The sequence below is a fragment of the Macaca fascicularis genome, chromosome 8, assembly GCF_037993035.2.
Source record: "Macaca fascicularis isolate 582-1 chromosome 8, T2T-MFA8v1.1".
Taxonomy (NCBI): Eukaryota; Metazoa; Chordata; class Mammalia; order Primates; family Cercopithecidae; genus Macaca; species Macaca fascicularis.
Genome location: NC_088382.1, coordinates 15,153,141 through 15,206,472, shown reverse-complemented (window position 1 = coordinate 15,206,472; position 53,332 = coordinate 15,153,141). Strand labels below are relative to the sequence as shown.

At 49.7% G+C, this 53,332-nt stretch overlaps 1 protein-coding gene, 1 long non-coding RNA gene and 1 pseudogene across 3 annotated transcripts; 1 reads left to right on the top strand and 2 right to left on the bottom strand.

Moving 5' to 3' along the window:
• Window positions 1-14,641: 14,641 nt before the first annotated feature.
• On the bottom strand, window positions 14,642-18,899 carry LOC135964501 (uncharacterized; annotated as a pseudogene).
• A 7,406-nt stretch (window positions 18,900-26,305) lies between these two features.
• LOC135964657 (presequence protease, mitochondrial-like) lies at window positions 26,306-28,129 on the top strand. The gene is made up of 2 exons (XM_065518865.2): window positions 26,306-26,408; window positions 27,105-28,129. The coding sequence occupies exons 1-2, from the start codon at window positions 26,329-26,331 to the stop codon at window positions 27,322-27,324; spliced, it is 300 nt and encodes a 99-aa protein (XP_065374937.1). The 5' UTR covers window positions 26,306-26,328; the 3' UTR covers window positions 27,325-28,129.
• Window positions 26,421-42,039, bottom strand: LOC135964658 (uncharacterized). Of its 2 annotated transcripts, XR_010577178.1 has the most exons (4): window positions 41,916-42,039; window positions 29,152-29,339; window positions 28,290-28,483; window positions 26,421-27,327 (listed from the first exon to the last, which is right to left on the bottom strand). It is a non-coding gene; the product is annotated as an uncharacterized lncRNA (long non-coding RNA). The 2 variants fall into 2 exon arrangements; XR_012416906.1 differs by lacking the exon at window positions 26,421-27,327 and having other exon boundaries at window positions 28,261-28,483.
• Window positions 42,040-53,332: the final 11,293 nt, after the last annotated feature.

The window sequence follows — 53,332 nt, the reverse complement described above, 5'->3', positions numbered from 1 at the left end:
GTCAAGTAGGTTGTGTTCCTGCCTGGAGTCTCCCAATTCATAGAGGCCACAATGCAGCTTGGCTCACAGCCCCACACCCCTCCGACCGCTGCCCCAGCCTCAGCCCTGCACCCCTCTGGCCCCTGCCCCACCCTTGGACCCATGCCCCTCCGGCCCCTGCATCATCCCCCCACCCCCGCCGCCCTCAGCCCCACAGCCCTCTGGCCTCTATCTCCTTCTCAGGTCTCCTCCTCTGGGGCAGACCCTCATACTCCCTCTCAACCAGGCACATGTGAGGACACTGGACCCCACCTGGACAACCCAGGGTCCTCCCCCATCTCACTGTCCGTTACAGTCACATCTGCAAAGCCTCTTTTGCCATGTAAACTTCATTATACTAACATAATCATTTAACAAGTCCATTCTAATGATGTGAAAATTGGCATTGTTTTCCTAATGAACAGATCAGTCCCCCATGTAACCTATAAATATTTCACTATTAAATATACAATACTGTAGGAGACAAAGATGAGGAAGACGGTTCCTCCCTGAAAGACGACTGGACCCTAGATGGAGGGATGAACATTCTGAACAGAATCAACATAACTCAACATTTGAGTCAGAGAGGCCAAGCAATAAGACTTTCAAAAAGCAACCAGAAAGTATGTACCAGTGCCTGTAGTTCACAGTTGAGCCTGGTGTCATGAGCACGAGCGTGTGGACATGCACACCAGGCCCAAGTTTAAGATCAAATATAAGGAGCTTTCCAACTATAGTATTTAACTAGCTCTTTCTACAAAAATAGCCTCTTGATTACAGTTTTTATCCAAAAAGTTCTTTGTAATTAAAGAAATTAATTTTCCCCTAAAAGACATTTCTCTATCTATTGCCCCATATAAATGAAATGGGTATACTAAAGAAAGAAGACAAATGTTTGACTTAGCGGGTTTGCCTATGACTTGGATAAGCATGATTTTCTTCTGACCAAGCAGGGAGCAGCTGGACCAGACTGCAGGGAAGGAAAAACAAATTTCCACTCTGACCTCAGTTGGGCACCAGAGTCTTCCCTGTCAGAATGTGGGTGTGGTGCTTCCCACACACCAGCCTCTGACAAAACTCAGCCCAAGGGTGTGGGAAAAGGCCATCTACTCCTGAAAAAGCTATAAAGTGCAGACCCATCAAAAGCTTCAGAAGACTGTAAAGCGCCAAGGAGACCAATGCACCCTTGGAGTTTACAGCAAATGGTCAGCATCACAGGTGCCTGAGGTCCAGGGTCAGCTCCCAGCTGCCGCGACGACGTAAGCGCAGCCCTGGCTTCTCCTCTGACGCAGAGAGCTGGTCACTCTGCCGGCAGCACTCAGAGATCAGAACATTCTAGATGAAATCAACGTGTTCCTTTTAAAATGGGGAACTGGGAAGCACAACTGAAGCTCTACGACTATCTCAACTGCTGGGCTTCGGGGTAGCATTAGGAAATCATGAGAATCCAAATCTCAGTTTCATACAGATTCACTGCAGGTTCCAGAATTTCCTGAAACGTTATTCAGATTTACTCAGGATTTCCTTGCCAAAGCTAATAAAGTCTACATTCCTATGGAAAAGCCACCATAAGCACCACCACAAATAAGATCAACTGGGGCCCGCCCTTCGCACCAAACATATAAACTGTTACTCACACAAGACTGTGCTGGAGGGAGCTCTCAGCTGAAGCCGAATCCGTGAGATTTCATTATCCCCATTTTGGATCGAGTGTGAAGACTGTCAGCAAACCAGGGCCCCAGTGTGAAGCAGAGAACAGATCCTCTGACGCCTGCCTGAACATTTCATTCCCACCTCTGTCTTGGATATTGAGCACCCTCAGAGCTACTGAGTCACCCACATTTGCAGATCATTTATCCTGCTACCAGGATAACATAATTATGCGATAAAAATGCCTTCTCAGGGCTTTGTCATACTCAATAAGGAAGCTCAGAAGGCTAGGTAAGCCCAAGAAAGGGGGAAGCAGCCTCCAGACAGACAAAAACCAAGGAAAACCATGCAGAGACTCTCTCCAGAGAGCAGAAACAGAGCCCGCTGTAGCCTTTCAGGCCCTGCTGCCCGCAGCCCTGCATTAGGTGGCACCATTTCCACAGATGCATCCTGCTGGGCCCATTTGAAAGGTCCCGCTTGTGAGACATTCACCCCCCGCCCCACTTCCAGCTCCTGCAAGACCCGCTGCAGCCCCATCCACCCCGGGGGCCGACTGTGCAAGTCTTCCTGGGAGATCCCTCAGAGCCTGCAAAGCGACTGAGACTAGGAAGCACCAAGTATCCAGAAACGCACAAACCCGTTCTCGTGCTGCTTCCTGGGTTTCAAGTTGTCTTCAGAACGAGTCCTGCATAAACCCCAGGCTGGGGAACCAGCCACGGCCCAGCAGCACCCAGTTCATGCGCTCCACACACCCCACAGGGGACCACGGAGGCCCCAGCAAGCTCTGTCCGCGGGGCAACACTCCAACCATAGCCACAGTTCAGGATTGGCCACTCGCCCCGCTGCCGTAATTACCTGCTGTGATCTGAATTCTCATTGGTTGGGAAGGGGATCTCACTGCTCAAGCACTCCCTGCTGCCTCCTTGCAAACAAAAAAATATCCAAAACCCCTCTTAAAGAACGTTTACTATAACCTCAAAACAAGACCCATCCTGAGACCAGGGAAGATATACACGCATTTCTGACATCTGGAGGGCGTCAGTGACCGACACCACGGCTTCCGTGTGGTGTGTGAAGCGGGAGGCCTGTCACGGTGACTCAGGCTGGGGTCTGAATAGGAGTCTTCCAAGCAACTAGGCAACCAGGACGCACACCCCAAAACCCACGTCCCTGCACTCATGTACCTGCCACAAATGCTGCGTGGCCATCGACACCAGTTGTGAACCAAGACCGATCTGTGTCCTGTGGCCCTCACAACGTCCCTACATGCCTGGGCCCAGCACAGGCCTGCACGGCACCCTGCTCGCCTCCAGTGGGGCTCTCTCCTGCCAAGGGGGATGGCCCTGAAGTCCGTTGAGATTTCCAAAGCTCTACAAAGTCATCCTTCCTCCTGCTTGTTCAGAAGGCCTAAAGCCTTGAAGACACCAGTGAGAATTGAGCTAGCCTCAAGGCAGCTCAAACACCTAAACACAGGAACGCTGGACCTCTCTGCCCTCGAGAGCAGCTGATAACCCACTGGGCTGAGCAGAAGGCACAGACGTCACATCCAGATGCCAGTAGCGCTCACGTTTGCATTCCAGGAGCCACCATGTGAGTCCCTCCAAGGCTTCCAAGTCCCACTTGATTGTTTTCATCGTATCTCTGTAACATCAGAGACTTTATACCTAATGGTATCTATGAGATCGTCTCTACTTTTATGAGCACACATGCTCCCTGACTTACCATGGGATGAAACTGTTCCAATAAACCCAACGTAAGCTGAAAATATCCTAAATAGAAAGTGCATTTGACATAATAGTTTCAACTTACAACGGGTTGATCCACAGGCAGCCCATCTCGGGCCAAATAATGCACTGAGTGTGACTAGTTCACACCATCACAAGGTTGAAAAAAAATCACAAATGTAACCATTGTGAGCCAGGGACCTCCTGTATTGTGGCTCCCGTCTTCAAAGACAACAGAAACCTCTTCTTAGACAAGAATCAATTTATAATCCTCAGAATGTTAAACTAAAATTAGTTTAACAATCTACAGGTTCAAACAAAGCCAAAGTAGGCCCACAAGGCCATTTGTGCCATTCGCTAACACACATGACTCTGTAATAACCCTCACCACAGTCCCTCAGAGTGGATCCCAGAGGCGGCTGAGGCTTGTGGCTACGGACACTAATGACACCAAAATCAGAGTACGCAGGTGCAGTCAAATCATATGACTTCCGCACTAGAATATGCACAAATGTTCATCAGCAAATCTGATCTTTGCTTTACCTCCCTCCCATGACCTAAAAAGGAGTCCACCACACACTCCCCACTTCAAAAACATAATTCATACTTGCATTCAATTCTGGGCATTCGGAATAGACCTAATGGGGAATTAAACCTCTCCTCCAACCCATTACTTAGTCTTCTTAGAGGATGAAGGATTTTGCATAACACAAGGCAGCATATAAAAGATCTTGTATAGAAACATACTTTCAAGTGGTCCTCATTATAGTAATTCAACTAATACACAAAGGACCCAACACACAGCACAATGTCTATTAGAAGAATGACTAATTTGTTCCCCTAAAAATCCTAACATCTACACAGAGAAAATACCCTATACACATTTTATTATTCTTTACCACTATAGTCATACAAAGGAGTATCACAAAAGCAAAAGAACACATTTGGTTTGATTCGCAGTTCTAAATTTAATATAAAATTGCTAAAATCACCAAGAAAAACATGACTATGAAATATTTAACGATCTTCACCTAAATTCAAGTCACCATTCAACCACCAATACCTCTGCTCTCCTTACAGGAACTTTTCAAAAGTAAATCCTGGAATTAACAGGACAAGTTTTTCTGTGATAGAAATTAGGAAGAAACTGGTTGAAGGCGGTTCCTTGGCTGTCAAACTTTTTCTCAATAGTATTTTGTATAATAAAAGCATCAAACAGATCTTTACATTAACTTACAATCTATCAAGCAATACTGGAGCAAGCTTTAAATATTAGCCACATTCTGTCAGGGCTGACTGACATTAAATCAGCATCAGTCTCATGTCTTGCAGCATCCACAGCTCGTCTTCTCAAAACCACTTAAGATTTCATAATTAACTCAATGAAATAATGTAAGTCACCTCCTTGATCTTTGACATGAAGGGACAATTTTCCCCCAAAATAGTACCTTTCCTTGACATGATTTAATCTGTGGTTAGAGTATTTAACAGGATTTCTTTCCTTCTTAGAAAATAAAATATACACCTTTCCAATAGGAAAAACACTAACTGATAATGCTATAGCTTAACCAGGTCAAAAGTGTTTTTAAGTTAAAAAAAGAACCTAACTACATCTTTGGACCTTATGTGAGGTGGTGTCCAGGGTCACTGGGACCCCTGCTTGGTCAGTGCAGCGGGCTACCAAAGACAGAAACCCAAGCGTTCAAAGCCCCTTCCCAACGGTTCATCCTAGTGGAAGCCATGGACACAAAGGAATGCGGCATTCCACGGAGGGCTTTGGGGATAGGCTGCTTGAGAACATGAAAGTGGCTCACGTCCCCGAATATGAAGCCAGTGACTGCTCCCAGCTTCAATGCAGGACCATCCACAGCAGCCAAGGTCCAGAATCACCTGAGTGCCCATCAACAGGGGATGAAGGGAATGTGGCCCGAACATACACAGGAACAATACTCCACCACACAGCGGAGAGTCCTGTCATCCGCGACAGCATGGATGGAGCTGGAGGACATTACATTAAGCGAACGAACCAAGCAAAGAAACGGCGCATGTTCTCACTCATAAGCAGGAGCTGAGAGCAGATCTCATGGAGGCCAAGAGTGGGTGGTCAACAGGGCCCAGCAGAGCCCACTCATAAGCAGGATGGGCAGAGGCTGGTAACAAGCACAAACACACAGCCTAATGGGAGCACAAGACCTACTATTGACAAATCAACAGGGGCATGGCAGTGGGTCATCTACTGTGTATTATCAAAACAGCTAGGAGAGAATAATTTCAACATTACCAGCACAAGGAAAAGAAAATATTTCAAGTGAAAGACATCCCAAGTACCCAGATTTGATCAACATAGGGATGAATCAAGATATCACATGCACTCTGAAAATATGTACATATATTATGTATCAACAAAAACAAAAACCAGTGACAGAACCATTTGCGAAGCACGTGCAGGAGAAGAATGGGAAGCCTGACGTGGTGTGGCTGTGTGTCCCCACCCAAATCTCATGCTGAACTGTAACCGTGTTGGAGGTGGGCCCTGGTGGGAGGTGATTGACTTACGGGGGTGGTTTCCAATGGTTTATCACAATCCCTCAAGTGTTGTCCTCATGATAGTTCTCCCGAGATCTGGTTGTTTGGAGGTGCATGGCACCTTCCCCTTCACTCTCTCTCCCCTTCCAGCCATGTGAAGGCATGCCTGCCTCCCCTTCACCTTGCACCATGATTGTAAGTGTCCCCAGATGTAGAAGCCTATACAGCCCACAGAACTGTATGCCGATTAAACCTTTTTTCCTTATTACCCAGCCTCAGGTAGTTCTTTATAGCAGTGGAAGAACAGTACAGTCCTCAGGACCAGCAAAGTTTTCCTTCTACCAAGCGGCCAACAAGGGTCCCACACCCTAGCTGATTTTCCGAAGCCTTTGCCAGAATGCTGAGGCTGTTTTGGAGATATTAACTTTCCCCATCTCTGGCAAACCAGATGGGGCATCCTATTTGCCTCTTACCGCCTTTCTCAGAGAAACCCCACCTCTGAAACAGCCTCCGCCAGGGGCCTCCTTCAGCAGCAGCAAAGCTGAGTATTCCTTGCACTTCCCTTCTTCTGAACAAGTAAACATCTTAAGCTTGTTTTTCCATCTTCCCAGCTCATTGAAAAAAATATCTTATGCTTTCTATTTTCCTCACACACACACATAGAAGAGAAGTGCCGTGAGAGCAGGGGCTCTTGTTTTCCCGGATCTGAACCTGGCCCTCAAACACTAGTCGAATTCATACTAACACGATATCCAGAGGCAGAAATGCAAATATCCCCACCACTTCAAATACCCCTAAGGATCTAACAGGCCCAGTGGCCCATGTAACTATGGTTTGTGCTGGGCCATTCAACTGGTGTCCAAATCCCTGTCCAAGCGAGCTCTTTAATTTTGAGACTTTTCAGACAGCTTTTTTGTTGTTCTGTTTTTATTAAAGGGATCTATTACAATTACAATCAAGAATATCCCAGGCCGAGTGTGGTGGCTCATGCCTGTAATCCCAGCACATTGGGAGGTCAAAGTGAGACAATCACCTGAGGTCAGGATTTCAAGACCAGCCTGGTCAACATGTTGAAACCCTGTCTCTACTAATACAAAAATGAACAAGCCATGGTGGCAGGCACTTATAATCCCAGCTACTCAGGAGGTTGAGGCAGGAGAATGGCGTGAACCATGAGGTGAGGCTGCAGTGAGCCAAGATCGTGCCACTGCATTCCAGCCTGGGCAGACAGCAAGACTGTCTCAAAAAAAAAAATAAATAAAAGTAAACCAATACACCCACTTAGTTCTTCACCAATGTCAGATACATCGTTAAAAGAAAAATATGAAAGCATGTTTTTAAATTTCAGTGTTCAATTTAACCATATCTTTTAAGAAGATATGAAGATAGAAGTTCCCCAAGATTCGGGGGAGAAAAAAGCAGTTAAGAAAATTTTAAAACCTCTGGAGAAAAACGAGTGTGGGGTAAGACCTCGAGGCAAAACTTTTTCTTTGCACTTCGATTTCAAAAGAACAGAGATGCCCAAAATATGAACTCTCCCATCTGCATTTTATATTCCTCTATGTCCTTTGAAAGGCTGGAGATGGGATCCCAGGTTCCAAAGTGCCTGGCCATGGCTCACATCAGGTGGCATCTTTCACAGCCTTTTACTCCCCTGACTGTGCCTAGAGAGCTCTGTGGCCCAATTTACAGAAAAAGGTCCAAATTTACACATGTTCATCACTTTGAGCAAAGTCTCAAGAAATGAGACAAATATTGACACTCCACAGAAGCAAGTATTCTCTTCCGAAAAGTCAAGTGTCAGGTTCCCATGAGCCAGGCAGTTTGGTTACAGAAAGTCCTGACTGACTTGCTGGTTTAGTGTTAAATGCATTTACAATGTTAAGTGATCCGGCCCCCCTCCCAGTGGGTGTGCGCGTTGAGCTGGCTGCAGTAGTGATGCTCACTGACCACGTTCTTTCCTTTGGTTTTGCTTCAAGCAGCGCACCCCACATCCAAGAAGAGACCATAGGATGGCATCGAGGTCTTAGGACAGTTCTAAGGAGAGCTGCAGGCCAACTGCCTTGTCTGCAAATAGTCTCTCATTTCAGAGGAAATCACTGAACAGAGTTCATAACACGTGAATTTTAAAAATTCATATTTCTAATTTCATACCATTAGAACTTTTGAAGAACAAATGTACACCTGGCTCCAAGTCAATGAGAGGACACTCGGACAGTCCCTCACAGGTCCTCGGCCTCCACCTCCCACCTAGAAAATGTCAGCTCAAGCCGATCACAGCACAGTGCGATTTTCTGTAAATAATGTGCACGCCTGCATCTGAGCTGAGATGTGAATGTGTGGAATGTGCTTGCCAGGCCCAGGAGGAACTGCAGCAGCTGTGGGGACACAAGCCGCTAAGGAATCTGATTTGGAAGGAAATCAAGGCAACTAAAACCAGTTCCACGGTTTTTTCTTGGCAAGGCTTGACCAGGCAAACTGTTGTCACTGTTGCTAATTCATGGTAAGTGGGATGGGGACTTAACAGTAAGTGATTAGAGCAATTACTGAATTTGTTGCTCAATTACAATGGCAGAGATTCCTGAGAATGGAAGAACTGTTGCCCAGGAATAGAATTCAACAGGTCCTCCCCACGCCCCAGGAAACATGGCATTTCCTCGCACCTCCGCTTTGGTCCCCTGGCCACCACCCTCCTGATCTCGGCCATCTGATGGCATCACTCCCCACAGCTGGAAACACCTGACCTCTTGTCACCTTCCCGTCTACCCTGCCTTCCTCCAGCCCAGCAGAGTCAGGGATGCCCACATACAGGACCAGGAAACCAGGGTTATCCTAAACCAGTGCCTGCATTCAAAGTACTCCACAGCAGGACAATCACCAATTTCCAATAATCCCAGAGCCTTCCACCTCAAAACGGGAGCACATTTAGATTCAAGCTGACAACACTGCATTCTCTTTGCCATGTACACATGGAGGCATGTCAGGTTCCACCTAAAGCTATCATCAGGCTCCACGCTGGCCAGGAGCCCAAGCCTAGTCACTCTGCATGATCTCAATTCACCACCCACAGAGAAGCCTGCAGTTTTCTTCTGGTGCACGGTGTGGATGGTGGATGCATTTCCCCTGAAGACTTGGATACGGGACCCTGGCCAAGGAGGCCAGTCAGCAAGGCCTGGACATGCCCCTCTGCTGTCTACACACAGTACCCAAGTCTAGCAGTGCTGACTCTGTGGTGGGATCCATCTGGGCCTGCAGAGGACCCGGGGCACAGGAACCGTGCAGCCTGGCTGCAGCCAGAGGCCTAAGGGATCCCCACGAGGCTCTCCAGCCAAGGTGCCCTCACCACAGGCAGAACCATGCAAGAGAACTGCCTGCTGAACTGGAAACATCCCAATCTGCTCAGTCAACACTGAAAGACAACAGCCACCTACAGCTGCTGAGCCCCAAAACGTGGCCACTGGGCCTGAAGGGCTGAATCTGGAATTTAATCTGTGAAGTTCTTTTCAAATGTGTTTAGCTATATAATCAAATCTTTATTCTAATTAAATTTAAAGGAGCCTCTGGCTATGGGCTCCCTTGTTGGGCATCACAGCTCCAGGGAGTAAGAATGGGAAGGAGAGGCCCAGAGCCTCTCCACATTCTCCACGCTAATTCAACACGTCATCATAAGGAAAGGCACTCCAGCAGGAGAGGTGTGCATGGGAAGAACTGGGTTGGCCCCGACACAAGCATGACCCCCATGGCATCACAACTGCCTCAGCCAACAGGCAAAAGACATTGATGCCCACCTCGACAGGCCACCAGATGTGATGACGCACCCCAAGCCCTAGTCCCACAGCAGCCAGAGACCACCCGCTGCTCATCCCAGGTAAAACAGGCAGAGCTGCCCGAGCCCTCAAAAAGAGGAAGAATTAAGGCAATTCCCGTGATTCCCACGACATACATGACACTCCTCACAGACAGACTTCACTGTGAATGTACAGAGGACGGTGCAGTTACTAGGTGGGCTGCTTCTTCCATGGATCGGGGAAGAAACCAGATGTTTCCTTGTAGGAGAATCATTTGTACCATGATTAGACAAGACAGCAGGTGGCTGATGTTATCAAATCACCAAGCACCGCACGGCTGCTTCTCCAAGGAGGACCTGGAAACTTGCAGCCACCCATATAGAGGCCGCAGTGTTTACAATGGAGACATGGGTGACTGAGGTCTGGCTTCCTCAGGGAAGCTAAATTTGAACTTTCACCACTGAGGAATTGGTCATTTACAGTCACTCACCCTCAATGCAGAAGAGGGCTCAAGACACTGCACCAGACTTCAACACTCAGGGTTAGCGTCAGGGTTAAATTCACAAGTTTTATAAAATGTATTTACTTGGGATGCCAGAAGAGATGTAGCTTCACAAACACCACCCCCCTCCCCCATAAGGGTTTGCTTAGCCCTTTCACTAGTGGATCTCACCAACGGATGACACATCCACACCTCGTCCATGGCAGCACAGAAAACCACTTGGAAGATGGCCACTCCCACCAAGCTTCCTGGCTTTGGTGCTTAAAATCTGCATCTCATACGTGAGATTACACTCCTCTGAACATCAGACATTGCGACTGTCATTTCATCCAAAAAGGCTTTAGGAAATGACACGTGGCCCAGACGCCAGAGGATGCCGGCTGTCTTACTCTAGCCTAATTCCTTCGTGCCTGTATGGAGGCTTCACAGATACAGCCCGGTCACATTAATGACCGTATGAGAAGCTCAGGGCATAGACGAACTCAGTGCTGAAGTTTTCCACGTTTATCACTCTTTTGTTTTATCGAGAAGACAGCTGAGAAAAGCTGGGGCAGGTCATCTCCTCGAGTGTAATGACTCCAACCACTTCTCTTCACCCCAGGTCACCCCTGTCACATGCTTTTGAGAAACCAAAGCAATTCTGTTCTCTTCACTCTGGGTTCCAAGTACCAAATTCCTCCGTTTTATCAATTAGATTATCAAGCAGCCATTTGTAATCTGGAATGCAATCTGATACAAAATTGAAAGTTAATATAGGTTGCTGTAATAGTTCCTATTTACGTTATACACAAGGCATGAATGAAAACTAATCTGTTCATAGGACCAGTTTTGTAAACAATCCAATTATTCAAGCAATGCTTGTCTTCAGTCAGATGCAAATTTGCTCATAAAAGATTTTCCAGTAGGAATTTTTAAATCCATGGTCTGTATTTCCTGAGCCTGTCTCTGCACCTCCCTGAGTGCACAGCAGGACTTCCCAGGGCATCCCATCAGCAGGCCCACTGAACAGAGTAAGCCCGCAGCCCCCAGCCCAGGAATCAAGTCCGAGCCCCAGCAGCCGTTCGTCCAGCCGGGGCTTCCTCACCCAGCACAGCACCCAGAGGTCTTCCAGGTTTAATGCCACGTGTGTGGAAAGTAGAGTGCTGGAAGGAGCACAGTGGACATTCCACAAATGCAAATTCCCTCCTGGAACAGCCCAGCAACCCTCTGTACCTTCCTCAAAGTACCCACACCAGGCAGGCGTAGAGAGTCTAATGGGGTGCCTAGGAATCAGCATTTAACATGATTCTGATGAATACAAAAGTTAGAGAGGTCGGTCAGCGAGAGGCTGCCGTGGCCTCCACACATCTGCAGGCTCTGAAGAGACACAGATTCAGGTAACAGGCCAGACAGGACAAGGATGGGGAGGTGGAGGGCAAATTCCATGGACCACCAACCACCCCACCATCCCCACTGAGACTCTGTGATTTAAGGAGAGACAAAGCCAGGGAGAAAAGATGCCCGCACCACGCGAGGGACTGAGATTTCACCTGAAGTGCGCAGCATGTGTCTGAGGGCCAAGGTTGGGCAAGCCGAGAGCACAGAACGGGGTTCACAGGCCCAGAGGTGGCCCCCAGACCCCGCGCAGATCTCCCAAACACTGCCTGTGTCTCCTGCCTGGTTTATTTCCTGCCCCTCTTCTACTGTGTTGGTTTCTCAGCTGCCCCTGAAACGCACGACCTCTGCCCCCCCCACCACACCCCCCTCTCTACAAGTTTGGTGGACTGAAAACAGCAGGGGTGGGTTAAGAGCTGGGCTCTGGGGCCAACGTCCTGCCTGAGACATTAGTTCCACCCCACCCAGCTGTGATGTGAGCCCCTGAGAGTTCTCAAATGTGAGATGGGAAGGTAACTGAATCCACGTCCCAGAGCGGCTGTGGAGACTGAGATCACATGCGGCCACACCTCGGCATCCAGCACACGTGGGACCCCAGCTGTGTTGCCCCTGATGGGAATCCCTCTATGCCCCCTCTGCCACCAGAGCGAACTCCCAGCAGTAGCTGTGGAGGGTACGTCCTCTATTCCCACTCCACTCACCTCCCATCGCTCCACTCAGTGACCTGCCACGCAGCGGCCACCAGCAAATCTGGCCCCATTGGATAACCGGCCACCACCCCTCCCCCACACTTTGGGGCGTCTTCCACTTGCGGTTGCGAAGGGGGCCCAGAAACCGCCCTCAAGGGCGCTCACCTGTTCCTTATTGCACGTAATTACCTGCCACGCAGGACCACCAGCAAACCCGGCTCCACCATCCAGGCTCTGGTGGATAACCGAACCCCACCCCATCCCCCACCTTGGGGCGTCTACCACTTGCGGTTGCGAAGGGCGCTCGCCTGTTCCTTATTGCACGTAATGACCTGCCACGCAGGACCCCAGCAAACCTGGCTCCACCATCCAGGTTCTGGTGGGTAACTGCCCCCCCTCCCCCGCTTCTTCCTGGGGTGTCTGGGAGGCTCAGAAACTGCCCTCCAAGGGCACTCATCTGTTCCTTATTGCACTAATACCTCGTTTACAGAAATCCACTTTGACTTCCAGCACTGCAGGTGTGACAATTTAGGAATCCTGCTTGCTTGCAAGCTCCAAGAACTTGAGGTCACGTCCACCACACCAGCATCCCAGAGACCCAGCACTGTCCCATTCTGTGTTTAAAATTCCAAAATACGCTTTCAAAATGCTATTGGCATTTGGTTTGTGCATAAAATGCTAAAAACCTTCAAGTGAAACAAGTATCTTCAATAGTTTGATTCAATCCTAACATGTGAGTTACACATCTGCCAAGTTGTAAAACCTCATGCATTTATAACACTTTATGTATGGTCAAATAGTTCATTAATGTAAATTACAAGAATCTCTAAGAAACAGGTTTTTTTCTGGCATTAGATGACCAAAGGAAAACTGGGTTCTGGCTGGCTTGCGGGCCTGTAGAGGCAGCCATATCTGCTGACACAACCAAGCTCCTTCCCACTGACGTGGCCTCATCCCAGGCCCCTCACCCGCATCCCCGCAGGCCCCTGGAGGAGCAAGCTGACCTACCTACATTTCTCAAATGCACAGCTGTTGCTCATGCTGCAGATGGAACTCAAGGCACGAGCAGGCCACCACGCTAAAAATACCACGCAGCGTCCACGCCAGGTGACGGTGGTTTTCACTCCATCCCAAAGCCCCATGTATGAGTTTACAGCCGTGACTACTAAATGGAATTTTAGACCCTCAAGACATACTTTGTTTGCTTTCATGCAACAAAGTTAAAAGACTGTCACTCAGATATAGGCTCTGAAACTGTGGAATAATTATTTGGGAACAGAGCTTCTGCCAGATCAGGATAAGTACTTGCGACAACACCCCATGACCTTGATCCACACAAACCCATTCAGACCAGAGGCCTCCCGCACTTCTCTGGAATTTCTGTGGATTTCTGTAAACGAGGTATTAGTGCAATAGGAACAGATGAGTGCCCTTGGAGGGCAGTTTGAGCCTCCCAGCCACACGGCCACATTCAGGCTGAAGCCGCCCCACCTGCAGAAACACTGTCCCTTGCCGAGGTGTGCCTGGCTTCTCCCTTTTTCCAGAACTCAACAAAACCTGAAAGGACAGGTCTGTGTAGAAAAACAAACTACTTGCGATTCCTCTTCCCAGTTCAGGCTGCAGGAAGCTCATTTCAGCCCTCACCCTGTTCTGACTGTGGCTTGGTTGCCATAAGAAATAAAGTCAGAATTCTAGTCCCTGTCTCCTGGGCGGTGTGGCAGGCATACATACCTTCAGTTATATGAGGAAAGGCGTGGCGAGCCCCCTTCCTTCACTAAAACTGCACAGTTCCCCGAAACCTGATGTCATCCCCCTCACACCACTGTGAACACCGGGACAGAGCACATTTCAATGCGTGCACATTTGTGGGCTAGTTTTCTATTTCTCCACTAAATCACCCCAAATTTAGCACCCTAAACACTGACTTATTTTCTCACATTTCTGGAAGCTGGAGTCCAAAACAGGTCCCACCAGCTAACGTTGAGGTGTCGGCAGGGCTGGCTCTGGGGAAGCGACCGTCTCCTTTCCTCCCACAGCCTCTAGAGGCTTCCGCATCCCCTGGTCCATAGGGCACCCACTGTCTTCAGGACCCACAGGGGCCCTGGCAGAAATATCAGGAACCCGGTCTCCAGTGCTAAGGCCAAGCCTCCCCCACCCTCCCAGCTCCTCACGCACGCCCGTGCAAGCTAATATAGATTCCACTTTAACTAGTGTCACCTGTGTAAGTGCCCAGCTGTGAAATGGTTAGTCTTGCCCACACAGACCCCGGGAATAAACTCACAGGCCATGGACCACTCCACAAGCAATGAGTGACCACCTGCTCGGGAACCTCCATGGCCCAACAGAGCCCTCCAGTGCCTCCCTATGGGCTCAGGAACCAGCAGCCGGGGTCTGCAGCGCCAGAGGGCCCTGGATAAAAAAGACAGCTCCCATATCAGGAGGCACCCGCCCACGGTTGGGTTCCCGGTACTTTAAATAGCCCAGGTGGACAAGCCGCGCCGCGTGCAACTCCATCACCAGAATAACGACTGCACGTGGCGAGTGCATGGGTGGCCACCCCTCAGCCCAGCTGGCCGCACTAAGCACATCACCGCCGTGACACCCAATCAGACTCAGCTGCTGGCACAGTCCAGGCATCGGCCCCCCAAGAACATTCTGGATCACAATTCACAGTAGTGATTGCAATCAGGGCCACACGTGGCTGAATGTATTTACAAGAGGACGCCGCAGCCAATCTGGCTGGACTGAGAGCATTTCCCACTGTACATTCTTACAACATCATTTTATTTGCACTTTATTAAATTTTTATGGGTTTTTTCTGCCTATCTACTTTATGGGAGTGTTTCTTGTTCTTATGACTGCAGTAATACTGCGAGCTACAACTATCAATGTGTAAAATTAAACATTTCACAAGCAAGCAGCCAGAGGTACCTAACCTGGAGGCCTCTTTTCTTCTCTGAGCCAAACCTACATTGGACTCAAAGAAAACGGCACACGGGCCGGGCGCGGTGGCTCACGCCTGCAATCCCAGCACTTTGGGAGGCCGAGGCGGGCGGATCACAAGGTCAGGAGATCGAGACCACGGTGAAACCCCGTCTCTACTAAAAATACAAAAAATTAGCTGGGCGCGGTTGTGGGCGCCTGTAGTCCCAGCTACTCGGGAGGCTGAGGCAGGAGAATGGTGTGAACCCGGGAGGCGGAGCTTGCAGTGAGCCGAGATCACGCCACTGCACTCCAGCCTGGGCGACAGAGCGAGACTCCGTCTCAAAAAAAAAAAAAAAAAAAAACGGCACACGGAGAGCGGCTGGATCTCCAGTGCCCATTCCTAGGGGGCCTCCTGGGGAGCAGATATGGAGGAAGAAGCCCTGGGCTACTGCACTGTCCTACTAAAGAAAAGTGCATTTGGGTAAACGTAAGCACCAGACTTAAGAGATTAAGCAAACCATGAAAAGAAACCACTAACCACAGCTTCTCCAAAACAGAACTAAACTCCCTTTAGTTTGAATTGGAAAAGCAGAAGTGATGATCAGGATACAAAAAAAAAATGACAAAGTATGTGAACACAGGAGAATAAACAAGGGCCACTGTCTCTTCCTGTGTCAGTGGGAGCCTTGCATCGAAGCTGGATTTAGAAGGTTGTTACTTTGGACTGAAAGTTATCCCCAACCCTAGTTAGTAAGCAAGTGGAGCAGAACGCTTCAATTATTTCAAGGTTTAGTGGTAAAGCTCTGCAACCCTCAAAACCATTTTAATCGGTGTGAATTTTAAAGTGACTCAATCTGTTGGCTGGAGTATCTAATGGCTTAACCACGGGATCATGTTGGAAAATTATTCCAATTGCTTTTGTTTTCCTACTGAAGATGGATTTGAACATTCTCGCAGTTTGCAGTTGGCTGGTTCTGATGTTTGGTCCTGAGGAGGCCCAAGTACCCAGAGAGGAAGAATCTGAAACCTCAAGACACTCGAGTGCTGTCTGGGGAGATGGAGACCCCAACCCCAGGGCCACTGATGGACTCAGCATGGGTGCAGGGCCGCCTGACGCAAGGGCCACATATTTGCCGCTTACAAAACAACATAAGCACACACCCTCAGGTGTGCACACATGCTCTGTACACGCTCACGTCTGTCCATGCCAATACCAGCACACACCCCCAGGTGTGCACACATGTTCTGTACATGCTCACGTCTGTCCGTGCCAACAACAGCACACACAACCCCCGGGTGTGCACACACGCTCTGTACACATCTGTCCCCGCCAACACCAGCACACACCCCCAGGGGTGCACACACGCTCTGTACATGCTCACATCTGTCCATGCCAACAACAGCACACACCCCCGAGGGGTGCACACACGCTCTGTACACATCTGTCCCCACCAACACCAGCACACACCCCCAGGGGTGCACACACGCTCTGCACATACTCATGTCTGTCCCTGCAGCCTGAGTCAAACAGTCACAGAGAGGCAGAAGAGGAGGAGGAAGGACGCGATGGGCACTGAGGTCCTGGGCCGGTTCCCCTCCCTACCTCAGGAGAGACGCCTCATGTGATCCTGCCGTCACCCACCCTTCCGCCTCCATCCTCTGTCCTCCCACATGGATCGGGAGGACGCCCACTGCACAGAGCTGTGATGAGCATGAACAGAAGATGGCAGGAGCTCATGCCAAGGTGCTGAGCACAGGGTCTATAGAGTGCTTCTTTCTGCTGTGGCTGACATCCTCAAACAAGAGGCTGACATGGCTTCCAGAGAGAACGTCACTCGCTGAGAAACTGAAACGTGTGACCTAGGAGCCTGTGAAGGTCTAAGAACAAACCAACAAACCAAACAGTTTTGTTTGTTTTTCAAACACCATAGCCTGTTTTTTTCTTTCTTTTTTTTTTTTTTTTTTTTTTTAATGCTCTACCTTGGGTATCATTTAGTTTAATTTCAAAGTAAGTCCAATAAATACACAAAATCACAGGACTGAGCATGGAGCATTGTTTCACTTCATGTCCTCCAGCCTTTAGGACACATTAAGGAAAGACATGATTCCAGGATTCCCATTAGAAAGACTGCCCTGAGGCACCTGCTGGGACAGGCAAATTGCAGCTGTTGATGCTGCCCCCAAGCTGCTTGGATGAAGAAGAAGATTCCGGAGGTCTCTTCTCTTCTGTCCCTCACCCAGAAGAGAAGGTAAGGGGAGAAAGGTGAGAGAAGACAGGAAGAAGGAGGAGGGAGGGAGGGAGAGAGGAGGGGAGAGGTAGGGAGATGGGGGGGCGCAGGGGGAGAGAGGAGGGGGAGGGAGGGAGAGGGGAGGGGGGAGGGAGGAAGAGAGGAAGGGAGAGGGAGGGAGGAGGGGCATGTTCCATCCACCAAGACAGCTGCACTGCAGAGAGAATGGAGGGTGTGTTGCCTCTCAGGACAGCAAGTTCATGCTGTTTATAACTGTTAGCATAAACAGTGACCAGCTGAGGACAGACTTGGCTTCCATGGAATTCACAGATTCCAGTCATTAAAAATCCCTTCTGAGTTTTCATCTGGAAAACTTTGCAAATGTATTTAGGGACAAGAGGCAGAAGATGAAGCCAACACAATTGGGCTCAAACCGCCGTCCTTTTCCTTCTCTCTGCATCCAGGACCCGCCCTGAGCCCCTGAGTGTGAGGACCCGGAGCTGCCCAGCCCAAGGGCGCGGCCCCTGACCAGAGGAGGGAGCTGCACAGGGGGGACCCCAGCACGTGGATGGCAGGATCTGTGCTATCTCAGTCCCAGGGTCCCAAGCAGAGAAGGTCTGGGGTTCCCAGCTGAAGCTTTGCTGTCTCCTCTGTCACCAAAGTCCAGAAGGACTGAGTGGGACCAACGCCGGACCTGCCGGTTCCTCAGTGGCTGCCAATGTGGCCCTCAGGTTGCGGGTGAGACCCTCTAGGGGAGCCCAGACAGCAGCGAGAATCACAGGCAGGAGTGCTCCAGGGGCCCCAAAACACAAGTGCAGCCTGAGGAAGGCAGTGCCCGCTCACATCCCCGTCCAGGCTTGTGTGCCACACTCGAGAGGCACACGGCACCAGAATATGGTGCTTTAAGTGGCTTTGTGGGGTGTAGGAACACAAAGTGGGGCCTCGAGTGGCTCAGAAGTCACTCCCACCAGCCCGCGGGGACCCGGGCGGCCCCTCTGGACGTGGCTGGCGTCTCTCCAGGGCAGGCTCCAAAGTCCCGCGGAGGAGGTGAGCGTAGGTCTTGCTCTGACCTGAGGAAGGCCCCTGACAAGTATCCTGAACATGCAGCCACACAGCTGACTGACTCATCTGAAGGGACCTGCTGAGCCATGAGCCAGGGATGGCTGGAGAGAACTCAACTAACACACGATCCCTGCCCAGGCGCCCACGTGGGGCTCCCACGAGAAAACTACGGAAGCTGTGAAGACGGAGGTGTGCATGGGGCTGGGAGAACCCAGGGAGGAACCGCAATGGGGACAGGGAGGGACAGAGGGCTGGGCCCCACAAGCAAACGAGGGAGGCCCTCAGTGCCATGAAGACCCCCTGCACCCACCGCTGCAGGCCTGGCTGGCAGCACGACCTTGCCTGCGGGGGCCCAGGAGCACGTGTGTTTGGCAGGAGCTGCCCTCCTGGAGCCGCACTATGGGTACCATCATTTTACAGGCAGGTACCTGATATCAATGATGACAATCAACCATGCCACCCTGAATTACAGCCATGTCCTCAGCGGGTCACTATTTACGCTGACAATTACAAAGAGCTTGAACTCGCTGTTCCAAGAGGCAACAAGCCCTTCATTATCACGGCAGCAAGCCTCTGTGCGGCCCTCCGCCTCCGCCGCTTCCCGTCGGGGCAACCTGAAGTCCCATGACGGTGACTCAGAGCCAGCCCAGTAGCTTCAGTGCAGGAAAAATCACAAAATCTCAAACACATCCTAAACATGGGCAGCTGGTAGGAGCTGATTCCTAAATTAAACCTGTTCGGAGGCTTTCTGGGCTAGCACAGCTCTGATCACAGGCTTGCGCTTTCTGCTCCCTGTGAAGGGCTGGGCTCTGCCATTCTGCAGGCTCCGCTAGGTGGAGTCCGCCCTGTGGCCTCGGTGGCCTGTGCCAGACAGTGTGACCGTCGCCCGCAGTGAACACTCGGCACAGCAGAGCAGGCTTGGGGAAGAACAGAAAGTGACCTCTAAGCCTGCAGAAGACGCTAAGCCACGCATGGCCTCACGCGCACTGTGTGTCAACCACGGCCTAAGCAGGAAACAGTTCTTAATAGTTCCAGTAAATGCAAAGGCCGCCCTGGAAAACTGCGCGAACCTTTCTGACTCACAGGTGGAGAGCCACTGCCTGACACACAAAGGTAAAGAATTAACCTGAAACTGCATATTATAAAACTTATTTTGAAATGATGGTACTTAATTTAAAAGACTCCCAAAGAATACTGCATTAGAAAGTGACAGAGTGAAACTGTGAGGCTGACCACAGGAGTCCCTGGAAATTTCACCAAATGTTGTGTCAAAACTGGGAAACAGAAGAACCGCACCTGACGAAACATTCGATTAATCACTCGAGTCCTCCCCACATACGAAGCTATGTTAAAAAGTGTTCCCAGAAGGTAAAGTGAGCAGGAGGGCTGTGAACACATAAAGAAAGAGCCACTTCATCCACGGACCACAACAAAAGAAACGCTAACGAGTGCCGACGACACGCTGGAGTCCAGGACTCCGGGCGCAGCTGTGAAGGTGACACTCAGGGTCCCACTGTCCAGATGGGAAGCCAGGGTGGAAACACCAGGGAGCCTGTCTCAGGGTGCAGAGCCAGTGAACGGTGGTTCATACTGGGCCAATCCCAGCTGCCAGGCTTTGGGGCTCCTGGGAACAGAATCCTGTTGACTTCACTCTGGGGTGCGAGAGGTGGCAGCATCCCCCAAAGGCACCTGGAGAAGTGGTGTTACCCTCCATCCCCTGTCCCCTGCGCTACCCTCCGTCACCTGTCCCCAGGTTGCTCACCATCCTCCTCACCTCCAGGCCCCTCTTCCTGTCCTCCCTCATTTTCCTGTTCACCCAGAGCACGTCACATGACTCTTCCCTTTTCAAGAGGCTCAGCTGCACCCAGAGGCATTCCAGCCTATTCGGGACGGGACACACACCCTGAGGAAATGCCAGCACAGGGCCAGAAGGGCCTGAGACCCTCTCACTGTTGCCCAGGAAGGATGAAACAGCCCACGGTCATGCTGCTTGTCAGGCAGGATGAAAACTTCTGTTTCCAAAATGTTCTTTTCACTAGAACTGTTCAGACCATTCGTGAACCAATCAGTTAAATACCAACAAGGGCTATTCCCACTTATTCTCTGGCTACAGTTTTCCACCCATCAGCAACCACACTCCTAGGACTTATCCCTAACGAAGTATCAGCTCCTTTTACCTTTTAGGAAAACCTCTTTCTCTCCAGCTTTGTCTTCCTTCCACAAAAGGTGCCTCTGACTGCCTCACTCGCCGTACCAGCATTTCACTTGGCTACAGAGGAAAATCTGCATGGGGCTCAGAGGTGGGTGGTCCCCGCATGGGCAGCAGCTCTGTGACATCCTCTGAGGAGCCTGGCCCAGGCCTGCCCCACAGGCCAAGACTCTGGCTTCTGGCACTTGGGTCCCCAAAGCTGCTTTCCCTCCAGGCATCATGCCCCAGGCAAGACGGCCGGACAAGGGCTCAGGGCTGCTGTGGGTCAAGAAAGCCTCCCGACACCTCCCACTCCAGGAACCCCCATCAGCATCCCAGCATCTGGACCTGTGTCACCAGCCGCTTCGCCGTACAAGAGAATTGGATTTTCAGCTGGGTGTGCTGCTTCCCTAAACAAAGTAGGGTGTTGTTACTGAGGAAAAAGGAAAAAGCTGGCATCTTCTTGGCAACCCCGTGACATCCAGCCACCGGTTTTCTCTACCCCAGAGATGTCCACCCAGGGCAGATAGTGTCTTCAACCAAGCGTCACTGACCCAGAAGTGCAGTAATTAGTACACTTTCACCAGAGTCACCCACTCCTTCACCTTTACACCCAAGAAAAACATGTTTGCCAGGCAAATTAGATGTCTGGGAGGTGTAAGGAAACCCCAAGCCTGCTTTAAGCCTCAGACTTTTGAGACAGTTGAGGGCCGTGCACACAAGAGCAAGGCTGCACCCGAAAGCTCTGCTCCTGCCGGACGTCATGGAAAGACTGCACGGCTCAGCCACATGGACCCTTCCAGGACTTCACCAGAGGGACCTCCGTGGCACACACAACGACATGCACTTTGTTCAGCCTCGAACAGACCACGCCCTCGTTCCAGGGTCGGTGATCCACCTCCTGCCATCACCTCACCGAGGGTCTGCGTCTGCCTCTGTCATAACTTTGCTGTTTTACCCGGGTACTAAAATGCAACATCGGAATGTTTAAAGGTCTTTAAGTACCAACATTCTGGGTGCAGTTCTTGGCACTTTAATGTGGTCACTCGATGTAGGCCTCACAATTCTGAGGTAGCTCATACCTTTCCTACCTAACCAAGGAAGAAACAGAGGCATGGAAGGTCTAGCTCCAAAGGAGCAGGTTAGTATTCAAACCAGTGATCTTCGTCACATGCTGACCTACCTCTCAGGCTGAGATAAGGTTCAAAATTAACCAGGTAGAACAGTGTTCCATAAATCAGCTGGAAACGGTCCTTGTGGATGGGCCTGTGGTTATTCCCTGAAGAACAAGACCATTCGCCGAAAAATCCACCTGTGTCACACTCAAATGTTTACATATCCAATTATTTTTAAAATACTCCAATCAAGCATGTTTACAGCCATTTACAGCCATATAGATTGTCTGCTTTGCTGACAATCAACCCAAGACCTCTGTCAGCAAAGGTCACGGTGCCAGGTCCAGAGAAGGTGGGACAGAGACACAAACAGGAACCGCTCCGTCCCTGGGAGCCTCGCTCTGATGGGCCCGCGAGGACATGTCACAGACCACGGGGCACAGGCAGACGGCAGGCCAGGAGAAGGGGCTGTGCTGCCGGGAGGCAGTGCTTCGAGCTCTAATGGATGGAACCTGCTAACCAGCGAAGGTGGAGAGAGGGCGCCCGTCTGAGAGGATGAAGAGGCAGCAAAGCACAGCTGGCCTCGGGGAACCGGAAGCCACAGAGATATCAGGCTGGGTGCTGCTATCTGCCGGCCACTGGCTGGGGGACTGTACTGGGCCTGGAGGGACATCCCTGACACTCTCCACCGGATGCCAGGGGCACCCCCAGCCCTAGGTGAGAACCACGGATCCCATGGTGAATGAGGCCAGCCTGTGGGAAGTGGGGCTGGGACAGCTCTGCACAGCTTATACGAAAGTTGGGTTCTATTTTGTGGGGCTTTGGTGAGGCCAATGGCTGGTCAGTGCTGTCCGTCAGGAAGTGATTTGATGACAGATTAGAGAAGGGGCTGCCAAGGCCAGCGGGGCACTCGCTGCCTGGGTCCAAGGAAAAGGAAATGAAGGCTGGCGATGTGACAGTGTCGGGGAGCACAGAGGGAAGGAACTGGTGGAGACACAGGGCTGGCCCTGCCCAGGGCTACGAGCAGGTACCCAGGGGTCGTCCTATTAATTCTTCTCAGGGCACCAAGAGGCAGCTGTGAGGATCCCTCTCCTGAGGACAGAACTTCTCCAGAACCACACAGCGAGGATCCACAGAAGCAAGATCCAGGCCAGCTCCACAGCGGGCGATCTTGACCCCTCACCCGTGGTCCTTAGACAGGGATCAGAGCCCCCTGGACACACAGACGCTCCCAGGAACTGCAGGAAGGGGAAGCAGAAGCCCCGGACCAGCGGCAGGACCCAGGGATTCTGCCCTCCAGGTCACATGGGGACCAGCCACTGCACAGGTGGACACACGGTGCTTTAACTCGCGCTGGGGGAAGGAGCCCTCGCTCTCAGGGAGGAGACCGCAGCTCGAACGGGCCGGCCTCCCTTGCTGGGCACAGCCTGAGCCACAGGACCAAGGCCAGAGAGGATTACCAAGGTTCACCTGGCCCAGCTTCCGGCAGCCTCCAACTAGGCCACTACCCTCACCTGAACAGCCGGGTCCATCACCAAGCCCCACCTTCTTCTGCCAGCCCTGCCCCCACAAGGCCCCGCCTCTCACATGCAAGCCCCGCCCCCAAGGCCTAGCTTGCCTGCAGCCCCGCCCCACTGGCTCCACCCCATCTCCTGCAAGCCCCATCCTCAAGGCCCAGCTCACCTGCATCCCAACCTACTAGGCTTCACTCCTCACCTGCAAAGAGCCACCCCTCACTAAGCTCCTCCCATCACTTGCACAGCCCCGCCCAACATAGCACGCCCTTCTAGAAACCCTAGACACACTAGGGTTTCTGCCGCCAAACCTGATGATTCTCTGAGTGTGAGCACGAAGACTCAGTGTCCTGATCTGTTCAGTCAGGTTTTGCCATCAAATAGTTTGCTCTAAACTTCTGCAGAATCTTTCAGTTTTCTGAGCCATTTGGGTTTCAAAATTATAACGAAGAAATTGTGGACCTATACTTACTTGGGTTTATATTAAAATGGATTCATTTGTTTTTTTGTTTTGTTATTTGCTTAAACCTTTTCCTTTTTTTTTTTTTTTTTTTTAGTATAGTAACTAAAAATGACAACACTTCACATATTTGGCCAGCTGTTGGCTCTGTGCTATGCTTGATGTTGTAGCAAATGTAAAAGATAAACAGCTTACTGTCTAGAAAGACTGATGCGGCTGTGACTGGAGGCACATGGTGGATGCCATGCAGAGGGCCAAGGACAAGGGCGGGAGGAGGAGTGGGAGCTGCTGCTGCTGGGGGGAGAGAGAAGAGCTGGAGAGGGTGGTGTGAGAAAGTAGCTGCCTCTGGGCAGGGCTCCAGCAAGGGAGCCAGGGAAGTGACTAGGGGGTTCCAGGCAATGTCCAGGCATGGGTGTCCTGACAACAGACTTAGTGCCTTTGTGAATCTTGCAAAGGCCGGGCAGACACCTGGGTTTATAGTACTGGCTACTATTAATAAGGGTCTCACCCAGAGTGGTAGATTCTTCTCCTTTATTTTTCAAATTGTATAGAAATGTATTTATTTTTGAGACTGGGACTCACCCTGTCACCCAGGCTGGAGTGCGGTGGCATGATCTTGGCTCACTGCACCCTCAAACTCCTGGGCTCAAGCGATCCTCTCACCTCAGTCTCCCAAGTAACTGGGACAAGGTGCCACCACGCCTGGCTCATTTTGTGTGTGTGTGTGTGTGTGTGTGTGTGTGTGTGTGTGTGTGTGTAGGTGTAGGTGTAGGTGGAAACTTTGTTGTCTAGGCTGGTCTCATCTCCTGAGGTCAAGTAATCCTATTGTCTTGTGTATTAGTCTAATCTCACACTGCTATGAAGAAATATCCAAGACTGGGTAATTTATAATGAATGAGCTAAAAAGTAAGGAAGTTTAATTGACTCACAGTTCTGCATGGCTGGGGAGGCCTCAGGAAACACAATCATGGTGGAAGGCACCTCTTCACAGGGTGGTATGGAAGAGAATGACAAGTGAAGGGAGAAGCCCCTTATACAACCATCAGATCTCATGAGAACATACTCACTGTCATGAGAATAACATGGGGGAACCATCCTCATGATTCAGTTACCTCCTACCAGGTCCCTCCTACAACATGTGGAGATTATGGGAACTACAATTCAAGATGAGATTTGAGTGGGGACGAGGCCAAACCATATCACCTTGGCCTTCCAAAGTGCTGGGATTAAAGGTGTGAGCCGCTGTGTCCAGCCATAGAAACTTATGATAAGTCACGTTTCTTGTTTGAGAAATAGCTACCATGAATGCTATTATTAAAGCTATATATTATTAGAAAGCAGACATCTCACTGTATCTGCTGATTTTAAATGCATTGATCATCTGATACAAAGTACGGTAAGCTTGGAAACAAGTAACTTAACAGCGGTAGATAATGCAGGTCGTAGTGGGCCGCTTTATGCATAACTGTTGGATGGCAGGCTCCCTAGATTGGGCTGAGGAGACCCGAGGTCTCACCTCTGCCAGTGACTTGCTGTGTGTGCTTGGCCAGGTGACTCATGGCACCTGGACGGAGGGAGTGGCAAGTGGTGTGGTGATCACAGGGACGTGGTATGTGATTGTGGGAGAGGGCTGGGCCGGCTGGCCTGACTGGAAGAGAAGACAGTTTCTTTCATACCAAAGAGTATGGACACTTACCAGGAGGCTTGCCTAAGGTAGGAGAAGATCTTCCACCCTGCCCCAGGAGTGGGGAGTCTCATCTTTTTGGGGGGCATTTCTATCCTCCCAGCCCCTCCAGCTGTTCTGGAAGCCCCAGCTTAGTGCTTACAGCTACGACCGAGAATCCATCCCAAACTAGGAGAAGCAAAGACTGATCCTGGACCCTCTCCCCGCTGTCGCCGGCTAGCCCACTCCAGCATTGCCCGTCCTGCAGGCCCGTGCTTCGCACTACAGGAGATTATATGCACAGAAACAGGAGGCACACAGCCGATGTTGGAAGGGGTGCTGTGTTACTGAGGTGCAGTACACAAAAGCAGGAGGCACTCAGCAGGTGTTGGAAAGGGTGCTGTGTTACTTAGGTGCAGCACAGTACCGTGGGAAGGGCAGACACCAGGGCGAATCCTGGCTCTGATTCGGGCAGCTTGTTTCATCACCCTGAGCCTCAGTTGTTTCATCTGTAAATGAGGATGAGAATACCTCCGTCACAGGATTCTATGTGACATGATTAGAAAATGCCTAGCCAAAAAAGAATAAAAAATTAAAAAATAAAAAAATGGAAAATACCTAGCCAGTAATAAGCACTCAAAAATATACATATATATACACACATTCTCATTTGCCTTCTTTAGGTCTTTCTTTCCTTGTTTGTAGGATAAGGGACTTGGACAGGATGGTTCTGTTCTCTCCAGCTCTGAAATACTGGCTTCCCAGCATCATCTAATTTCAGGCAGAAAAGCCAGTTTTCTCAGTGTGTCGAAGATCACCATTTCACAGGCTATTTTGTCTACGTTTAACTGCTCGTGTTTTTCTGGTTAACTCAGGTGACATCTGTTCCCGAGCTGTTCCTGATGGCCATGAAGCTCAGCCACGATGACACAAGAGCCAGGTATTTACACCTGGCCAGAGAAGACAGGAATAATCTGTTCAGGTATGTCGTGCATTTTAAGAACATGGTTTTGAAAGTTTTATTTAAATCAAGGATGTCCAATCTTTTGGCTTCCCTGTGCCACATTAGGAGAACAACTGTCTTAGGCCACACACTAAATACACTAACACTAAGGACAGTTGATGAGCTAAAAAAAATAAATAAATAGAGGACCTCAATGTTTTAAGAAAGTGTAGGGATTGTGTTGGGATGCATTCCAAGCCATCCTGAGCATGAGGACTGCAGGCTGTGGGTTAGACTAGCTTGGTTTAAAGCACTGACTGTATGTTACGTGGTTTAAATATCATCTCACTAGTATTTTTATTGACAGAGCATCTTGAAAAATAAGGAAAAGCTTACACGGATTTACAATCTCATCAAAATACAATGTTATAGTCTGAATCAATGATTTACATTAGAGTTGGGAGACCCTGTGTTGGAGGATTGTGGTGTCAGAATGATAATTTCTAGTAGCCTGAGGTGATGATGCATCTGGGAACTGTGTCCGCAGCACTAAGATGAACGTTTTGTATTCTAGTCATTCTCCTTCCCTAGCGTTCTGTTCCTCCCCGTCCCTGGCCTTCTGTTCCTTATTCATCCCCCTTCCCTGGCGTGCCGTTCCTTCTTCCCTAGCGTGCAGTTCCTTCTTCCCTAGCGTGCCGTTCCTTCTTCCCTAGCGTGCCGTTCCTTCTTCCCTAGCGTGCAGTTCGGCACCACTCCCATGGACAGCACCGGTGTTCCTCACATTCTTGAGCATACCGTCCTTTGTGGGTCTCGGAAATATCCGTGCAGAGACCCTTTCTTCAAAATGTTGAACCGGCCCCTCTCCACGTTCATGGACGCCTTCACAGGTAAGACCAGCATCCTGAACGGAAACCGTGTTTGCGTTTGCCAGGCACACCCACTGGAATTCAGTTAGTTTCTGAGAAGAGATGACAGGAGTGGGCAATTAATGTTCTAGAAAAATTTTTACCTCTCTCTACTTGAAGGACGTTAGAAATTTCATTCTTCAGGAAAGCCACATGGTAGCGAGATTATAAAATCCAGCATTTGAATAAAAGGTACGTGAACTTTTCCCAGAAAGGTTCAAAACAATTTTCTCGTGGGGATATCACTACAATGCCAGGCCTCCAGAGTTACCACTAACATTGATGTTTGACTTTTAGTAAGACTGACGCTAGTGAATAGGGTGACGATGAACAGTGCACTCTGTGAAGGAGTGACATCGAAGAGCAAGTTAAATCCATGCTCTTACAGAATGAGGTCATCTTTGTAGACGTGTGAAAGTCTCTGGAGACACTTGAGAGAGTTTAGATGTTCGCTGAAGAAAGACCTGGTGCCCGTCCAGTGCAGATCCTGAGATGGGATGGGAAAACCGGCACTCAGGGTGATGAGCTGGGACAGCTGCTGAGGTTGGGGGCCAGAGCATGGAGCCACTGCCCCACCTCAAGAATAGCTACAACTTACTGTCCTAGGACAAAGGGGAAATGAGGCTTGAGATTCAATAATTTTAGTAGAAATCTGTTAAATTTTACAATTTCACTTTTCCTTTGTACCCAGCTAGTGATTATACTCTGGATCCATTTTCCACACAAAATCCCAAGGATTTTCAGGATCTCCTCTCAGTGTATTTGGATGCCACCTTTTTCCCAGGTTTACGTGAGCTGGATTTCTGGGATGTCATGAGTGATTAACTAGTTGATACAGACTTTAGTATTTGAGTCACTGTCAGCTTATAATTATTTGTCCTCAGGCAGGAAGGATGGCGGCTGGAACATGAGAACTCCAGCGACCCCCAGATGCCCTTGGTCTTTAAAGGAGTCATCTTTAATGAGATGGAGGGAGGGTTTGTAAGTTTTCTTTTTTATGTTGTGTTCAGCTTACCTTACCCATGTACCGTATCATGATATAGACACATCTGAAAGATGGTTGATTTTTCTTCAATATTCTCATTATAGGTGACATGTTCTTGGATTAGCTGGGGTCAGTGCTGTGAGCAGAAGCCAGGGGGTAGCAGGGCCAGGCTGCTGTTCTTCCCAGCAGGTCTCAGACCATGTCTGACGACCCCCGTGTATGATCTGCAGTGAGAGAAATGCTATTTTCATACCACTATCAACACATTGTCTTTTTCACTCATTCTTGCCCAAGTACATGGTGTACTTCCTAGAGGCTGCGTGGCGAGGTGTGTGACACACAGCAAGCTGGATACAGAGCAGATGGGGGAGTCCAGCTTCACCTCTGAGCCAGACACTACAGAGATTTGCAAAAAAGGCAACACAGCATCACTCTAAGTAGTCGGTTTTTTACTTTGTTATGAGAAATATTTTTCAAACATATTTATATTAAGAATATAGAAAAATTATATAAACACACACAGGTACCTACACAGGCAAAAAAAAGCCCACATAATCAAAAGCTGTTTGGGTCCTCATTAAAACCCATTTGTGCCTAGTGTTCCATTATTGGAATCCTAAGCTTCTGGGAGTTATTTATATCCTACAGCTCAAGGTCATTGCCAAAGTCTGATTTTTACAAAAAAACTTGCAACCTCAGGAATAAATGGGTTAATTTTTCAGAGTGTAAAGGAATCTTGAGACCATTTTGGATTAAGAGCTGCTGTCCTGGGCCAGTGTCTTCATGTCCCCTTGTGACTTTGACAACCTGCCTGTGCTGGTGTCCCTGAGGCTCATGGGTGGCCTGCTCTCTGATTTCCATAGCCCCCCTCAGCTGGTGAACTATTTCTTACCTTTTCATTCTCAATTTGGTGGTCTTTTCTTCCAAGGAGTCTTCTTGAAACTCAAGTTGGGGTGACAGCTTCTCCCCACTTGCCTGGTGGCTGGTAGGCAGACCTGGTGATCCCTTCAATTTACAGCCCTCGGCTATGCATTTGTTGCAACACACATCAAAAAGTCCATTGTTCTCAATCCTTGGGTCCTGTGCGTGGGTGATGAGTGATTGAATACAGTGTTAAACAATGCCTGCAGGGGTGTCTTTTTTTTGTTTGTTTACCATTAGAAGAGTTTTATTTGCAAAGTATTAGAGACATATGCACCAGAATGTGATCAATTGGCTATATTGTAAGTAATGTAGCATGTGTGTATTATTTTATATGTACATATTCTTATTTATTTACTTCACATTTCAAGACAGACAATGAGAGGATATTCTCCCAGCACCTTCAAAACAGAGTTCTTCCCCACCACATGTACTCAGTGGTCTCTGGGGGTGACCCACTGTGCATCCCGGAGCTTACGTGGGAGCAGCTTAAGCAATTTCATGCCACTCACGATCACCCAAGCAATGATAGGTAATATTTTGTTGGAAAAGTTTGATGGTGGATTGTGAAAAGTTGACTTGTTTGTATTCTTACATTTTCATGACATGGCTTCTCTCACATTTAGCGATGCTTAAGAAATATCTAAGTGTAGGTAAGATTCTTGGCCTAAGTTTGCCTATCTTACTTGGACATTGATTTTGGACATTTACAATGATAGTCTTCAGTGGGCTCAGCATGGTGGTTACAAACACGGTGTTTAGAGAACCCCTGAGAAGGGTCCTGGCCCCCAGCTTCTTGCCTCACTTCCAGCTTTGTTGCATGGAGAGTGGGGGTGCATGGATGGTGCCCACCCCGACCCAAGGTGTGTGAAGCTTCGAGCCTGTCCTTGGCATGGAGAAGTGCTCTTCCGATAGTGGATGCAGTCACAGAACCTTAATTACATCCTCACTTTCTGATACATCGCTTGTTTCTTATGTCACTAATATAAGGTCATTATCATAATAATATAGTTATATGTATTATATAAAATACTAATAATTTCCATATAAATGCTAATGTAAAAACATATTTCCAAGATTATTTTACATAAAAAGAATTATGAAAACTTTCAAGCATACAGAAAAGTAGACTAGGATAATGAGCCCCTAAACACTTATCACATAATAGATATCCTTTTCCTTGTGAAGTTTTTGGAAGTAAATTATAAACGTCATCATTTACCCCTAAATATTTGAATTTATGACCCTAAAACATGAGGATTATTTCTTACATGAGCTAATGCCATTTTCAGTTTTAATAGAATAAAACATACTTTCTTAAAACTGCCTATTTCTTATTCTATATTCAAATTTTCTAGTTGGCCTCAAAGTGTTTGTGGCACAGGGTCCCACAGATCACAGCTGCTCAGCCCGGGTCTCTCCCGGGCCCCCTCTCGGACGGCAGAGGAGTGTGCAGGCCGGGTTTCCTCCGGGCGCTCTCACTTTCCAGGTGTCCTGGCTGCTTCTGTGTGGTGTTGGGTGCCATGTTCCTGTGTTTCCTGAGAACTGGAACTTAGATCCAAAGACTTAGTTTGAGTCAGGCTGCGCCTTTTGAAGCAGAGTCCCTCGTGGGGAGCTCTGCATAGATGGCCACATCCTACCTTCCTGTGAGGCCTGCTTGCCTCCACTGGGGGTCTCACGCCAGCGGGGTGCATGCTGAGAGTCGGCCACTGTCTTGTGAAGATCTGCCTTCTCCCTTCAACCACGGAGCAGCTGGTGCACTTGAGTTTCTGGTGTCCTGTGATAATGAGTTCCTCATCAATCTATTAATGGTTTTCATATTCATTGAGGATTATTGCCTGAATCATTTATTAGAGTTTGTGAAGTTTTCAAATTCTGTAATTCTTCTTTCATTTGCTGGACTTCTTCAAAGAAGAGCTCCACATCAGCTGGGGCTGTCGGGTTATCTTGAAATATGGTTCTGTGGAAAAGGCAGGGGCGGCTGCTCTCCCTGGGAAGTCCAGTTTGAGGAGGAGTTAGGGTGGTGCGGGAGCTACCTCTAATGATGACAGAAGAGGCTGTCTTTTTTTTTTTTTTTTTTTTTTAAAGACAGGGTCTGGTTCTGTCCCCAAGGCTGGAGTACAGTGGCATGGTCTTAGCTTACTGCAGCCTCAGCCTCCTGAGCCACCTCAGCCTCCTGAGTAGCTGGGACTACAGGTGTGCACCACCATGCCCAGCTAGTGCTTATATTTTTTTGTAGAGACAGAGTCTCACCATGGTGCCCAGGCTGGTCTCGATCTCCTGAGTTCAAACAATCTGCCCACCTTGACCTCCCAAAGTGCTGGGATTACAGGTGTAAGCCACTGCGCCCAACATGGGGAAGAGAGTTCTTTCTTTTCTTCTTCCCTCACCGCCCAGTCTTTTGTTTTCTTTTTTAGTACCCCTGTGACCTCACAGAAATATTTCTGTATATGTACATATTTGAGACTATGTGATCAGATGGAATTTAGTTTTATGCCCACATTTGCCCCAGCTGTTGGCCCGTTTTGGTCTCACTTCTTTGGTTTCTACGCCCCGACTCCCACCTCCCTAAAGCATGCACAGCCAGGCCCTCCCTGCTCCAGAGGCTCAACTCTCTGTTTCCCAGGGAGCTCTGATTTCTGTGGCTAGTGGGGAAGGGCCTTTGGAGAGTAGCATCTGGACACTAGGGGTGGTGACTGCTTCTGGATTCTCTCAACCCCGAGAGTGTAAACTTTGTTTCTAAATTCTAGAATGAGAAATTTCTGAAGGTTCTTTAAGATACCAGTTCCCCAAACCTTAACCATAGCTCAGGCAACATAGTAAAGAAAAAGATAAATTCTGTCATTGTAACCTTTTTCCTCTGGTTGAATAAATGTTATCTTTATTAACATGTATAACCTTGAACTTGTTGCCAAAAATTGAGCTTTGTGAAATTGTCAGTTGGATTACTCTTACTGTACTAGGGTTATAAAGTATTTTAACAAATACCTCATTTGGTTTTTGTCACATCTCTAGATGAAGTTTCAAATGAAAGATCAATGTTTGGCTAGGTGTGGTGGCTCATGCTTGCAAATCCAAGCACTTTGGGAGACCAAGATGGGAGGATTGCTTGAGGCCAGGAGTTTGAGACCAGCATGGGTAACAGTGAGAATCCATCTGTAAAACTTAAAAATTAGCCCACTGGGCGTGGTAGCTCATGCCTGTAATTTCAACACTTTGGGAGGCCGAGGTGGGGAGATCACCTGAGGTTAGGAGTTCAAGACCAGCTTAACCAACATGGTGAAACTCTATCTCTACTAAAAATACAAAAATTAGCTGGGCGTGGTGGCAGACGCCTGCAGTCCCAGCTACTCAGGAGGCTGAGGCAGTAGAATGGCATGAACCCGGGAGGAGGAGCTGGCAGTGAGCGGAGATTGCACCACCTGCACTCCAGCCTGGGTGACACAGTGAGACACTGTCACAAAAAAAAAAAAAAAAGGCTGGACATGATACACAAGGTGACCCCAGGAGACTCATGTGCAGAGTAAAAACGAACCCCAGCACTAAACTCAGTCCCTGAAGTCCCTGCGGGATTCTCCCCACCTCCCACCCTTGGGTCCACCTGCACCCTCCCAGAAAGAACAGTGACATCACCCCACAGCAGGAGATCACCAGCGGTGGCCGCTGCACCCCAGGTAGCTGGGAAACCCCCGGGGTTTCACAGGTGGAGAGGGAGCCTGGGGACGTGCATTTCTAGCAATTTCCAGGTGACAGGGCACCACACTTAAAAATACACAATACTAGGTCCTGAAAGGACTTCTATTCACTTGCACATTGGTGGGATGGAGCCCTACATTGCGAAGGGCTTTTCTTCACGTGTCGTCCTTGAGCTCAGGGGCTGGCAGCACTTGGTGGGACCTAGTAGGGCATCCCTTGCTGACTGCACACCCACAGCCAGAGCCCTCACCGGGATAATTCTCACAGGAAGCCCGCAGAGCTCCTGACACCTCGCTGGAGGGATGAGAAAGTTGAGGCTCTGAGGGGGATAAACTGATTACTGGAAGGTAACGACTTTAGTGAAGTGGTGAAGCTGCAGTGTAAACCCTAGTCTTATTTCATTTTAACTTTCAAGACTGCCTGATTTCCTCTATTACAATGCCTCTGCCTTAGAGTCACCAATGGGAACTTGAAGGAAAATAATGCCTGCTGAGGCCAGATGCTCACTTCATTGCCTGGGGGTGGAGCCTGTGTGGTTCTAAGCCCTCCCTCTGAACTTCTGAATGGTGAGGACTGCAAAGCAGCTGCCTCCTGCTGGGCCCTGCAGGGTGAAACCTGAGGAAGCCCCAGGAACATTCAGTGAGAGGTTAGGTTGGAGGAGAACATGGTTGGATGAAAAGTAAGAAGGAAATGCACCAGCATTTACTGGCAGGCTCTGTCACCCACAGGACAGGGACAAAGACCTGCAGTGTGGGCTTTCACAGGCTGGCAATGAGAGCTTTCAGCCTCACAGGTAAACGTCACCTGTTTCACCATCTCCTTAGGGCTCTCTAGGGCCCCAGCACACAGCTATTTGGGACAAAGGGCAGTTTCAGTGTCTTTCACTCCACACTCAAGCTACAGATTGTTCTTATATCTCAGGTATCCTGGGGATAATCCATCTCGTTTCATTTTGGTTTTGGGAGCCCAACCCCAGAACCAAATAACTTTCCTAAGGATTTCCAGGAGAAAACATCTTCCCACCAAAGAAGAACATTACCATTTGGAAAAACACCTCTTCGTCATTTGCAAAAACCCCAATTTTCAGGGAAGTGATAATCTTGTCATGAGAACCAAAGATAAAGTTGGAGATAACGAGGGAGTGGTTACATAGGAAATACGTGGTCATTACTCTGACCAATTATTAAATCACTTTCTTTACATGACACACTTTTCAACACCTTCTTACTAAACCACAGTGCGGGTAAGACAGTCACAAGACCGATTCTTCCTTGAGTCAGAGTCATCCCCGGCCCACACCAGGGCCAGCAAGAATGACTGAGGTCACCCTTATTTCCTGGCTACTTGGAGGAGCTGGATTTCCCAGTTTACAAATCTCAGTTTCCTGGGATTCTGCTCTGATAAAATCTAAACTGTATTAAAAAAAAAAAAAAAAAAGTAAGGAATAGGCTGGCCGTGATGGCTCATGCCTGTAATCCCAGGGCTTTGGGAGGCCAAGGCAGGCAGATAACGAGGTCAGGAGATTGAGACCATCCTGGCTAACAGGGTGAAATTTGTCTCTACTAAAAATACAAAGAAAACTGAGCCGGGCGTGGTGGCATGTGCCTGTAGTCCCAGCTACTTGGGAGGCTTAGGCAAGAGAATCGCTTGAACCCGGGAGGCGGAGGTTACAGTGAGCCGAGATTCTGCCACAGCACTCCAGCCTGGGTAACAGAGCGAGATTCCGTCTCAAAAAAAAAAAAAAAAAAGGAAGAATAGATGAAATCTAATGAAATAATCTAGTTCTATCCTTTTACCTCCTCCGTTGTCTGGAGAAATAAAGCTCCCTGCCTCGTCCTCTCTCACAGCACTGAACTGCTTTTCCTGAATTTTCCCACACTGCTGATCACTCACTTGTTAATTTCGATGCAAACATTCTTTTTGAGAAATAAAGTCAGTTTGCCGACTGCTGCCACTGGTTTGTCAGAAAATGAGCTTGCACTGCGCTGATCTCACTCCTGCTGCCAAAGCTCCTTCTAGGGGTCTCTCCTTTGACAATGTAGGGATTATGTAGGCATGGGGAGGTGGGATACCAAGAGGGGATTCTGTCAACCTGCTGTTCCCCCCTCCCCACCTCCGCCGGGTCAAAGTCATCGAGCCGGGGGCCTCTCTGACTATCTGGACTGTGCAGACCACCGTGTCTTCCGGTAGGATCAGGAGAGGGCTTGAGATAAATCTGTAGTGCCCTTCACTCAACCACCGGCTCACTGTCCACCTCAGGTGCCCCAAGCGCCATCGCTGCCGGGCGATATGTGGATGTGTCGGTGACAAAATGGAAAGTCTCTGGTCCCGGCGGAGCTTGTTCCGATCAGGAGAGACCCGAAATCAAGAAACACAGTGAACAAATGCATGATGCCCAGGGGTGGATGGCCATAAGCACTAAGGAGAAAAATAACAAGTGGGGTGGGGGTGTTAAGAGGGTGGGGAGGAGGAAGGGCTGCCATTGACAAACAGAGAGCCTGCAGACTTGCCTGAGAGTGACGTTTGGGGAAAGAAGGAAAGGGAAGAAGGTGAGGGAGGTTAGCTAAGTGGACATCTGGGAAAGAGCTCAGGCACCAGAGGGGCTGGGGCGGGGGAGCACTGGCAGCGTGCTGCATTCCAGGGTCCTCTGCGTGGCTGGGTGTCAGCCCTCCCCTGCACATCCCTCACGGCCTTCGCAGAAACACCCACACGGGGACCTTCTACATACAGGCAGGACACTGTCCCTCAGAGGAGTCGCTGGCCACGTGCATCCCGTCCACATGGAGATGAACTTTAAGATTCTTTAAACAATGGATTTCAAAGACTTAGTATGGAAAACGGTGTAAAATATTAATCAACACAATAACTGATTGTTATCAAAATAGTGGGCTGAATGCTGAATATAAAACAGTTTTTTTTTTTTTTTTTTTTACTTTTTTTTCTTTAGATAGGGTCTCACTCTGTTGCCCAGGCTGGAGTGAACCTGTGCAGTCACAGCTCACTGCAGCCTCCAACTCCTGGGCTCAGGCAATCCTCCCACCTCAATCTCCCATGGGGCTGGGACTGTAGGTGTGCACCGCCACATCTGACTCATTGTTTTGTATTTTTGGTAGCGACTGATGTTGCTCTCCATGTTGCCCAGGCTGGCCTCAAACTCCTGGGCTCAAGTGATCCACCTGCCTTGGGCTCCCAAAGTGCTGGGATTACAGGCGTGAGTCATGGCACCCAGTGTCCCCCTGTCCCGGCCAGCCTTTCTTTAATGTGGCAACTAGATCATTTAAAATTGCATAAATAACACAAACCACCCACGCAGGCCCCAATCCTGGGAGATGCTCCCGTTGGAGAAACCTCCAAGAAGCGGATCTGCTTGGATTTGCAAACGGCCCCTCTGGCCCCAGGGGGATCTGCTGTGCAGAGCTGCTCTGGAATCGGCTCTTCAATACCGCCCTTGAGTGTACTGTGCACCTCCTGACTTTCGACCAGCACAAAGCTCCTTATTAAACGCTGACAAAAATTCCTTCCATTCCAGGTGTCATAATGGATTCATTAATCTCCTATTGATAGGTTTTTGCTGGTTTTCCCACTTTCTACTATTCTAAGCACTGCTGTGAAGACTCTCCTTTTACCCCACCTGCCTTTGTCTGCCGCAGCTCACACGCTCTGCCTTCCAGCGGTAATAGCTGAGTGCCCATTTACCCGCCGCCCCAACACACTCAAGTCCCTGGGTCTCCTCGGCAGGGTGTGTCTGTGGGCATAGGGCTGCCCTGCCACATGCCCCACCCCATAAGCTTTCATCTGTGGCCGCTCCTTGTGAGACCCTAAACTCATGACCTCCCCTCCTGTCCTCTCCTCTCCACAGAGCCACCCTTATCGGAGACAGTCAGTCTGCTTCCCAGTCAGTTGGCTTCCCTCCACCTGCTTCCCAGTTCCCCTAAGGCAAATCCAAGGTCCTCCTCTGGGCCACCTTCCTCTACCGACTCCTCCCTCACCGTGGGGTCAGGTCAAAGGACCCCAACTAGAGGCTCCCCTGGGCCCTTTCATAAGACAGGAACTTTTCTTCTCAGGTCCAGCTACAGGCACATTGTACCCGCATCTCACCGCAGGAGTGAGAGCTCCAGGGTCATAAAGGGCTTGGTTCCTTTGCCTAAAGCCTGCTCTGACTCACCGAAGGTGGTCCGTTAATGTGTGAAATGATTACAGAAACACTGAAATAAGGCTAGGTGTGGTGCCTCAAGCCTGTAATCCCAGCATTTTGGGAGGCCAAGGTGGGTGGATCACTTGAGGTCAGGAGTTCGAGATCAGCCTGACCAACACGGTGAAACCCCATCTCTACTAAAGATACACACTCACACACACACACACACACACACACACACACACAACCCAGGTGGGCGTGGTGGCGCAAGTCTGTAATCCCAACTACTTGGGAGGCTGGGACAGAAAAACCGCTTGAACCCAGGAGGCAGAGGTTGCAGTGAGCCCAGATCAAGCCGCTGCACTCCAGGCTGGGCAACAGAGGGAGACTCCATCTCAAAAAAACCCCACACACACAGAAACAAAATCTTAATTGTGGTAAGACACAGCTGAAAAGATATGAAGGAATGACTCCCCAAGTCTACTACATGCCAACCTTTCAATCATTTTCCATTCAGAAAACTTCAGATCAGATCATTTACATATATACGTTAAGACAAGGGGTCCTATATTAATGAATCTTCTCCGTCAAAATCCTGGTCAAAGTCAGAAAACAATCCCAAAGGACTCCTGGGAGCATCTCACGTTGGAGAAACCTGGAGAAGTGGAGAAGCTGATCTGCACGATGTGGAAACCGCCACACTGGCCCCAGGGGGACCCACAGCACCGGCGCCCTCCCCCTACCGGTGAGAGTGGGAGCCTCACTCAGACCCACACAGTCAGGATCTGCACCTCCGAAGGCTCCCCCAGGCGACTCTGGGCACATGGAAGCTGGGAAGACAGCAAATGGGCCCTGGGGTCGGAGGGGGGCCCAGCACAGTCCAGCCTTTTCTCTTTTGCCTCCTGAAGACTTTCACTGTGGACGTGTGTTAGGGAAGAGGGGAGTGAAGAAAGAGACAGGGAGAGAAGACAGAGACCGAGTGATGCCTCCATTCTGCAGAGGAAAACACTGAGACCCTAATCAGCACTCCAGACTGCAGGGCCAGGGCGGGACTTATGAGTAAGTCTCTGCCTCTCAGTGCTCTGGTCTGCCATGTGTCTGGCTGCCTCTTCCATCCTGACAAGCACAATGACTGCAATTCCAAACAAAGCACTGGGAGTTGGGGGTGAAGATGGAGAGAACCGAGGAGTGGGGAGGGAAACGACAGCCTCTGGGCAGCTACTCTCTAATATACACAAACACACCAGAAAGGGCTTGTAGAAAAGAAACACAAAACACAACCCAACTACTGACACATGGCCCTCTTTTCCATATTCACCCGCACGTTCTTAGCAGAAAGGCAACTGTGAACGTGCAATCTGGTATCCTGACGTTTGCCCTGACCACGTTGTTACCGTATCTTCATCTTTCTAATTTTAATTGTTTCTGACGGCCCATCCGATTGGTAGAGCTTATTTAAAGAGTCCTGATTCTCCCTGATAAAAAGTTGGAGTCCTGTATCAAAAGCTTTTAGTTTTCTGTAACCAAGAAGGAAAACATGCTTCTTTTGAAAGATGAGAAACTGTCTAGCTTCGAAGGGTCCTCCGAGTATGGCACACAAAGCGGTCTGCATTCATAGAAAATGATGCCATCACACAAATCTCCCACTGTGCCACGGGGTGACACTATCACTCATCATCTGCCTCCCAGACCCAGTAATTTCCGCAAAATCAATTACTGCACTTTACACTGAAAAGATCCCATCAAAGAATGTGTGTGCACAGGATGGTGAGGGGCGCCGGAGCTGTGTGAGGCGAAATGGCACTGTTCTCAGTTTCCCCTTCCATCCTACTGGGCTCCGAAGCATTGCTTCAGAGATTTTCCATTTTATCTTATAATTAAATAATATGAACTTTACCGGGGGAAGAAAAGCAGCCCATCACATTAATACTAAGCCTTAATATCATTTTTGCCATCTTGACTCCTATCGCTATAAAAAGTCATTTTCCTTTGCCCTCACAAAACCACCCAAGGAATATTGCTTCAGACACCAAAGGTGCCCATGTGGGGCTCAAGCCTGGTGTCCAATAAATATGTGTGTCATTGACCTAATGCATGTTCAGTCAATTGAAACTTCACACTTCTGACTTCGGTTTTAAGGTGCTAATCTTGAAGTCTTAACAGTTTATACATATAGACCTGAGGATGTTGGGTACTTTTGATTAGAGAGGGTTGAATTCCTGTAAAGGACTTCATAAACGAAGAAGACAGCTAGAACCCCTGGTTTCCTGCTCCTCAGTGGAGATTCCAAGCTGGAGGCAGGCAGCAAACACTTGCGTTCCTGTCAAGTGCCAGGCGTGGTACTGGGCGAGGGAAGGTCACCAGCGAAGACACAGCTACACGAAGCCCTGAACATCCCTAGTGCAGCCACAGGGCCCGGCCACACCACGGAGCTCTGTGAACTCAGGGAAGCTGGAACACCTCGGGCATCCCTTGCTCATGTGTAAAGTGGGGATAAGTCAGTGACCAGCATCACTGAGGGCCTGCCACATAACAGAGTCACTAAACGCTAGCTATTCTCACTAGGATTGGAAAGGTTGATACTTACTCCATTTACATGAACTTTCTATAAATACTGTATTGATGTTCATGTCACCACAGGCAAAAAGGACGCCGCTTTCGCATCCAGCCCACCCTAAGGATGCACCTGGACTTCCCACTACATTCAGCTCCATCAGGCATCAGGCCCTGCAGAAGCCACAACCTGTGACGAAGACAATGAGTCACTCTTGGTGTGTGGCACAGCGTGACGTGGCGGTGGGCACTTAGTCATGGTCAGTCCGTGATCCAGAGCTGCGGAGCTTATTTTAGGGTGAGCGAAAATCAATTTAAGTTTCCAGACATGTCTTGGGACAACAGAAGATACCCAAAGAAGTAGGAAAAAAAAATAAAAATAAAAAACTGGCCTGAGAAATACTTTCTTCATTCAAGGCCTGGGTAGTCAGGAATATGGGAAAGTCATTTTCAATTTTATCTTATAATTAAATAATATGAACTCTACTGGGGGAAGAAAAGCAGCCCATGGCGTTGGTATTAACCCTTAATATGATTTTTGCCACCTTGACTCCCATCGCTATAAAAAGTTACTTTCCGTTCCCCTCACAAAACCACCCAAAGAATATCTGTGTAATTTTGAGCTAGTTGGTTTTGCTCACTTTTGAGCATTAACTAGATTAAGGAGCTTCACCAAGAAACACCCCTGAAGAGCATGGTGGAGGCATGACAGGATGGCTCATGTCTGTAATCCCAGCTCTTTGGGAGGCCAAAGCAGGAGGCTCACTAGAGGAGGCCAGGAGTTCAAGGCCAGTCTCAGCAGCATAGTGAGATCCTGTCTCTACAGAAATAATAATAATAATATTAATAATAACAATTAGCTGGTCATGATGGTGCATTCCTGTCTTCCCTGCTACTCAGAAGGCTGAGGCAGGAGGATCACTTGAGCCCAGGAGTTTAAGGCTGCAGTGAGCTATGATGGCACCACTACACTCCAGCCTGGGCGACAGAGCCAGACATAAGTACTCTTGGTGGTCTAAGGGACAGTACAATATTTGGAATTAGGATCTGTTTTGCTCCTACCACAATCACGCACGCACCTCATGCCCTTACCTAAGTTATTTTTCTTTGTGAGTCTTTCTCCCCACTTCCAAAATGAGGGCATGCCTCTCTTGGGATCATGTATCTAGGCTTGGAGGTAAGAATTGTAAAGCTCCTAGTATACAAAATATTTTCAACAAATGGTAGCTATGGTCATTTTAATATATGGAATTTTACCATAATTTCACATCTGATAGATAATTCCCCTGAAGTTAATACTTGAATGGGAATGTGTGCTCTGATCTCTAGCTACAGGCAATAGTCTTCTACGTCAGGGAAAATCAAGTACTAATATAGAACCAGAATAAAATGGCAAAAAGAATGGGGGCACAACAGAGAAATTCTCGAGGAATAACCTACTTACTGTAAGAATTTGTAAATCTGTGGCAGCTAAGACCAGGCCCTCTGAGCACATCTGGAGGTGAACTTCCTTAAAAGAAATGCGTCCAAATGCTCCAACAGGTTCAAGATCACATCTCGGAAGGGTAAAGCTCTTTACAGAGTCTACAAAAAAATTGTGACTTCAGCTCTGCCAGGGAAAGAATGCCCAGGCGACCCGCTGTGGCGGGCTTCCCCAGGGACAGCCCAGGTGTGACCCATGTGGGCTCGAGGCCACAGTATTTGAGGCCACCTGCAGGGCTGAGGGCAGCTGTCTCCTGTTAAGCCGAGGCTGTACCAACCAAGCCACGTTCCCACATAATATTGGTTTCCAAAGTACCTTTATCCCCAGAAGAGAAGAGGCGTGGACTTACTAACCTTCAATATGTGTAACTCCTCCCAGGTGGCAAAACCAGGGTAACAGAGAACACCGCGATTCTGCCACTGTATCCTAATCTCACGTGCCTGTACACAAACTCCCAAGCATTTTAGCAAGCTTCTGGACATGGAGCTCAAAAGAATGACCTATAAATATTTTCCAATACATACAGCATCTTAATGTGTTTTTCTTTCTTTTTTTATTTTTTGTAGACACAGAGTCTCACTATGTTGTCCAGGCTGCTCTGGAACTCCTGGGCTCAAGCGATCCTCCTGCCTCGGCCTCCAAATGCACTGGAATGACAAGCATGAGCCACCGTGCAGGAAGCACAGCACCTAAATTCCAAAATAACCTTGAACCCCTGACCTTCCACCCGCCCTGGTGACTTCCAGAGATCGGTTCTTCTTCCCTTGCCAAAGGTTTCTTGTCTTTCGCGGCCCTTGCCACATCCACTTCGCCCTGTTCTCCCCTTCTCCGTCCGTCCCCCCCTCGCCGCCGGTAGGGGCGCGCGCACCTTGAACATCCCCGCCACTGGTCAGCATGCCGATGGCCTTGCGGGCCCCGGAGAGGTGCTCCAGAAACTTCCGCAAGGAGCCCTTGGGGGCCCGGGAGTCGTCCGCGTCCATGGCGAGAAGGCCGAGGGCAACCGCTAGTCCGGCTGCGCAGCAGGCAGTGGGGAACCTGCCCCCGCGCTCCCGACTTGGAACCGCCGCCAGGCCCGCGCCCCTGCTAGGCCCCAGCGCCAATGGGCGGGGCCCGAGCGCACTGGAGGGGCTACGGGGGCGGAGGAGCGGCTAGGGGCAGGGGCACGGCTAGGGGCAGGGGTAGGGGCAGGGGCTGGCGGGGGGACACGTGTGGGCAGGAGGACCTACGCGGGGGTCGTCGTAGGTGGGGGCCGCGCTAGCGGTGGGGAAGGCCGCAGAGGCGGGGGTAGAGCCACAGGTGGGCGAGGTCCCTGCGGGTGGGGCCGCGTTGCTGGTGCGCGAGCCTCGCGGGTGGGTTGGAGGACTCTGGTTGGGGGCTTTAGAGATGCCCCGAGCACCACAAGTGGGGGCAGGGGCAGCGTCCTGGGGAGGGGAGACTGCAGGGGGGCGGGGTCACATCGTTTACCGGGCGCGCCAGGGCGGGGCCGGATAGAACGCGGGGAGCATCTCCCGGGGGGGCGAGGGAGACCCTGAGTGGGCGCGAACGCCAGGACGGGTGGAAACCCCGCACTTGCGGGGAGCGCCGATGGCGGGGTGGGGTGGAATTGGGGCGCGGAGACCCCACCTGGACGCGGAGGCTCGCGCCCGGCCGCGCGCACAGCTTCTTGTTGCCGGCAGGATTCCTCCTGGGGCTGCGCTGGGAGCCTCGGGGCGCGGCTTCCTCGATCTCCGCCCCCAAGTTTTCTGTGCAGCCTGAGGTCGGGAAGGACAGAAGGAGAGTGGATCCTCCAGGTGGTGGGAAAAGCTGAGCACGGCGGGCTTAGCTTTGACGAAGCTGCGATTTCCCGTGCCTAAGGAGGCTGTGGCGCTCCTGGGCCCCCAACCTGGCCCTTGGGGAGAAGAAGCCTTGGGGTGGAGGAGGGTATCGGGGCGCGACCCTCAGAGACGCCTGGGTGTGCGAAAGTCAGAGTGAGGCAGGAGGAGGCGCAACAGGACTAGCCTGGAGGGGAGGCGAGACGACTCTTCCTCCCCACGGGCAGGCCCGCTGCTGTACCCTGTGCGGACCTCGGCCGGCTTCACTGGCCAACTCCACGTGCTGAAATACGCACACCCAATGGGATGTGCGGTTGCCCATCCACAGCTTAACAGCCTGGTGCCAGTTACCCTGCGATGGGAGAGGGGGCAACCCCCACAAAAGCACGGGCTTATGGGGCCCCGGTTCCTTCAGGGCTCACCCCACGAAGAAGGGCTCCCAAACGGCCCCACTCGACGGCTTACCGGAGGATGGTCCTGTGCAGTGGGTGTTTGTTGAACAGATAAGAGACAACAAAAGAGACTAAGAAGAGTTTTGTTCTATGAACCAGGGAAAGTGAAGCAGTCGCAAAGGAGAGTCTCGCCAAAGGGCAATCCTGGGGAAAAGAAGGAGAGGCATGGATTTTTCTTGGATGTGTGCCTCACCCTGGGGCTCATCCCGCTGAGAATCAAATATTCATTGCAAAAGAGGGAAAAGAAATATGCTGCGCACTATGCTGGATGGTCTGATCTCTCCCTTGGCCAGAATTAACGGGGCAATTCCTAACCCCTTGTGGTCCTCAGAATCACCTGGCCTATGCACACCCCCACTAAACCACTGAAGTCCAGTTTCTGCGAGCGCAGCCAGGGAATGTGTATTTTTAAACAGGCCACCTAGGTTACTCTGATGAATGCAAAGTCGGAGAGCGCTGCTCCCATGCACTGACCCTGAGCTTTATTCTATTAATAAAAAAGAAGAGGAGAATCCTGGGTGTCTTAAGGTGGCAGTTGAGTGGCCTTTGCCTTCTGGCGGGTAGGAGAGGAGACCGGTGCTCTAAGCACCCGCACCCACCGCTGGGCTCAGGATCTGTGCTGGAGAATAGAAGGGCTAATTTAATTACTCATGCCTTTTTAGAGCATAGTACATGTGGAGAAGGTGGGGCACGCTGAATTTTATTTTAGCCAAATACCCCTTATCTCCTTATATAATTGATATTTTATATTGAACATTAGGGGATGGGTCATTTGTCATCAAATTGCCTGTATTACAAAAAACGATAGATACAACCTAACAGTTCAAACATGATGAGTTAAATAAATGATGGTAAAAATAGACGCTGTAATAATATTTAATTGCTGTTACTGCTACGAGGATAAATGTCTACTGACGTGGAAATATGTTCAGGACATAGAAATAAGTGAAAAGGCAGTCCTAGACACAGTGTGAGCCTGTGCGTGTGTGTGTGAGTGTGTGTGTGAGAGTCTGCATACATATGTCAATGTTTCTGAGAATTTTATTTCCTTTCTTTTGCTTAGTATAGGTAATGCTATTTTTCTCTCCGATGAACAGGTATTGTTTAGGGAATAGAAACAGTTAATTAAAAACAATAAAATTTAGAGTGTCAAGACCCCCAAGGTTACGGCTTATGTTGAACAGTTTGTCTGTATGTAAGGGCTGGGGTCAGGGCGGTCACTGACGGTCCTCACACATCTGTTCTCATGAGTTTGGCCCATTGCTCAGTCAAGGAATTAACATATATTAATATATTCCTGTAGCTAAGATGGAAGAGAATAGCTATGGCTCTTTTATAGTTTTTTTGTTTTGTTTTGTTTTGTTTTTTGCAAGTCATGTATTTTAATGGTGCTACAACTAGAGGTATTTTTTTTTTAATCGTTGGCCTTAGCAATGAATCTTCTAATTCAAGAGGAAGATATTACATGCCGTGCTGACCGTACAGCTTCCACCCAGTAGGACCTGAGGTGTGTGTTTGTTCTTTATTGTCCCTTGACAGATTACTCCAAACTGTGGCCCAGCCACACCAGCACACAGTTATACCACAGGAATGATTACTCCTGGGGCCAGGAGTGCAGGCTTCACTGAGCCCTCTACCCCAGGGGCTCTCTGCAGCTGCAGCAGGTGTCTGCCCAGGGCTGCCGTGTCTTCTGAAGGCTCAGGCTCATCCGGGGAGGAGCTGCTTCCACACTCGCTTCTGTGTTGCTGGCAGGATTCTGTTGCTTACAAGCTGTTGGACTGAAGGCCCCAGTCTCTCCGTGGCATCAGCTTCAGGCCGCCCTCTGCCCTGGGCAGGTGACTGGCTTTGCCAGAACTAGCACCTATCAAGAGCCAGGGGGAGAGTTCCAGTGGACAGAACTTGCAGCGCCCCCCCAATTCAATCTCAGGAGAGACCCCCATCTCTTTTGCCTGGTTCTATTCATTAGAAGTGAGCCGCTGAGTCCAGCCCTCTTCGAGAGTCTGTCTGTGAACACTAGGGGCAGGGGCCAAGGAGAGCCACTTGGGAGGGGAGGTGCTGCCTGGGACCTGCCTAGGACAAGGTGAAGGAGAACATGCATAGGCACAGATGCCTTTCCCACTTCCCCTCTGTGGTGGGCACAGGAGCTTCAGATGTGCCCTAAAGGACTTTTGGCATCCCAGGAGGGAAGCAGCTCCCAGCCATGAGGGCACCAGGACCCAGTGCCCCAGCATGTCGGGCTGCACATTCCAGGGCTACCTGAGCTGCAGCCTCTTCCCCTCCCCTGCCGTCTCTGCCTGTGCATGGAGTGGGCGTCTCAAATCTGCAGGGGCCAAACTGAGCTCAGGCCTCTGCACCCCCGCACAACCCCCCACCGCTCAGTCTTCCTCACCTCAGCTCCTGGTGACTCCATCCTCCCGGGGACTCAGGCTGAAACCTTGCAGTGCTCCTCCACCCCGGCATCTAAGTCCCTCAGGAAAGTCCCTCTTGGCTCTTCATTGCATCTGGAGCCACTGGGGCCAAGCCACCACCTCTGACCTGGACCGGCACAGGCTCCCTCCCCATCCCCTGCTCTGCCCCCACCTCCACCCCACCTCCATGCCTTAGGTGTCCTCAGCTTCAAAGCCAGGGTGCATCTATCAGGATGTAATTCAGGCATATTCTCTGCTGACTCAGAGTCACAGGCCCCACACGGCCCACTGGCCTGTCGTGTGGTCCCATCAGATCCTGGTGCTGCCCAGAGGCCCATGCGGGCACCCGACAACCTCAGGCCCCCGACAACCTCAGGCCCAGCCTGCTCTTTCCTCAGGCCAGGCCCTCCTCTCCCTACCCACTCTGCCCACCTTCCTCAGGTCTGTCCTGAAAGGTCTCCGGCATGGCGAGGCCGAAGCCTGTCCCCTAGTGGCGGACATACAGTGGTGACACGCTCTGTGTGGGGGAAAGAAAGAGATCAGACTGTTATTGTGTCTATGGAGAAAGATGAAGACATAAGAAAGTCCATTTGGATCTGTACTAGGAAAAATTCTTCTGCCTTGAGATGCTGTTAATCTGTAACCCCAGCCCCAACCCTGTGCTCACAGAAGCACGTGCTGTATTGCCTCAAGTTTTAATGGATTTAGGGCTGTGCAGGATGCGCCTCAGTAAAAATGTGTTTGCACCTCCTGGGCTCCAGGCTGCCAGCTGCCTGCCCAGGGTCTGAATGTCCTACTGTGACCTGTTTCCTCACCTGGCCCAGAGGACAGATAGGGAAGGCTTGTTTTGAGGATTAGGCAGGGTAATCCCAGTCAGCCCTCATTGGCTTGCCTATCCTCCAGGTCTTTTTGATTTCTTTTTTCTCTTCTTTGTTATGAAACTCAGAGAATTGTCCTCCAGCATGTCTTCAGCTGGGGAGGTGGAAAGGCCCTTGGCTTCAGGGCCCCTTCTGGGTGCCCTCTCTTCCTAGGGTTTTTAAAAGCATATACTTAGCAACACTCCCTGTACCTGCGAGAGCTGCAGAGAACGTCCTGTGTGTCCAAACCAGAACACTTTGTTCCCTGACCCCAGACCCTCATCACACCCCAAAGCCCAAATACTTTCAGGTGACCAGCTTCAGACAAGAGTCTGAACTCAATGCTTGTATTCTGGGGTCTACACAGGCCCGTATGATGGGGCTACCTCCATTCTACCCCTGTGCCTCCCCCAATCCATTAGGGGCCTCAACTCTAGTGATTCCTAACTGGGAGCAAGGTTCCCCAGGCAGGGAATGCAGCCCTCCCCAGGATGCTGGCCTGGCCATGTCTCCACACCTTGGGCACAGCAGCAATTTTCTTCTCTGATGTGTGTGGGCACCAATGCCTATGTGGGTGTGGGTGCGTCCTCCCCTTTTGTTGATGAGGAACCTTCCTGCAGCCGTTGGGGTGGGTATGGGCACCACACGTGCCTGGCAGCAGGGTGGCGCCTGCCGAGGCTTGGCTACTCTATGTCTCACTGCCACCTCTCCAGGGGAAGCAGACCCTGTGCCCTAGTGCCCCTCATACCCAGTCCCTCACATTCTTCACTTGGCATCTCCCTGCCTGATTCTCCCAACTCAGCCCCTGCCAGGTTTCTCCAGGCCCTGTGGGCCCTGGGATGGGATCAAAGGAGGCAGCAACTGTGCTGTCTGCCTCTGCCTGACGTCAGGGATCCCTGGCCGCTACTGGCATCTGGTGGGCAGGGTAGGTGGGGAGGTCAGGGCTCAGCTTTTCCACTCCCCAGCCTGCACTGGCGAAGTCACCAGGTGTAACTGGCCTGGAGGCTGATCTGTGCCCTCCACAGTCCCTTGATGCGTTATATTGAAGCCAATCCTTGTGTGAATGACTTGACCTGTTGTTACCGCCCAGATCAAACCAGAAGCGAAAGACTCTTGCACTTGGGCCCAGAGCCTGGAGCTGAGGCTGCCATGACCACCTTGTTCTCTTCCTTCTGGGGTCCCCAGGAAGCTCCAGGACTGAATGATCCCCACAAAACACAGTGGCCAGGATGGGAGGGCTGGAAGTCAACTCCCCCCCACCTCTACCACCACAACCAAGAGGCCCCATGGAGGTTGGCCCTGAGCTGTGGGTCGCTGTGGGATACAGGTTCCCACGGATACTTCGGGGGGTGAGCATGGGTCCTCCTGGCTGACGGGAGCCTGGTGGGCATTGGGTGTGTGGGGCCTGTGTAGGTGGGTTGGACAGCACTGGGCCTAGCCAGGGAGCTGGGGAATGGTGTGGCCAAAGTGGGCAGCAATATGTTGCCAGAGCAAAACTACAGTGCAACCAGCCCAGCTGGTAGGGAGAAAGAGGCCTGCCTAGCAGGACCGTCCACCCTGTCCTGGCCCCAAGCCCAGACTGCCTGCCTGTACTGGACATTGCCTGGTCCAGGAGGCCTGGGCATGAGGGTCAGGTCATGTGTCCCTGGGTTCCAGACTTTGGTGGTCCCTTGGGAGCTGAGCATCCTCTGGGCAGTAGGAGGGCCCGCGGTCCACTGTTTGCATCGGCCCCTGGGGGTGTGCCCCCACCCCAGCTCCTCAGCCCGCACGGGAACGTGGCCAGGGCTCCTCCCCTGCTCTGTGGGTCCAGCTCTGAGCAGCTCACTGGGTGACTCTGACAGCTTCCTCCACAAAGCTTGGGTCCTCGTCTGTGGGAATGGGGTGTCCCAGGGCCCCTGCAGGCAGGAACCCACCCCCAGCTCCTCTGGTGGGCCCTCCTGGGTTTTCTTACCTACTGGCTTGTGAGACCTGGTTGGTCAAACCTGGTGTCCTATTTTTATTTTGGCCTTTTTCTTAGTGTGTGTTTTCTGTAACTACTGCTGTGTAGATCTTCTATTTGAGTTTTAGGTGGAGAATCTTGCCCACCCAGAGAGCCCCCACCCCAGACAGCCTCCACTTCAGCCCCCCCACCCCGGGCTGGTCCTGCCTGTGCTTCGCTTGGTGTGAATGTTGAGTGTGATGGATCCACATGGCTACTTGACCCTGCATCTCCTTCCTTCTTGTTGCTGAGGCCTGTTCTGTTCTCTCTTTCTCCACCTGAGCTGCACTTGAAGCCAAGATGAAGGATGAGAAGTGGTTGCTACGCAGGACCCTCCTGCAGCGAATCTGCTGTGAGAAGGCTGCGCTGGCCCAGCCTGTCATTTCCTTCTCTAAGCTCATTCCAGAGGTCGGCCAGGAGCAGCCCGTACCTGCCTGCTCTTGTGGTCCGTGAATCAAGAATGGATTTTACAATTCCAAATGGCTGAACAAGTAAAAAAATAACAATTCATGACACTGAGAAGTGTCCATGTCCATAAGTAAAGTTTCATGTGGGTGCAGTCATGCCCATCTCTTCACAGGCCACCTGCAGAAGGCTGCTGTGGTATAGGCCACCTGCAGAAGGCTGCTGTGGTATAGCCATGGCAGAGTTGCATTCTTGAGGCAAAGATCAGTTGGCAAAGCTGAAAATACTGACTCCTGGCTCTTTAGGGAAACAGTTTCCAGTCCCTGGTTTAAGGGCTGTGTGGCAGGACCCCAGGATCTTGGTCAGCTTGTTCCTCCCTCAGGGCCTGCTGTGGCCTTCGCTAGTATGTCTGCAAAGTCTGCGTGCTATGGTGCCTCTCATGGGTCATTGAGCTCTGTCGTGCTAGATTTCAGGGTGTCTGCCTCATGGTCACCTGTCTCACCAACAGAGACCCTGTGGCCAGATTCAAAGTAGCAGGAACAGTTGGTCTTTGGCAGCAAGGATACCTTCGACCTGAGCTGCTACCCACCCTGAGGTGGTCCCATGACACCCATTGTCTCGGTCAAGGTTGGGGCAGGGCTGGTGTCCTGGACTGCCCTGCGATGTGGATCGTAATAGCCAGGGGGGAGAGGGGGTTGCTATTACTCCCCATATCATGGGGAGTGCCTCACCCCCTGCGACGTGGATCGTAATAGCCAAATACTCCCTCCTGCAATGTGTGTCCATTATTAGCAGTCTCTTTTATTCAGGATATTAGGAACAATTTCACAGGTTTCACGTACACAGCCTTTAACAGGAGAACGAATACCATCCTCTGCACCTCCGGATATTAGCATCCATATCACACAATGGGTGTACAGTTTTTGGGAGATTTGGGGTAATGTCGCCCTGTGTTTCCCTGAATATTCGGAGACATATCACAGGGCAGTTGTACACCCACTACTCTCTTGGCAAGAACATCATACTTTACCTACTGGAAATTAGGAGCAATATCACAGACTGGGTATCAAGCCACTGTCATACTGGAAGTAATATCATGCTCTCCCCCACAAGTTATGAGGAATAATATCACAGGGGGGTGTGTACCTTCTCCGGTAGTGGGAGTAGTAATATCATGTCTTCCTTTAGATGACAGGAACAATATCACAGGGTGGGTGTATACCCCGTGTGTTTTTGGAAGCAATGCCATTCTCTCTTCTTCTAGGTTTTAGGATTCATATCACAGGCAGGATGTACACCCCTTGTTATATTGGATGGAATCTCATCCTCTTTCAACCTGTATCTTTAGAACAATATCCCATGGGGGCTGTCCATCCCTTCAATATTGGTACTAATACCATCTTCTCCTTTCCTGGACATAAGAAATAATATCACAGGAGGGGTGGGGTGTACACCCTTTGCGATGTTGGTAGTAATATTGCCTCCCCCCTGTGGTTATTAAGGACAAAATCCCAAGGTGGCTGTACGGTTCCTACTTTATTGCGAGTAATATCATCCATTCACCCCCTGGATAAGAGGAACCATATCTCTGAAGAGGTGTCCACCCCCTTCGATACTGTCAGCCATGTCGTCTTCTTCCCGCCTGGATATTAGGAACGATACCCCGGGGTTGGGGGCGGTGTACACCCACTGCGATATCGAAAGTAAAATCATCCTCTTTCCCGCTGGATATTAGGAACTATATCACAGGTGTGTGTGCACCTTCTGGGATATTGGGAGTACTATCAGCCTCCACCCCGCTGCATATTAAGAGCAATATACAGGGGGCAAGATAGTTACACCCCCTGCGATATTGACAGAAATATTCTTCTCTTTCCCCTGTACATTAGGAACTACATCACAGGGGTCTGCACACCTTCAGCGATTTTGGGATTCATGTTATCTTGTCCCCCACTGAATGTCAAAAACAATATCACAGAAGGGTATACACCCCCTGCGATATGGCCAGTAATATCATCGTATCTACCTTTGGTTACTAGGAACAACGTCACAGAGGGTGTGAACACTGTCCCGCGATATTGAGCATAATGTTATCCTCTCTTCCCCTGGATATTAGGAACGATATCCCTGGTGGTTGGAGGTGGAGTACATTCAGAACAACATCACTGGGTGGGTGCACACCCCCTGGGATATTGGGTGTAGTATCATCCTCTCTTCCCTAGGATATTAAGAACAGTATCACAGGAGGGGTGTACAGTCACAGCCCCTGCGTTATTGGGATCAATAACATCTTCTCCCCCTCTCGATATAAGGAACAATATCCCAGGGTGGGTGTACATCCCCTGCGATATTGGGCGTAATGTCATCGTCTCCCAACGTGGATATTGTGCATAGTGTCACAGTGGGGTGTACGCCTTCTTCGATATTGGCAGCAATACCATCCTCTCCCCTCAGGATTATAGGGAAAATATCGAAGGGGTTTTACAACTCGAGCGATACGGGCAGTAATATCATCCTCTCCCCACCCAGATGTTAGGAACTATATCACAGGTGGCTGTACACTTCTTGCGATATTGGGAGTCGTATCATCCTCTCCCATCGTCGATATTAAGAACAATATTACAAAGTAGGTGTACACCCCCTACGATATTAAGAGAAGTATTATGCTCTCCCCTTCGGGATATTAGGAGCAATATCGCAGGAGGTGTGTACAACCGCTGCGATATTGGGAGTCATATCATCCTCTCCCCTGAATATAAGAAACAATATCACAGGAGGATGTACACCCCCTGTGATGTTGGGAGTCATATCATTTTCTCTCCCTCTGGATATTCAGAACAATATCACAGGGGGTGTGTACACTACCTGCAATATTGGTATAGAATGAGACCACCACTTCTCCTGCTGTCTTTCCCGGCTTTTCCCCGTCTCCCCTTTTGCCTAGTTTATAAGACAGGAGAAGGGGGAGAAAGCAAAAAGTTGGAAAAAAACAGAAGTAAGATAAATAGCTAGACGACCTTGGTACTACCACCTGGCCCTGGTGGTTAAAATAATAGTGATAATATTAACCCGTGACCAAAACTAGTAGTGTTATCTGTAAATTCCAGACATTGTATGAGAAAGCACTGTAAAACTTTTTGTTCTGTTAGCTGATACATGTAGCCCCTCGTCACGTTTTCCATGCATGCTTGATTTATCATGACCCTTTTACATGAATGCCTTAACGTTGTAAGCCTTTAAAAAGGCCACGTATTTCTTCTTCAGGGAGCTCGGTTCTTAAGACGCGAGTCTGCCGACGCTCCCGGCCGAATAAAAAACCTCTTCCTTCTTTAATCCGGTGTCTGAGGAGTTTTGTCCGCGGCTCACCCTGCTACATTGGGAGTAATGTCTTCCTCTCCCCCGCTGGCTATTATGAACAATGTCACAGAAGGAGTGTACACCCCCTGCTCTATTGGGGGTGATATCCTCTCCATCCCTGGATATTAGGAACAATATCACTAGGCAGTGTACACCTCCTGCAATACTGACACTAATCCTCTTGCCCCCTGGATATTAGGAATCATATCACAGGGGTGGTGTACACCCATGGCGAAATCGGAAGAAAGGTCATCCTCTCCACCTTTGGATGTTAGGGACAATGTCACGGGGGAGGTCTACACACCCTGTGATATTGGGAGTCATATCATCCTCTCCCACCCAGGATATAAGAAACAAGACGACCGAGGGGATATACACCCACTGTGATAGTTTCAATAATGTTATCTTCTACCCGATGGCTATTAGGAATAACATCATAGAGGGGTGTACACTTTCTTCGATGTTGGGACTAATATCATCCTCTCCCTGCCGGATATCAGGAACAAATCTATTAATTATTAATATTAATAAATATAATAAAATTAATAATCACCATCAATATTAATAATCATAATAAAGATAGTAAAAATTAATACTGGTTAAAATGTTAACAATTCGTATTAATAATTAATAGTAATATCATTAATAATTAATGATATCAGCAATTAATATTGCTTAAGTCAATACAGATGTTGGTAATAAAATAATGATTAATATTAAGAACTAATAATATTGTTAAATGACATTAATATTAATAATTAATTTTAAGCATTCATAATCATGTATGTAAAATAATTATCCATAATTAATAATGGTATCCTATTAATTAATAGTGTCATTGATAATTATTAAAATCAATCATTGATGTTTAATAATTAATCATATTATTACTCCTAATACCGCAAGGGGTGTACACTTACCTATGATGTCGTTCCTAATATCCAGGGACAGAGAACGTGATATTTGTTTTAATATCGTAGTATGTGTACGCTCACGCTGTGACACCGATCCTAATAT

Bases quoted from the DNA above. Each gene is read 5' to 3' on its own strand.
- LOC135964657 (XM_065518865.2), top strand. From the start codon at position 26,329: ATGGCCATGAAGCTCAGCCACGATGACACAAGAGCCAGGTATTTACAC. The intron at 26,409-27,104 runs GTATGTCGTGCA...CTTCTTCCCTAG, and splicing joins GACAGGAATAATCTGTTCAG to CGTGCAGTTCGGCACCACTC.